At 45.7% G+C, this 67493-nt stretch overlaps 1 protein-coding gene and 1 pseudogene across 17 annotated transcripts; both read right to left on the bottom strand.

Annotated features, from left to right (window-relative positions):
- Positions 1–3827: 3827 nt before the first annotated feature.
- LOC136793449 (uncharacterized) lies at positions 3828–15987 on the bottom strand (annotated as a pseudogene).
- Positions 15988–32047: 16060 nt separating this feature from the next.
- On the bottom strand, positions 32048–63814 carry KDM5C (lysine demethylase 5C). Of its 17 annotated transcripts, none has more exons than XM_059051299.2 (26): positions 63335–63814; positions 58965–59042; positions 56587–56709; positions 56123–56293; positions 55659–55793; positions 54791–54914; positions 54500–54681; positions 53298–53456; positions 51414–51533; positions 51129–51287; positions 50323–50504; positions 50063–50225; positions 43379–43498; positions 43072–43266; positions 38846–39027; positions 38632–38756; positions 38356–38503; positions 37626–37731; positions 36550–36908; positions 35791–35929; positions 35113–35292; positions 34818–34955; positions 34035–34634; positions 33688–33757; positions 33350–33549; positions 32048–33241 (listed from the first exon to the last, which is right to left on the bottom strand). In XM_059051299.2, the coding sequence occupies exons 1-26, from the start codon at positions 63482–63484 to the stop codon at positions 32882–32884; spliced, it is 4668 nt and encodes a 1555-aa protein (XP_058907282.1). In that variant the 5' UTR covers positions 63485–63814; the 3' UTR covers positions 32048–32881. The 17 variants fall into 17 exon arrangements, with proteins under 17 accessions (XP_058907282.1, XP_058907279.1, XP_058907280.1 ...); XM_059051296.2 differs by having other exon boundaries at positions 33679–33757; positions 63335–63793; XM_059051297.2 differs by having other exon boundaries at positions 33679–33757; positions 55659–55790; positions 63335–63790.
- Positions 63815–67493: the final 3679 nt, after the last annotated feature.

Raw genomic sequence — 67493 nt, 5'->3', positions numbered from 1 at the left:
CAAAAATTTTAAACAAGATTTTATCAAATAAAATCCAACAATGTATTTAAAAAGATATCACAACCAAGTGGAGTTTATCTCAGGAATGCAGCATTGGCGTAACATTAGAAAATAAGTCAATGCAGTTCACCATGTTAACAACCCCCCTCCAAACTCCATATGATTATTGTAATAAATGCAGAAAAACATTTGACAAAATCCAATATCCGTTCCTGATTTTAAAAGAAAACCTCTTGGTAAACTAGGAATGTAAGGGAACCTCTCGACCTGATATAGGGCATTTACAAAAAACCCACAGCTAACACTATATTTAGTGGTGAAAGACTGAAAGTTTCACCCCCCCAACATCAGAGACAACACAGGGATGTCTGCTTTCACCACTTCTGTTCAGTATTGTACTGGAGGTTCTTGCCAGTGCAGTCAGACAAGAAAAGAAGAGGCAAGACATCAAGAAAAGAAAAGAAAAGGCAAGCCATCCAGATGGGAAAGGAGGAAGTAAAACTATATTTTTTATAGTTATAAAAAACTATATTTTATAGTTATATAAAACTATATTTTTATAGAAGATGCCATGACTGTGTAGAAAATCCAACTGAATCTACCAAACAACAACAAACTACCAGAACTAATAAGTAATTCCCCAAGTTGCAAGATACAAGATCAATATACACAAACCAATTGTATATACCAACTGTATATAGCAATTAACAATTGGACATAGAAATTTTTTAAATTCCAGCTATAATAACATCTAAAAATATGAATTAGGAATATATCTGACAGAAAGACCTGTACACCTGTATTGCCAAAAGAAGAACAAAATAAATGGAAAGATACACCTCGTTCATGGGTTAGAAAACTCAGTGTTGTTAAGACGTCCATTCTCCCCAAACCAATCTGTACATTCCTCATAATCCCTTTAAAAGTCTCAGCAGGCTTTTTTTGCAGAACTTGACAAGGTAATCTTAAAATCCATATAGAGGGACTTCCCTGGCGGTCCAGTGGTTAAGACTCTGCGCTTCCAGTGGAGGGGGCACGGGTTCAGTCCCTGGTTGGGGAACTAAGATCCCACATGCCACGTGGGGTGGCCCAAAATTTTTTTAATTAAAAAATAAATTTAAAAAATTCATATGGAAATACAAAGGCACTACAGAATGTGATACAGAGTACAGAAGACTTGGTTAGGGTCCAGCCTTCCCACAGGATCAGTGCTGTCAGTAGAGCCCACACTGGAAAAACAGTAGAGGGGCCTCCACAAACAGGCCTACAAAGGATATGAACAAGTGATTTCCTGCAGTAGAAAACTGAAAAAATTAACGGGCATAAGAAAAGATGCTCGGGCTTCCCTGGTGGCGCAGTGGTTAAGAATCCACCTGCCAACGCAGGGGACACGGATTTGAGCCCTGGTCCGGCAAGATCCCACATGCCGCGGAGCAACTAAGCCCGTGCACCACAACTATTGAGCTCACTGCGCTCTAGAGCCCTCGAGCCACAACTACTGAAGCCCGTGTGCCTAGAGCCGGTGCTCTGCAACAAGAGAAGCCACCGCAGTGAGAAGCCCATGTGCCACAACGAAGAGAGCCCCCGCTCGCCGCAACTAGAGAAAGCCTGCGTGCAGCAACGAAGACCCAACACAGCCAAACATAAATAAATAAAATAAATAAATTTATTTTAAAAAAGGAAAAGATGCTCAAATGCATTAGTTATCAGAAAAGTACAAAGTAAAGTTACAACGAGATTTCACTTTAGATCTCATAGATGGGCGAAATTTTAGAAAACTCAATCATGCCAAGCCCTATAATGGGAATGTGAGGCATAGGGACCCTCATGAACTTCAAGTGGTAGAAGGGACTTGGGCAGCCATCCCAGAGATGAATGTGGCAGTACATAGTCCAATTCAATATCCCCATGTGCCCTCTAAAGAAATTCTCACACAGATCCATAACAGGTCATGTAGGAGAATGTTTGTTATGGTGTGGTTTGCAACAGTGGGGAGTTGGGGGCATTCTGGGTGTCCATCACCAGGGGATGCACAGGGAAATAGTGAGGGATGCACTCCATAGTTGGCCTTTCAGCAGTTAGATCAGTGAGTTAGATGTACACAGAGCATCACTGGTGATCTATAACACATAGCACTGGGTGAAAAATAATAAGCCATAAAACAAAACACTATTCACATAAGTTACAAATACATGCACATATACACCAAATATACATCTTAAAAGAACTTGAACAAAAGGATATAAGTTAAACACATTCAAAGAGATGCCTATGAGGTAGGATTTGGGGTGGAACGGGAGTGTGGATAATAGGGAGTAAACAAAACAAGCAAGGGAGAAAGAAAAAAATAAACAGAAAGCATGTATTCCTTTGTCTTAGGTCACCTACTCTCTATGGCATTCATCCTTTAGCATCTTCTTTTCACTAAGGAGGAAATAGCCCCATCTGTCCTCTGTCAACCTGAGGACAGAATGCCCAGGTGAGCCTGGCTCAGAGTATCTGGACTTTGCTAATTTGACCACATGCTGCCGAAGCTCCTGCACCCCCCTCCCTCCAAGTACTGCACAGCCTGGATCGGGCATGGACATACATTCCACCCAACAGAAGTTATCTGCTGTCTTCTACTCTTGCGGGGGGAGCGGGACATGGGGAGATGAGAAGCAGAGAAGTCAGAGGGGCCCACTCCCCGTCAAAGCATATTGTTACCAGACAACTAATTTTTCTGGTCTGCACAACAGCCCTCTGGTGCCCTGACTGTGGTGAGCCATGTGTGTTTCCCTGGACTCACATGTGACCTCACCCCGATGACCTCCCTAGACTCGGCTGTCATAAACTCTTAGGGAAGCTGGAGCCAGAGTATGACCGAGAGACTGTTCAGCCTATCCCCTCCTGGGCATCTTCACCTAACAGTAACTTCAGTAACCAGCTAGGTGTGTGTTTGCCACTCCAGTTTTCAAAACAAAACAATATGTATTATTTAGGTAAACTATAATGAAAAGCAAAGGAATGAGTAACACAAAAGTCAGGATAATGGTTTCCTCTGGGGCAGGGGAAGGAGGTATGTGAAGGGATACACAGGCAGCTTCTAAAATACTGTAAAGTTCTAGTTCTGAAACCTGGTTGGTGGGTATATGGATGTTTTATTATTCTTCCTTAAACCATACAAGTAAGTTTTAGAAACTTTTCTATAGGTTGAATGCAGTTAAAATTTTCAAAGAAACACAGTTTTCAAACCCAGTAATATTTACACCTGACAGAACACATAGAATCAAAGAGAATCACAGTGAACACATTAGAATATCTACCTATGGAGGCAGAGGGTTGGAAATGGGAGTGGAGAATGAAGAGAAAATGGAATGCATGGATAAATAAATAAAAAGACATGCATTCTAGTGATCAAAGATAATGTGGAGTACAGTTTACCTTCTGCACCTGAATATTGAATGAATTGAACATTGAATAAAGCAGCTGGGCCTTATAAATCTGTCCAGAACCAATAGGTGCCAAGTCAAATCACATGAAGAGTATTATTATAATAAAGGGTTGCTACAGAAAATTTCCCAAGGCGGAGGATTTTGAAGGCCCCTCTGAGTGGTCATCTCTCCAAAGTTTTATCTGTAGACTCCTACCCAGCGTTCCTGGAGCATTCCAATACAGCCCTTGGCACACCAGCCCATTTCACAATCAAACTCAAAAACCAGCAGAGGAAACAGGAGACTAAAGTCATGTCCCTAGAAGAGCAGAAGAAGCAAAAGAAATTTCCTCTATAGTTTTAAAAACAAGAAACAAAAAGCTGGCAGTTGGGAAAATGAGTGCTTGAGTAAACCTCAGCCATCCTCAGCCTGGAAAAGAATCATGGGGGTTACACTGAGTCTACTCACATCACTCCTAGCTACACTGTCTTGTTTTGTCCCCCAATCCTACCATCCCCGTCTCCATTGACTGGCAAATGGGCATTTCCCCCTCAATACTAAGGCCACCTGCTCTACCTAGTCTCCGCATGCTCAGTTTGCCTCGTTAGGTCTGTTGTTTGCTGGGATTGAAATTGAGATAAAGCCAATTATCCCTAATCTTAGGAAATGGCTCCCTATTACTGTGTTATATACAATATACCTTCCTGCCTAACCTCTGTGTGTCTACTAACATATCAGGTAGAAATATTACTTACAAATGAAGCAGAGTAATGTGCTGTAGGCCAGTTGGAGTATAATGCCCTCTATAACAACCTGATCTGATCCACAGTAGCCAACTTTCTGGGTTGGGCTCTTACAGATGTCCCAGTCAACTTGTGGACCGCTGACCTTAACAAGGGGGAGCAGCTGATTAGGACATTCCCATTAAAATCAAAATTACACAGCATATGCTACCACCTTCCTGTCCCAAAGAGCCTGTCATCAACGTCCTCCTCAAACATGGCGTCTTTTTAAAAAAAATTCAGTTATGTGTGTGCGCGTGTGTGTGTGTGTGTGTGTGTGTGTATATACTTTTAATATTCTTTTCCATTATGGTTTATCACAGGATATTGAATATACTTCCCTGTGCTATACAGTAGAACCTTGTTGTTATCCACTCAAACATGACATCTTAATACCAACTCAGAGTCTATACAATAGTCCTGTCCTCCTGGTAAGAAAGGCAATTTATTCCTAAGAGCCAACAGGTCTGCCACCACGTTCAGGACCCACACCACATTGATGAATATGTCACCCCTTTCATCTCAGAGTTCTAAACCCACCATCATCTTCTGCATGAATCCAGCTCAGACTCCTTTGAGATTGATCTGAGCATCTCTTTGTTTCTCTGTTTCAGGACACTCCAATTCCCCAAAACTCTGTCTTCACCCACCATCGACAACAAATAACTTGAACTGTCCCTTCCCAGGCTGTACCATCCGTAGGGAAACTAGACTGTCCTGTTGGTCCTCAATATGCCTTAGTGTCACCTGAGAGCAGTAAGTCTCAACTCATCAGACCCAATGTACTTTTTACTCTCCTAAAATGGAATTCACTACTAATGGAACCCACCTACACAGTTCTCAAAAATCAAGATAATGCACTAATTTCAACGTAAAAGGAATATATCAAATGATTTTTCTGCATCAGTTGAACTAATCTTATGACTTTTATCCTTTAGACCATTTATATAGTGACTTTTGATATTGAACCATAACATCCTTATATTCCTGGGGTAAACTCTACCTGGTTATAATCTATACTTTTGAATATACTGTTAATGTCTGTTTGCTAATATTTTATTGGGAATTTTCATTTCATAAATGAGACAGCCCTAGAATTTTCTTTTCTTGGGTTCTCCTTATCTGGTTTTGCAATCTAGGTTGCACTAAGCTCAAAAAATTAAATGGATAGGTTTCACTCTTTTGTTATTATGCATAAGATTGGAAACTTGAAAGTTTGCTACATCCCACCTATAAAATCAACTAGGGTTTTGAAGGAGAAGAGTTCCTTGACTACCATTTCAGTTTCCTTAATACTCACTGGACTATTCAAGACCTTTTTTTGTGCCTATTTTAGCATGCTATATTTTTCTAAGAATGTATCCTTTTCATCCAGATTTTCAAATTCATTGGCATATCATTCATAATTCATCTTTTTTTTTTCGGTATGCAGGCCTCTCACTGTTGTGGCCTCTCCCTTTGTGGAGCACAGGCTCCGGACGCGCAGGCTCAGCGGCCATGACTCACGGGCCCAGCTGCTCCGCGGCATGTGGGATCTTCCCAGACCGGGGCACGAACCTGCGTCCTCTGCATCGTCAGGCGGACTCTCAACCACTGCGCCACCAGGGAAGCCCCATAATTCATCTTTTAAAAGAACTTAATTCTGTATTTTGCTTTTGTAATTTTCTCCCCCTTCCCCCTTTTTTTCTTGATCACTCTTGTCAGAGGTCTGTCTCCCTTATGAGTCTTTTCAAAGACCAGTTTTGGTTTGGTCAATTTTCACTATTGTCTGTTGTTCTCTATGTCATTTATTTCTGCCTTATCATTATCATTTCTTTCTTATTTCTCTGAAGTTAGTAATATAAACAGTGTGGCATTGGCACAAAAATAGAAAAGTAGACCAATAGAACAGCATAAATACAGACCTGTGGATATAAAGGAACCTAGTGTATAACAGATCAATGGAGAAAGGACAGTTGATTAGTTGATGGTGTTGAAAAAACTGACTCTTGACTTGGAGAAAAATAAAACCAGACCCCTCCCTCACACCATGCAAAAAAAATGGACTCTAGATAGAGGACCTAAATGTGAAAGATAAAACTCTAATGTTAATAAGAGAAATTGTAGGAGGATATCTTTGTGACCTAGGGACTTGGAATGACTTATTAGATAAAACTGCAAGACTATAATGCATATGGTAAAGAGTTGATTGATTCGATTACATCAAAATTAAGGATCTGTGCTTGATGAAAGACACTATGGACAAAGGTAAGAGATAACCTACAAATTGGGGGAAGATATTTGCAATGTCTAAATCAACAAGGGATTTAATATCTAGAATATCCAAAGGCTTCCTGTGGATCAACAAAAAAGAGAACACCACCACCAGTTGGGCAAAACATAGAACAGAGAGTTTGCAGAATAAGAAATTTGAAACACCAACAGCATATATGATGAGGTATTCAAGATCATTGGAAATCTGAGAAGTTAAAATAACCTTGAGATATGACTTTACATTTATGAGACTGACAAAATTAGAAAGCAGGATAATGCCAAGTGCTGGTGAGACTGTAAGGACCTATAAACCCACCTGTGTGGCTGGTGGGAGTGTGGACTTGGGCGGCCATTCTCAAGGCTGTCTGGCAGTACCTTGCCAAATGAAATATGCATATACTGTATGACCCAACAGTTCTGCCCCTGAGTATAATAAATCTTAGGGAAATACACACATATATAAGGGGACGTATGTGAGGGTGTTCATCACAGCATTAAGCCCAAAAAGAAAAGGCAAAAAACTAAACATATGTCTCTTCAAATGAGAAGCTTCCAAGGGCAAAAATACGAGCCTTCACTCTTTAAAGTGGATTTTCCCAGCACATGTGTCCAGGAACCCTACAGTGCTGCAAATCAGTTCCACAGGTGGGAGTTATTGATAGCTGTAACTTTAAAAATAATGACAAATGTTTAAAAAATATCTCTAACATTTACAACTGTTTTTTAAACCGGTTTTAAAATATTTTGAAACTATACTTGAACAGTACAGTACTCACATGGTTTTCTTTGTGAACTTCTAGATCCCATGATTATTATGCTGCCAGGAAAGACTCCATGCGTAGCTTCCGCCATCAGAGAGCAGCTCTGTGCAGGCTGCACTATGCAACACTCCTCTGACCTTCTCTGGGAATCATTCCACTTAATATGATTTTTATTTTGCTCCTGCTAATCAAGATAATTTGTTTTGTGTGCATAAGTGTAATATTTAAATTTTTATTAGATTCAACCTGGGGTTTTAATTTTTTTACATTTTTTCTAGTAATACAGAAGTTATGGAAGTTATATCTTTTCAGAATCATCAGCATCTATTAGTAGGTGCTGCTATAAGGAACATCATTAATTTTGTTTATTTTCTCTGTTGTTATCTCCCATTCTCTCTTTCCCCTCTCTCCCTACCTTCTTTCCTTCCTTTCTTCCTTCCTCCGTCCCTTCTCTTATTCTTTATTTCTCTCTCTCTACTTTCTCTGTGACACTCTCTCTCCCCAATTTCTCTTTTTCCCCATCTCTTTGTATTACTGGATTTTGATGTTAACAACCAAATGCTGATTTTTGATGGAATTTCATTCTGGGTTATCATTTACTTTTAGAAAAAAATATGAAAACATAATAATGGGATTATTTAATTAAGTCAGAATGGGCTGTTATAGGCCCTTATCACTTCAAAAATGCTGTTATTCAAAATATGTTCATATGTGAGTATAATATTTATTTTGAATACTTAGAATTTTTAGAATTTTCATTATGAAATTAACCAAAAATTAATATTTCATTTACCACATGTGGATTTTTTAAATGTCAATGAAGTTCATTTTAAGTACTCTTAATGCATCCTAATATTAAATATCATTTTTGAGAACCTAACATATAAATAGATTTAATTTATAAAAATATTTGTTTCCGGGCTTCCCTGGTGGCGCAGTGGTTGAGAATCCGCCTGCTGATGCAGGGGACACGGGTTCGTGCCCCGGTCTGGGAAGATCCCACATGCCGCGGAGCGGTTGGGCTCGTGAGCCATGGCCGCGGAGCCTGTGCTCCGCAACGGGAGAGGCCACAACAGTGAGAGGCCCGTGTACCACCAAAAATATATATATATATATTTGTTTCCAAATCTGTGTTACGGTTCTCCAGAGAAACAAAACCAATAGAAGGGGGGGGGCGGTGTGAGGAGAGAGAGACAGAGAGAGAGAGATTTATTATAAGGAATTGGGTCACACAGTTATGGAGGTTGACAAGCCCCAAGATCTGTAGGGTGAGTGGGCAAGCAGGAGCCCTAGGAGAATTGATGGTGTAGTTCCCATCCAAAGGCCCAGGAAGAGCCAATGTTTCATTTTGAATCCAAAGGCAAGAAAAATCATGATGTCCCAGTTCAAAGGCAGCCAGGCAGAAAGAATTCTCCCTTAATTTGGGGAAAGTCTGGCTTTTTGTTCTATTCAGACCTTCAACAGATTGGATGAGGCCCACACACATTGGGAGGGCAATCTGCTTTACTCAGTCTACCAATTCAAATGTTCATCTCATCCCAGAGCACCCTCACAGGAACACCCAGGATAATGTTTGGCCAAATAGCTGGCAGTGTGTGGCCCAGTCAAGTTGATACATAGAATTAACCATCACAAGTTCACCCCCTGTCAACTTGACACTCATAGGCATCTCCTTAAATCACACTTAATCTCCAAGTGAAGATAATAAAAAGGTTATCCTTCCACCTAACATGATACAACTATCTTGCATACAACCAAAAATGCACTAACCCCTTCCCCAGAAGAGGAGGTAAAGTCCTTGTGTGATGTTTACTCTTCTCTTTGACATACCGTAACTTAAATACTATGATGTAAAGTTAACAATACTTAAATATTATGATATAAAGTGAATACATCTTATTTTACATGATAAGGGGATAAGAAAGGGAAGAAGAAAACAAAGATATATATATATATATATATATATATATATATATATATATATATATATATATCAAAATAAAGAGACACTAGGCATGAAAGTTATGGTCCTCATTTCTGTAACTGACCATATTGTCATGGCTGGTATTTATAACCACCTTCTTCCACTACCCATTACGTATTTCCTTTGCCTTTAGCAAGCACCTCAGCTGGTTGTGGTTCTTTACCCAACGGAGTGACGCAGTCATTCATTCCTGAAGGATCTGGACCATTACTCATCCTGCCTGGATTGGGTTGTTGTAGTTTTTCATTTACTTTAATCACAGGATATATAATACTAAGCGATACCTAGGGCATTTCCTGTGTTGCAGACATGCTCTTTCTTACCTCTGTGATGGAGTAGCAGCCCAGTTTTCCCTTGGTAGTCAAGGTGAGTCTCCCGAACCAGCAGAGTAACTCCCTTCTTTGCCTATTGATTCAGAGGCATGAGGAGCCCAAAGTGGTGGGGCAGCTGGTCTTAACTCCCAGTTCAATGGAATCATCGTTGTGTGTCCTTGTGGAAGCATTCCTCCCTTTGGAACTAAGCCCTCTAGGCCAACAGAGCATAAGGTCATGGGAACAGGAAGCAAACATTTTGCTAGTGAGTCACCAGGGATAATTTGAGTGGTGCCACTCCTGTTTCTACCCCTGATTCCTGGACCCATGAATCCTGACTATGGGAGAAACAACACCACATATTGCTCCAGCCCTGCAAGGCATTGCCACCTAACTGACCCTGTAACTGACTCTTCTAAAGGCCATTCAACTATTCATCAAGCCAGCAGCTTTGGGATGGTAAGGAACATGCTAACACCAGTGAATTCCATAAGCATGTGCCCATTGCTGCACTTTTGGTGAGTTCCTTTATCAGAATCAGTGCTGTGTGGAACACCATCATGGTACATAAAGAAAGCATTCTGTAAGTCCATGGGTAGTGGTTTTAGGAGAAGCATTAGGTGTAAGGAAGGCAAACCCTTATCCAGAGTAAGTGTCTATTCCAGTAAGGACAAAATACTTCCCCTTCCGTGATGGGAGTGGTCCAATGTAACCAACCCGCCACCAGGCTGATCACCCCGGGGAATGGTGCTGTAGAGGGGGCTCAGTGTTGGTCTCTGCTGCTGGCAGATGGGTTATTCGGTGGTGGCCGTAGCCAGGTCAGCTTTAATGAATGGAAGTTCATGTTGCGGAGCCCCTGCACAACCCCCATTGCTGCCACCTTGGCCACTTTGTTCATGAGCCCATTGGGCGATGAGACAGGTGGCTGGGGAAAGAGGATGACTGGTGTCCACAGAATGGGTCATCCTATCCACTTGATTATTAAAATCCTCCTCTGTTAAGGTCATGCTTTAGTGAGCATTCACGTGGGATACAAATATCTTCATGGTTTTTGCCCATTCAGAGAGGTCTATCCACATGCCTCTTCCCAAAATGTCCTTGTCACCAATTTTCCAGTCATGTTCCTTCTAAGAGCCTGACCATGCAGCCAAACCATTGGCCACAGCCGATGAATCGATATGTAATCACATGTCTGGCCAAGCAAAGTGAACAACCAGGAGCACTGCCCAAAGTTCTGCCCACTGGGAGGAATCTCCTTCACCACTGTCCTTCAGGGACATCCCAGAGAGGGGCTGTAGTGCTGTAACTGCCCTCTTTAGGTGGTGTCTGCATGTTGTGCAGAACCATCTATAAACCAGGCCCGAGACTTTTCTTCCTCTGTCAACTGATCGTAGGGAACTTCCCATGAGGCCATAGGTGCAGTCTGGGGGAGAGAAGGCAGTGTAGGAGGAGTGGGGGCCGTGGACATTTGGGCCACTTCTTCATGTAACTTATTTGTGCCTTCAGGACCTGCCCGGGCCTGATCATGTATTGTATATACTAATTCCATTTGATGATGGAGTGTTGCTGTGCACTCCCAACTTAATGACTGGTGGGTCACATATGCCTAGTTCATGATGGGAAGCTCAGGTCACATGGTAACTTGGTGGCCCATGGTCAAGTGTTCATTCTCTACTAAGGCCCAGTACCAGGCCAAGAGCTGTTTCTCAAAAAGAGAGTAGTTATCTGTGGGTGATGGTAGGATCTTGCTCCAAAATCCTAGAGGCCTGGGCTGCGATTCACTTATAGGAGCCTGCCAAAGGCTCCAAACAGCATCCCTATCTGTCACTGACACTTCAAGCACAATTGGACCTGCTGGATGACATGGCCCAAGTGACAGAGCAGCTTGCACAGAAGCCTAGCTCTGTTGCAGAGCCTTCTCTTGTTCTGGGCCCCACTCAAAGCTAGAAGATTTTTGGGTCACTTGGTAAATGGGCCAGAGTAACACACCCAAGTGAATATGTTGTATCCCAAATCCAAAGCGGCCCACTAGGCATTGTGCCTCATTTTTAGTTGTAGGACGGCTGGCTACAACAATTTACTCTTCACCTTAGAAGGGATATCTCAACATGCCCCACACCACTGGACCTCTAGAAATTTCACTGACGTAGAAGCTGCTAAATTTTGACAGATTTATATCCTACCTTCTGACATGTAAATGCCTTACCAATAAGTCTAGAGTAGTTGCTACTTCTTGCTCACTAGATCCAGTCAGCATAATGTCATCAGTGTGATGGACCAGTGTGATATCACGTGGAAAGGAAAGGTGGTAAAGCTACATGCGAACTAAATTATGACATAGGGCTGGAGAGTTGTTATACAACTGTAGGACAATGAAGGTGTATTTCTGAGTTTGCTGGCTGAAAGCAAACTGCCTCTGGTGGGCCTCATGCACAGGGATGGAGAAGAAGCATTTGCTAGGTGAATAACTGCATACCAGGTACCAAGGGATGTGTTAATTTGCTCAGTGAAACCACATCTGGTACAGCAGCTGCAGTCGGAGTCACCAACTGGTTAAACTTGCAATAATCCACTGTCATTCTCCAAGATCCATCTGTCTTCCACACAGGCCAAATAGGAGAGTTGAATGGGGATATGATGGGAATCACCACCCCTGCATCTTTCAAGTCCTTGAAGGTGACACTAATCTCTGCAATCCCTCAGGAATGCAGTACTGCATTTAGTTTACTATTTTCCCAGATAGAGGCAGTTCTAGTGGCTTCCATTTGCAATTTCCCACCATAATAGCCCTCACTCCACAGATCAGGGAAACAATGTAGGGATTCTGCCAGCTGCTGAGTAGATCTACTCCAAGTATGCATTCTGTGACTGAGGAAATAACCATAAGATGGGTTTGGGAACCCACGAGGCCCACTGTGAGACAGAGCTGAGCTAAAACTCCATTGATCCCCTGACCTCCAAAAGCTCCTACCCTGATTGGTGGACCAGAGTGGTCTCGTGGAAACAGTGTCAGTTCAGAGCCAGTGTCCAGTAGTCCCCCAAAGATCTGATTATTTCCTTTTACTCAATGTACGGTTACCCTGGTAAAAGGCTGTAAGTCCCTTTGGGGAAGGCTGAGAGAAAGATTAACAGTATGAACTTTTGGCAGTGTTCCTCAAGGAGACCTGGGCTCACCATCCCAACTTTCAGGATCCTATTCGTTCCCCATCCATGCTCTCTCACTTTAACAGGGGACACCCTGTAAGGCCAGGAATCCACCTTGTGTTGAAGTTCAGCCAGTTGCAGGATGAGATTCTGGGTTTGATTTTCAGTAATCTCAGCCCTGCAACTACAGGAGATAAGGGTCTCCAGGGCACACCTAGAAGCTTTCAAGTCCCTTATGTGGCTCTTGTGCTGGGAATTCAAATCCTTGAGCTGGTCTTTACTTTCCCCACTTTGTAGAGCAACATTAGGAGCAACCAGCCAAGCTCGTTATAGTCATTAATTTAAGAAACATGTTCAAAAATAAATACACGGTCACCCAGATCCTTGCTTCTTATGAGTGGTTGATTAGGAGTATCCACCGGTAATATTTTGTGTATCTCTATGAGCAGTTCATGCCATGGAATATCCGTGCTCTCTTTACTACTGGGATAGTCATTAGTGTCTCTAAAATCTAATCAGATTAGAAAGCCAATTCCAGAAACCCCAGAACCAATTCAGAAACTCATCCTTAAAATTCTGTTCCTCTAGAACCACTTTCAGTATGAAAATCAGTATTAGGGCTCTCCAGAGAAACAGAAGCAATAGAATGTAGATAGATAGATAGATAGATAAAGAGAAATCTCTTTATAAGGAATTGGCTCATACAGTTATGGAGGCTAACGAGCCCCAAGATCTGCAGGGTGAGTTGGCAAGTGGGAGACCAAGAGAATCGACGGTGTAGTTACGGCCCAAAGGCCAACCCACCCATGAAGAGCCATTGTTTCATTTGAGTCTGAAGGCAGGAAAAAGCTGCTGTCCCAGTTCAAAGGCAGTCAGGCAGGAGGAATTGTTTTTTACCTGTTCGGAGGGTCAGCCTTTTTGTTCTATTCAGGCCTTCTACGGATTGGATGAGGCCCACTCACATCAGAGAGAGCAATCTGCTTTAGTCAGTGTACTGATTTAAATGTTAATCTCATCGAAAAACACCCTCACAGACACACCCAGAATAATGTTTGACCAAATATCTGGGCACCCTATGGCCCAGGAAGGTTGATACATAAAATTAACCATCACAAGGGAATTCCCTGGTGGTCCAGTGGTTAGGACTCGGCACTTTCACTGCTGAGGGCCTGGGTTCAATCCCCGGTCGAGGAACTAAGATCCTGCAAACCGTGCAGTGTGGCCAAAACAAATAAATAAACAAATAATTTTTAAAATCAACCATCACAGTATCATAATGGACAACTTTTGGGGTAAAGCTGCAACATCATCGTATTTCCAGGACCCACTCCATGTCCATAAATGGTGTTTATGTCATGAGGACCATCTCAAATTTGGATTTGGGTGCCCCACAAACCTCATTCCTCAGCCTAAATGTCTGTTTTGCATGCAAAATGATTGAGAGAAGCAACAATGCCAAACAGATGATTCTAGGTTAAAATATTCCAGCAAATATTTCATGAATTATTTTTTATTTTGGAGCAATCACAAAGAGAAATTGCAAGAACAGTACAGAGAATTTTTTTCCTGAACCATCTGAGAGCAAGTTGCAGACCTAGTGCCCCATCACTTCTGAATATTTTAGTGTGCTTTTCTGCAAACAAGGACATTTTCCTACATAAGCACAATTCACCCATCAATGTCATGAAGTTAATGTTGATCCATCACTACCACCTAATCCTCAGATCCCATTCAAATTTCACCAGTTATCCTAATAATATCCTGTAATTTATAGCAAAAGGGATCAATCCAGGATCATGCATTTCATTTTTATGAATATTTTGAAAAAAGTCTGTGTAGTAAGTGAGGCCACAATGATAGGAAGATGTAAAGGCTTTGCATCTAGAGTTTGTTCTGAAAAACCCGAGATTCAAGTAATACATTGTTTTATTTATTGTTTTATACAGAGGAGTCTTCATCTGTAAGAGTCGGCCTTTTGATCTGGTTTCCGTGGGAAATTGTACTATCAGTATGATGAATCTAATTAAATACAAGGTACTAACCTCCCACCTGTTTTCAGCTTTGTATAAGACAAGGGCTCAGAACATCCCTCTCTACTGTTTCATAAGTGTGTGAGCTGATCCAAGGGAAGAATTTTCAAAAGTTTGTGAGCAAAAATAAAAATTGAAAGTTTTTTTCCATGAACGATTCTTCCCTGACAGATTTGTAGAGAGATTAGCTGATTTTTTGGGTCCCTGAATATAGCTTATAGAAATTTGGAAGGACCATGTGAAAAGAGATTAATGTGAACTGACAGAGTTTTGGGGGTTCAAAGCAAAAATTCAACTTTGGAAAAGTGAGGTTAAAAATTATACCCTGGTAGTGTTGCTGTTATACTTTGAATCATAAAGACAAAAATGTTAATGGAGTAGAGTAACATTTGTGAATAACTTCAGGGAAAGAATCATCATTTAAAAACTATTAAAATGTTCAACTGGATTTAAATGATTTCAAGAATGAAATAGAAATTCTGGCTAATAGCAGGAAAAACCCATAAATTCTCCTTTTCCATTTACCACCACCTACTTGAGAAAAAAAAAAGCATTTCTCATTAATAACCACAATCAAGATTTTGAAGAAATCATGAGTAAAAAGTCCTGATCGGGAATTGTGTGTAGCCATTTCTGGCATAAAACCTTATGTAAAGTGCATATTCAAAAAATATGCTCGAGTATGTCATTAAAAATGTGAAAAGTTTATTTCGATATTATACAATGAAAGACTATCTCCTCTAATACTGTATATTTTATTTTTATCATAACTATATACAATAAATACAGGGACCTCTCTGGCAGTCCAGTGGTAAAGACTTCTAGCTTCCACTGCAGGAGGCACTGGTTCCATCCCTGGTTCGGGAACTAAGATCCCACATGCCACGCATTGTGGCCGAAAAAACAAAGTAGTACATGTTTTCACCAAACCCCCTTCCCATCCCTTTCTCCGCACCCCCATACCTCCTCCAAAATGGAGCCAGAGACACAGCCAGGCTGATGTTTCTTCTGAGCTGTAGGTAGTCTTGCTCCAGCTCTGGGAGCCCAAGGACCAGGACTGAGAACATCTAATAATAAGTGGCAGCTAACATTTATTGAGGACTTAATTTATGCCAGACACTAAGTACATAATCTTATTTAATTCTCACAGTAACCCTCTGTGGTTGGTATTATTATTCTACTATTCTCCTTCATTATAAAGATGTGGAAGTAAGACTATGAGAGATTAAGTCATTTGCCAAAACTCACACGGCCAGTAATTGATGGAGTCAGGATTTGCACCGAGGTAGTTCAGCAGCCCTGGGTACATGGCTCCTCCCCTCTGAGTACCCCTCAATGTACCTGCTCCTTCTGGGCCCCTTTCTTCTCCCCTTGGGCCTCAGCTTTTCATCTGCAGTGGTTGGCTGTGTAGAGTGGTCGATGTCAGGGCTGTCCCAGGTCAAGCTACAGGCTGAACAGGTGACCACACAGCAGGACAGGCCCAGCTGGGGCTGCTGAGGTCTACAATTAGGGGAAGCGGGGAGTAATGAATGTACCAGCCCCTGGTCTAGCCTGACGCTAAGCCCCAGCCTAGGGAAAAGGGCTGGACTTTCACCTACACTCCTGTCTGGAGCTGATCACAGGGCAATACAGCAGATGCCGTCATCCAGGGGACGGGGATGTGCTAGAAGGGAGATCTTTAGAAGAGAATGAGGCCTGAATACCAGGTAAAGGGCAGGAAAGGGCTCAATCCCTGCAGCACGTCCTGGCAGTAGTTGAGGGGATGAAATGGCCAGAGAGGAGGCTGACCCTTAAGGCATCTCCAGAGCTTGAGTCCCTCTATAGCCAGCTGCAACTCCCAACCCCTCTGGACTATGTCCTTTTGCTCAGACCAAGGCAGACTCTTGGTACCACCTCTAAGCCCCATCTAGCTCTGTCTCCCACATTTTGCCACTATCATGGCTTCAGATCACCCCTTAGCTCTCCCAAGTCTCTCTACCCATCCTGCAAGGTCCAAATCCAATCCCACCCCCTGCAGAAAAACTTCTAGGTCCAAGTTAAGTTTCCTTTCCTGATGAATTGATTGATTTATTGATTTTCTTTTCTTTTCCTATTTGCCATTCTCAGGGAATCAAGCTAATTTTTAAATGTTATATAGCCTTTTGTTTGTATGTGTCCTGGCAAAATATATTGGTGGGGTTTTTTTTTAGCTTTATTTATTTATTTATCTTAAAGCATTAATTTATTTATATATATTTTTTCATTTCTGATTTTATTAAGTCTTCTCTTTTTTTTCCTTACTCAATCTAGCTAAAGGTTTATCAATTTTATTAACCTTTCAAATAACCAACTTTGGGTTTCATTGATTTTCTCTATTGTTCTATTCTCTATATCATTTATCTCCACTCTAACTTGTATTTTTTCTTCCCTCTGCTAACTTTGGGTTTATTTTTTTATTTTTTTAAACATCTTTATTAAAGTATTATTGCTTTACAATGTTATGTTAGTTTCTGCTGTATAACAAAATGAATCAGTTATACATATATCCCCATATCTCCTCCCTCTTGCGTCTCTACTCACCAAGGATGGACACCCAGATTGCTTCTAATTCTTTGCCATCACAAATTTTGATGTGATCAACACCCTCCAATATGTTTCCTTTGCACCTTTGCAAGAATTTCTTTGAGATGTATGTCAAGGCGTGGAATTGCTGGGTCATAGGGTACATTCTTTTTTTTTTTTTTAGATCAAGGAAGGAATACATTTCTAAAATTCAACTCCTATTTTACATTTTAGAATTTTTGATCTAATTGTCACATAACATTATGTTAGCTTTTAGGTGTACCACATAACGGTTTTATATATGTATATCTACCGATGACTTTTTTTTAACTTTTTTATTGGAGTATAATTGCTTTACAATGGTATGTTAGTTTCTGCTTTATAACAAAGTGAATCAGTTATACATATACCTATATCCCCATATCTCCTCCCTCTTTTGTCTCCCTCCCACCCTCCCTATCCCACCCCTCTAGCTGGTCACAAAGCACCGAGCTGATCTCCCTGTACTATGCTTAGCCTTACACACACACACACACACACACACACACACACACACAAAAAAAAAAAAAAAAACACTTGGCCGTATTCAGCTTTAACATTTTTTTTCACCAGTCTAATAGGTATAACAATATATCTAATTTGTTGTTGTTACTGTTGTTGTTTTTTGGTTGTGCGTCATGCAGCATCTTATTACTTCCCTGACCAGGGATCGAACCGGTGCCCCCTGCAGTGGAGCACGGAGTCTTAACCACTGGACCACCAGGGAAATCTCTCTAATTTTCTTTTAATTTCTATTTGTCTGATGACTACTTAGTTTGAGCATTTGTTCATGTGCCTGTTAGCCTTATGGCTTGCTTTCCTTTTCATACCCTTTGTAGACCTTTTTGCATCTGAAGGCCTCTCCAAAGTTTTACCTTCCGTGGGGGCTACACTGGTGGTCCCAATCCTGTGGGAAGCCTGGATGTCAGCCAGGGATTCTACACACTATACTGTGGGGGACTCACAGATGCCTCTCTGTCTCTGATTTCTTGACCTGTTTGAACAAACTTCCCTAACTCTGGTCCTCAGCACCCCCTTCTTTTCCAAGCCTCCCTTTGGATCAAGGCCATGGTAGAGTCATATTCATGCCTCCCTACTAACCCTTAGAATGCAACTCCTGTGCCCTCCACACACCTCCACTCAGCCCTGTATGTGTCCACAAGCTGTCTTTCCCTCCCCAAAGCTAACCTTTTATCAGAAAACTCCAGAGACACCCCACTGTCCAAAATCCCCTGAAAGGTTGCTGTGTGGGGTCCTCTCAGGGGAAGGAGGCACTGTAGAAGCTACCAGCAGAACAAGGCATCCAGGAGGTTTCACTCTTGTCAAGGCCTTGGGCTACCTATCTGGAGCATAGCATGAGGATAAAACATGGGGCACCCTCTCCTCAAGGAGGCAAGGGTGTATGGGAAAGATGGAAGAACTTCAGAAGATCCTGGGGCCTGAGTGCCAGGAAACTACAGGAAGGAGGCAGTGGGGCAGTCAGGACAGGGAGAGAGATACTTACGACCTGCAGTGGTTTTTGATAAATGATGGCCATGGCCCTGGGGCACCTCCACGGCCAGGCCCCTCCTTCACCAGCCTTAGCACCTAAACCCTTCCAGATTACGCCCTTCTGTTCAAAAGTAGACTCTTGGCACCTCCCCGCCATCTTTTTCTCACACAGAGACTCCTGCCTTTATCGTGGCTGCCTTCCTCTACTCCTGTCCTTATTTGAACCACTTCCCTCCGTCTGCTGCCCACCCCAGCATCCCACAAAATCTAGATCTAATCACAGGTTTTCTAGGGTGCCTTTTCTGGGTCCAAGTCTCCTTCTTTGTCTCCACTTACCTTCCTCCTCAGGAAAAAAGGAAGGACCTTCTGGCAGGTGCCCAAGGGAAGGGGGCTGGAACCGGAGCATGAAGTGGAAGGGAGTCGCTTCACCTCAAAGGGCTGGGCGTCCTCCAACACTGCCTGGAAGCTGCCATCTTTCTGGAGGTCACCATGGTCTGCAGAGCTCACAAGTCAAGGCTCTCAGGGACCATGGCCCTATAAAGTATAAAGCCCTCCAGTTTCCCACTTCATCTCCCTCCCACCCTACTTCCAGTGCTTCAGCCATTCCCGGCAGGACAAGCTGGGCCCTGCTGTCTGGTCTCCAGTCCTTAGCTACTGCCGAACCCTCAGGTTGATTCTCCTCTCTCTCCTTATAATCAGGCGCCCTCTGGCTCATCACTCCAGACAGCTCATCACCACCTTCTCTGTGGGATCTTCCTTTACCCCTTCCTTCAGGCACAGAAAAGTGGAAATATTAAGCTATGAAGACTATATAGAGCTGAAATAGAGAACACAATAGAGGGGGAAAACAGTAGATTGAATACAGATGAAGAATGAATAAGAGAATTGGAAGATCAGATTGAAGAATTCTCCCAGAAAGTAGAAGAATAAAAAGATAGAAAATATTAAGAAAACAAAGAGAAACGGAAAATAGAAGACCAGCAACTTGATAGTAGTCTCAGAAAAAGAGTAAGAATAAACAAACGAGAGGAGAAAATATTTGAAGAATGGAGGTAAATATGCCAGGACTAAACTTTATGGATATAAAATCAAATTACAAACATCAACTGTATTTCTGCATATAAACAGATGCAGTTAGAAAATAAAATGTTTTAATTAACATTTAAATGGCATTTAGGGGCTTCCCTGGTGGCGCAGTGGTTGAGAGTCCGCCGCCTGCCGATGCAGGGGATGCGGGTTCGCGCCCCGGTCCGGGAAGATCCCACATGCCGTGGAGCGGCTGGGCCCGTGAGCCATGGCCGCTGAGCCTACGCATCCGGAGCCTGTGCTCCGCAGCGGGAGAGGCCGCAGCGGTGAGAGGCCCGCGTACTGCAAAAAAAAAATAAAAAATAAATAAGTGGCATTTAAAGATGAATTAGTTAGAAATCTTAGAAATATATCTAACAGAGGACGTGTAAGTCCATTATGGAGAAAACGATATAACTTTTTAAAGAGATTAAAGAAGACAAAAATAAATGGAGTGATATACCATATTCACAGGCTGGTGGACTCAATATTACAAAGATGTCAGTTCTCTTCAAATTGATCTACAGATTCAATATAAATCCAATTAAAGCCTAACTTCCTTGATGGTCCGGTGGTAAAGAATCCGCCTTCCAGTGCAGGCGACGCGGGTTCGATCCCTGGTCAGGAAACTAAGATCCCACATGCCGCAGGGCCACTAAGCCCATGCGCCACAACTATTGAGCTCACGCGCCTCAGCAAGAGAGCCCAGGTGCAGCAAACTGCAGAGCCCATGCGTTCTGGAGCCCTCGTGCCACAACTAGAGAGAGAAAACCTACACGCCACAACTAGAGAGAAGCACGCACGCCAAAACGAAAATACCGTGTGCCACAACTAAGACCCAACACAGCAAAAAAAAATAAGGAAAACAAATAAATTTTTTAAAAAATAGTAAGCCTAATGGGTACTCATTGTTTTGTGGAACTTGACTCCCAAATTTATATAGAAATGAAAAAGGCCAAAAATAGCCATGACTCCTGAAGAACAATATGAGAGGTTTTGCTCTATCAGATGATCAGATTTTTAAAATAAAGTTATAATAATTAGGACCATAGTATTGGCACAAGGATAGAAAACTAGCCCAGTGGAACAAACAGCTCAGAAAAAGACCCATGCATAGTTGCGTATTTGATTTAACAAAAATGTGGCACTGGAGAGCAGTGGTACCAGGGCAGTTTTTTCAATAAATGATGATGGGACAATTGGGTGTCCAAATAGGAAGACAAGCAAACAAACACACCTAAATCGGATGTTTACCTCACATCATATATCTAAAAAAATCAAATAATTCTCACAGACAGATAATAAACCTAAATGTGAAAAGCAAAGAAGATAACATAGAAGAATATATTTTTGACTTTGGGATAGTAAAAGATTTTTTAAACAAGACACCAAAATTACTAACGATAAAAGGAAGGGATTGATAAAATGGACTACATTAAAAATAATAACGTATTTTCACCTAGAAACACTATAAACGGTGCAAAGATAAACTACAGAATGGGAAAAGATATATTTGCATCACATAAAACGGTCAAAGATTTCATATCCAGATTATAAAATGAAATCCTACAATTCAACAAAAGATCGATAATCAATAGAAAAATATTTGACGGGGAATTCCCTGGTGGTCCAGTGGTTAGGACTCCACGCTTTCACTGCAGAGGGCCTGGATTCAATCCCTGGTCAGGGAACTAAGATCCCACAAGGTGCCAGAAAAAAATTTTAATTAAAAAAAAGAAAAATATTCGAAAGAGCTGAAGAAGCACATCACAAGAGAATATCCAAATGGCCAGTAGGTATATGAAAAGGTGCTCAATTTCATTAGTTATCAGGGAAATGCCAATTTAAACTACATGAGGTACTATGCTCCTCAGATTGGCAAAAGTTAAAAATTGACAGTACCAAGGACTGGTAAGGATGTGGAACAACAGGGCCTCTTATACTCTGCTGAACCTAAAGTTGCTCTAAACAATAAAGTCTATATTACAAAAACAAGAAATCTCTGTATTTCTTCTAGTCACCAGACTGATGTAGCCTGAAATCAGACATAAAGCCAAATCCTGCAGGTTGCTGAATTACAGTGCCGGTTGAATTCACAAGATCTCCAGGTCTCTTATGTGAAATAAAAGTCTGCTTGTTGCTGGAAGAATGGGACCTTGGGAATTGGAATTGGAGCATCAAGGTTGATTTGGATCGACCTGAGTTCCCTTAACACCAGCCCCCACCGAGTTTCCCTTGGTGGCAGAGGCAGCCCTTCCTCCCCAGCCTAATGGGGCTGGACCTGCATGACTTGGGGACCCTCTAAGGATTTTGCTAATCTTTCTCAGGATCCATTCATATCACCCCTTGGTGCCTCCATACCCATTACTGGATTCAGATTCCTGCATGTCCCAGGGAAAATAGAGTCAGACCTGTGAGGAGAAAGCCTAATTTATGTTGGCAGAAACCTCAGTGATACATGTGGGAATTGATTCTATGCATGATAGATCAGAGAGAAATAAATGTAATTTTAGATTGGGCCTAACGTTTTTTATTGTGTGAAAATATATACAACATAAAATTTGCCATTTTAACCCTTTTCAGGTGTACAGTTAGGTGGCATTAATTATATTCACAATGTTGTGCGACCATCACCATTATCCGATTCCAAAACTTTTTTTTATTACCCCAAGCAGACACCCATTAAGCAGTAACTCCTGCCCCTAGCTCCTGGTAACGTTTAACCTACTTTCTGTCTGTATAAATTTGCCTATTCTAGGTATTTCATATAAGTGGAACCTTAAAATATTTGTCCTTTTTTGTTTGGATTATTTCCCCTAGAATAATATTTTCAGGGTTCATCCATGTGGTAGCAAGTCTGAACTTCATTCCTTTTTATGGCTGAACAATATTTCAGTATTTGTATATACTACCTTTTGTTTATCTGTTCGTCTGTTGATGAACACTTGGGTCATTTCCACCTTTTGGCTATTGTGAATTACAGTGAATGAATATTGGTGTACAAATATCTTTTTGAGTCCCTGTTTTCGATTCTATTGAGTATATACCTAGGAGTGGAATTGCTGGGTCATATGGTAATTCTCTTTAGCTTTTTGAGGAACTGCCAGGCTGCTTTTACACAATGGCTGCATCATTTTACATTCCCACCAGCAATGTACAAAGTTTCCAATTTCTCCACATCCTCTCCAATGTTATTTTCTGATGATGATGATGATTATGACCATCCTAGTGGGTGTGAAATGTTATCTCATTGTGTTTTGATTTGCATATCCATAATAACTAATGACGTGGGGCAACTTTTCATGTGCTTGTTGGTTATTTATATATCTCCTTTGGAGAAATGTCTGTTCAAGTCCTTTGCCCATTTTTAAATTGGGTTGTTAGTCTTTTTGTTGTTGAGTTGTAGGAATTCTTTATATATTATGGATATTAAACCCTTATCAGATACAATTTGCAAATATTTTCTTCCATTCTATAGATTGCCTTTTCATTTTCTTGATATTATCCTCTTGATACTGTCCTTTGATGCACAAAAGTTTTTTATTTTTATGAAGTCCAATTTAGCTATTTGTCCTCTTGTTGCTTGTGCTTTTGGTATCACATTTAAGAACCTGTTGCCAAATCCAAGGTCATGAAGATTTACCCCTATGTTTTCTTCTAAGAGTTTTATGGTTTTAGCTCTTGTATTTAGGTTGTCGATCCATTTAGAATTAATAGTATATGGTATGAAGTAGGCGTCCAACTTCATTCTTTTGCATGTAAAAATCCCGTTGCACCAGCACCATCTGTTGAAGAGACTGTCCTTACTCCATTGAATGGACCTGGCACTCTCATCAAAAACCACTTGGCCAGACTTTTTTTTTTCAAGATTGTTTTGACTCACGAGGGCCCCTTGAAATTCCATATGAATTTGAGGATTGGCATTTCCACATTTCTGCAAAAACGCTGTTGGAATTTTGATAGAGATTTTGTTGACTCTGTAGGTTGCTTTGGGTAGTATTGACATCTTAATAAAAAGTCTTCCAATCCATGAACACAGGATGTCTTTCCATTTATTTAGGTCTCCTTTAATTTCTTTCAGCCATAGTTTATAGTTTTCAATACACAAGTCTTTTGCCTCCTTGGTTAAATTTATTTCTAGATATTTCTTTTAGATGCTATTGTAAATGGAATTGCTCTCAATTTCATTTTAAAACACAGCTGATTTTTATGTGTTGATCTTGTTCCTTGCAGCTTTGCTGAATTTATTAGCTCTAAGCCTTTTCTGCATCTGAAATGCCTTTTCTGCATCAATTGAGATGCTCACATAGGTTTTTTTCCTTTGTTCTATTAATGTGATGTATAACCTTGATCGATTTTCTGATGTTGAACCACTCTTGCATTCCTGGAATAAATCCCACTGGATCATGGTGTATAATCCTTTTAATATGCTGTTGGATTCTATTTGCTAGTTTGCATCTGTATTCATACGGGATATTGGTCTGTAATTTTCTTGTGATGTCTTAATCTGGTTTGGGTAGGGCCAAACTTTTCAGTATGGGTTCACTTATCAGCATTCCTGGATGTACTGTGTTAGCTGAAGCAGCTAGGAGTATTTCTAAGATTTGTCCTATTGATTGATTGAAACCTGGGCTCAACAGTAGCCTATGTTAATTGAAGTTAAGATGCCAGATGTACAATGTAGAGGGAGGAATCCAAATGCTAGTGGCACTGGTGGTATAGTGGTGAGCATAGCTGCCTTCCAAACATTTAGAGCGGTAAGAGTGTTGGAATCAATTCATCATGTGTAACCCATTTAACTCACCCTCTAACTATGTGGACACTCCTTTCACAAAGGCTTTGAGAAATGCATTATGAGGTGTGGCAGAGACTAGCTAGGTGGTCACTAAGCCTGTTTCCTCTTCCTGTTTGGGACAAATTCAGATTACATTTTCCAGTACCCCTTGTGGTTGAATACGACCACTGTCTGAGTTCTAGCTAATGGAATGTGAGCAGAAGTGATGTACACTACAACTAGGCCTACCTCATTAAAACCTCCCACGTGGTCTTTTCTTCTTCTAGTTTGCTGGGATGGAGATGACAATAGTACAATGGCGACCACTTTTTGAAGATGGCAGACCATCTACACAGAAGGTGCCTAGGACCCTGAATCACCACTTTGAAGAGGGCAGCCCAGCTATTAACAACTGTTTTGGAAGATTGCAGGAGTAAGAAGTAAATTTTATTGTCTTAAATGTCACAGATTTTTTTTTTTTCTGTCCCAGAAGCTAACTTTACCTTAACTAATACATAAACATTGCCTCCTTAAAAAACATTGCAGTGGGTTTATTTTTTTCCTGTAATTTGGGGTCATGGTGAGAGATGGGCCTTCTGATTTCAATGGGGATGATAGGATCACCTTCAGAGACAAGTTGCGTCTGATTCCTATAATGCATAGCAGATCCATAGCAGTAATCAGAATGGTGATTTGACCTGTGGGGATCTATAGTGGTGGCTAATTAAACGTTACCCTAGGGCCAAATAGATGGACAACCTAATAAGGTCCTACTTGATTTATGTAATCAAAAAAATCTAGTCTAGCAAATGAAGGCTTGATCTAGTCCCCAAAATGTAGAGTCCCAGCCTCTCCCCAGTTCACGGACTGGAGCCCCTTGAATGAAGGGGAGGGTCTACTTACTACACCTTTCACAAGGGTATATGGTGAACTCTCCCTCCTTGCTTTTCCCACAGGAACCTGCAGCCAATGTAATTGTGCCTTGGGGACAGGGAAATACCCAGACCTTTTGAAATAGACTGGATACTGGTTCTGAGTTAATCCCCTGTGACCTAGACGTCACCATGGTCCACCAGTCAGAGAGGGATAAAGTCATGCGTGAAGAGTCAGCTTGAGTCCTTCTCATACTGGGCCCAGGGGATCGCAAATCCCATCCTGTGGTTTGCTGGTTCCTGGACACATTATGGGAATACACATGGTATAGATGGCATAAAGGGTAGGAGAGCTACATATGAAGAACAAAGTAGTGAGTGGAAAGATCAGACTGAGGATCTCTTCCGGAAATCAACAGGTAAGAATAAAGAGATATAAAATATGTTTTTAAAAACTAAAGAAATGGGGGGGGGGGTAATATTAGAAATGGCCACATTGTGATAATAGGAATCCCAGACACAGAGAAAGATAAAAATGGAAAAACGGATCTATTTTGTGAATGAATGCCTGGACACAGGACACCATGTGACCTGTGCAAGCTGAGCTGCCATGGCAACATGTGTTAACAGTCCCATCAAGCCATGAGGTTGTCTATGTGCAGCAGCACTCTGCCACCAAATAGAGTAAGCTGCCTGAGCAGGTGGCTCATACCCGCACTGGCTGCACTGCCGTCCCTTTCTCACACCTGAGTCTCATGGGGCGTTCCCTGTGACCAGGTGACTCAGAGGCACAATATTCAAGCTTGGTTCACAGATGGTTTTGCATAATATGCTGGCACCAGCTGGACATGTCTAGCTGCAGTGTGATAGCCCCACTTAGGGTTGATCCTGGGGACAATGGGAAGGAAAATTCTCACTGCCTGGTTGCATAGATGGTTAGAGGGGTAGCTACCACTGATTCGTGAGTAGTTAGTAATGATTGGCTAGGTGGTCAAGGACTTGGAAAGAATAGGATTGAAATATTGTTCAAGGAGGGGGTCTGGGGAAGAGTCATATGGATGTCCCTTTTGGAATGGGCACAGAGTGTGAAGATAGTCACATCCCACATAAATGAGCACCAGAGAGCATCCACTATGGAGAAAGATCTCAATGAGTTGGACAAGATGTCCTGTCCTGTGGATGTCAGCCAACCTGAGTTCCTTACCCAATGGACTCCTGAACAAAATGGCCATGGCAGCATGCGTGGAGTTTAGGCACGGGCTCTATAATATAGACTTTCACCAAGGCCAGTCTGGCTATAACAACTGCTGAGTGCCCAACCTACCGACAGCAGAGGCGCACCAAGCCCCGCTATTGGAACCATTTGTCACTGGCAACTGATTACAGAGACAGTATAAAATGAAAAGAAACCATTGGACCCCCAACATTTTACTGGCAGGAGGCAGACTGGAGAAACTACTCAGCCGCGAATATGTGATACCTTTCATGAAAAAGGAAGAAAGGCACAGAGGATGGGACCAAGAGCCCAGAAAGCAGAGCCAAGAGCCATGGAGAATTATTCCCAGGCCTTGAAACCTAATAGAGGAACTTCCATGTGCCCAGTGGGATTTCACAATTGCTGTAGACCAGTGACTCCTTTGTGTCTCCCATTTCCCCCGGTTTTTTTTTTTGTTTGTTTGTTGTTTGTTTGTTTGTTTGTTTGCGGTACGCGGGCCTCTCACCGCTGTGGCCTCTCCCGTTGCGGAGCGCAGGCTCCGGACGCGCAGGCTCTGGATGCGCAGGCTCAGCGGCCATGGCTCACGGGCCCAGCCGCTCCGCAGCATGTGGGATCCTGCCGGACCGGGGCACGAACCCGCGTGCCCTGCATTGGCAGGCGGACTCCCAACCACTGCGCCACCAGGGAAGCCCTCCCTCCTTTTTTAAATGGAATGGGACTTCCCTGGTGGCGCAGTGGTTAAGAATCTGCCTGACAATGCAGGGGACACGGGTTTGATCCCTGGTCTGGGAAGATCCCATGTGCCACAGAGCAACTAAGCCTGTGCACCACAGCTACTGAGCCTGTGCTCTAGACCCCGTGAGCCACAACTACTGAGCGTGTGCATTGCAACTACTAAGCCCATGTGCCGCAGCTACTGAAGCCTGCACGCTCTAGGGACCGTGCGCCGCAACTACTGAGACTGCGCTGCAACTACTGAAGCCCGCACGCCTAGAGCCCGTGCTCTGCAACAAGAGAAGCCACCGCAATGAGAAGACCACACACCGCGACAAAGAGTAGACCCCGCTCTCCACAACTAGAGAAAGCCTGCGCACAGCAAAAAAGACCCAACACAGCCAAAAATAAATAAAATTAAGGGAAAAAAAAGAAATGGAATGTCCGTAGCAGTATCCTGTGTCTGTTGCACCATCGTATGTTGGGTGTGTTGGGGACAGATAACTTGTCTCTTAAGTTTGTTTCACAGATCTACTGGTGGAAAACAAATGGAACTTAAGGAGCCATACTTAAGGAATACAATGAAGGAGTCTCATTCACACCTGGACCTGATTTAGATGAGCTTCTGGACTTTGAGGCAATGCTGTAATGGAATGAGACTTTTTCAGACCTTGGAAAGGGGTGAACGTATTTTGCATGTGGAAGGGATGTGAATCATTGGGGGCCAGAGGACAAACTATAGTAGTCTCCAATATGGCCCCCAATGATCCCCACCTCCTGGTATTCACATCCTTGTGTAATCCCCTCCCGAGTATGGTCTGGACCTGGTGACTTACTTACTTCTAGTGACTGGAATATTGCAAAAGTGGTGGGATATCACTTCTGAGACTAGGTTATAAAGACTGTGACTTCCATCTTGCATGTGCACGATTTTCTCCCCATGTCCCCCCCACACCCCCGTTTCATCTCACTTGATCAACTCTGTTGAAACAAGTAGCCATGTTGTGAGTTGGCCTGTAGAAAAGTCCACATGGCAAGGAAACTGAGGATGGCCTCCAACCAACAGTTGGCAAGAAACTGAGGCCCTCAGTCCAACAACCCACAAGGAACTAAGTCCTGTCAACAGCCACGCACTGAGCTTGGAAGCAGATCCTTTCCCAGTTGAGCCTTGGGATGACTGCAGCCCCAGCTGACACCTTGATTGCAGCCTGTGAGAGAGCCTGAAACAGAAACCCAGCTAAGATGTACCCAGAGTCCTGACCTACAGGAACTGTGAGATAAATGTCATTGTTTTAAGTCATTGTTTTGAAGTAATTTGTCATGCAGTAATACGGGCAGGCATGGAGGTTATGTACAAGTTCAGCATATGGACTTCTACCTACCAAAGCTAATCTGGCTATAGCACTGCTGAGGTCCCATCTGCCAATAGCAGAGAGCACTGAACCCTTGCTATGAATTATTTCCCGGGGGCAGACTGATTACTTTGGAACCCTTCTCTCATGCAGCACAGGCTGTAGGTTCACAGAGATTTAACGGGAATCCCAGCTCTGCCAGGCTGATATTGCCTGAGCTAGACGTGTTCTTCGTGGAGTCTGTTTCCTGTGTTACATGACAAGGACTTTGTGAAATATCTCACGTGGAGCTTGGCACCCAGAAAGGAGTTCACAAGAGGCTTTTCCCTTCCTTTTCCTGGAAAGTGTGTGCCCCAGGGGCAGGGAATCCATCTGTCTGTCTCCAAATCCCTTTTCCCCCATCATTACAATTTCAGGGCTTCTGGGAAGCATGGTCAGTGTCTACCCCTTCAGGGCCCCAGTGACCATGGACCTCAGACCCCAGGCCCCACTCCCATGGGGTAGCTAGTGCCCTTACCAATAAGCTTTATGCACTGCAAAGAGAACAGAGTGAGACTCCAACTGCTGTTTCTGTCTCCCTCCTTCTGAGCCCAGACTGCAGGCCCCTGACTTGAAGTGGGGCCAGAGGACTCAGGCCTGGGCCTTGCCTTCCCTCTAGGAACTCCCAGTATGGGAACTTGGGGGTGGGAGAGTGTTTCAGGCACCACCCAAGGCACAGTGAGGGCACTAGAGAGGGGGAAGGGGTTGGGGGCAAATCCTTAGAGGAAGTGATGTGTCTTCCCATCCCCGTGTCACCTGCAGACTCAGGAGCCATTCTGAGGGATATGGCAGCCTCTGGGAGAATGCAGCAGCAAGGCAGTGTCTCTACAGTAGGAAATGACTTGAGGTGAAGATACTGTGCTCCCCCAATCCTTTTTCTCCCCATCTCCCACTTATCTGGGCTCTCCCAAGGCAGTCACTCCTCCCTTTCTAGGTGAGTGTCTGGGGAAGGGGGACAGATCTGCACACAGAGCAGGCTCTCTGGAAGATGCCACATTTGATCTGGGTCTTACAGGATGGCGGCCAGCACCACTCCTGCAGAGCTCCTGGGATGCACATCACTGAGAGATGGGGCAGGACAGTGAGAAGATGGGAAAGGCTGTCTGGAAACCAGTGAGCCCCTTACTCTGGAGGACCTTAGCCTGGGCCTAGTTCTTGAGCCTGCTGGAGCTGCTGTAGGTCGTAGGCACCCTCTTCCTCTCCTGTCAGGCCACGTCTCCTGGGGACTGCCTCGAGGTGGGAGTGGTAATGCAGCGTTCAGACTGAACCCCTTCCTGTCCCTGTCCCAGCTCTCATATCCCAGTCTCCTCTGAGGTGGTCTCCAACCTTCTTTTCATGCTCAATTCCATACAGGTGGGCAAACAAAAGACCAGCCTTTCCCCGTGGACAGGGGTATCCACTGGCCCCTGCCTCCCCTTACTTGCACAGCCCAGTGGCTCCTGGCTGGACTACTGAAGGAGGCAGGGCTGAGCCAGAAATCAAATCAAAGCCCATCAAAGGCCCCAGCAATGAAAGCTGCTAGAAGTGGGTGAGCTTTCTTACTCACCACTAGGCTCCCATTAACTGGAAACCTCGAGAAGGGGAAGAGGCGCAAAATGAAACCACTGAGCATTCAGATGAGAAGGGGCAGAGTGGCAGTGTACTGGGGCTCCTGGGCTAGGCATCAGGGCCTGGCTATTAGCCTTTAAGCCCTCTGTGCAGCACCTTAAGAGAAAGGAAAGCCCTTGCAGAGCCCAGCATGACGGGAAGCTGGTGGGCTGGCTTAGCAGGGCATCAGTGCTTTTGCTTCCTCCTCTGTATCCTATCACGAGCAGACTCTGAACACACATTAAGGACTACAGAGTGGTTCTTAGCCTTTGGAGGGACACGGATCCCTTTATGAATCTGATGCAATGTCTTCTTGCCAGTAAAACAGATGCATGCAAACCCCCATAAAAACACATAAATTCTGGTGATGGTCTCTGACTTTAGAGACCCTAGTCACCCTCATTTTAAAGACTTTGGGTCCCAGGAAGGGGAAAAAAAATCTGTATTTAAAAGTGAACTCACCTTGAAACCATTATGCTAAGTGAAAGAGCACAGTCCAAAAGTATCACATATTGTATGACTCCCATTTATATAAAATGTCCCAAACAGGCAAATCCATATAGATTAGGTGGTAGCCTAGGAGTGGGGGACCAGGGGAGAGGGGTGATGCTTAAGGAGTGTGGAGTTTCCTTTTGGAATGGTGAAAAATGTTCTAAAACGTTTTGCAGTGATGATTACACAACTAGAATATACTCAAAGCCACTGAATTGTATACTTTTTTTTTTTTTTTTTGTGTGTGTGTGTGTGTGGTATGCGGGCCTCTCACTGTTGTGGCCTCTCCCGTTGCGGGGCACAGGCTCCGGATGCGCAGGCCCAGCGGCCATGGCTCACGGGCCCAGCCGCTCCGCGGCATGTGGGATCTTCCCGGACCGGGGCACGAACCCGTATCCCCTGCATCGGCAGGCGGACTCCCAACCACCGCGCCACCAGGGAAGCCCTGAATTGTATACTTTTAAGGAGTGAACTGTGTAGTATGTAAATTGTATTACAATAAAGCTGCTTTTAAAAAGTGAACTCGGGGGTTGTAAATTACCATACACCTAGCTTTAGTCCTCATTCACAGAGGCAGGAAGAAACCTCTGCGGTAGAGAAAAACCAGGGAAGGGTCCCTGGAAGACCCAGCATACGGGTACAACAGGAAAGCATTCCAGAACGAGATTACATGGGGGGTGGGGGAGTGGTGGTAGTGGTGTTAGGGGCACCAACCCCCTGTGCAGTCGAAGATCTGCATATAACTTTAAAGCCAGTCCCCCATATCATCCTCGGATTTGACCCACCAGGATAGTACAGTAGTATATATTTATTGGAAGGAATCTGCGTTTAAGTGGACGTGTGTGTGTGTGTGTGTGTGTGTGTGTGTGCACGTGCGTGCGCGCCGAGAAACAAAACAACCCCTCTGGATAGACTGGAAGGCATAAAGTTGGAGGAGGCTGCGGCAGGAGTTTAGTGAGAGGTGCCAGGGCCTATCTGTTCGGAGATGGGGAAAACTGGATCGGGGTAGAGTGGGAGACTTAGGATGTCTTGCCCATGGTTAAGGAGAACCTGGTAGAAGTCAGTTTCAGAACCCAGAGCTCCCTGGCTTCAGCCCTCATGCTCCCACCAGCACTGCAGCTCCTCCACTGACAGGTAATGGAGACACTGTTCTCCCCCACCAAAGAGAAATGCACTACAGAAACATGTTTCCAAAAAATGTTGCTAAGGGTTTTATTTCTAACAAGAGGAAAATAATAAAATAAAATTAAAATAGGCTTCAGTTGGAACCAAGTTTCTTGTTTTGCTTTTTTTTTTCTTTTGAACAAATTAATTACACACCAACAATCTTCTTTTATTACAACATGAACCCAGGAGGAGGAAAGGAGACAGGGCAGGAGGACATGGAGGGAAGATCAAGGTGGTAGTGAGGACAAGCACCAAAAGCTTTCTTCAGATCACAGGGAGCCCTGCTCAGCTCCCCAACCAAACTTATTTAAAATAAAAAACTGTGAGCACAGCTATGTGAAGTTTCCTCCTCCTGGGTGGAACAGTCAGGGAAAGGGAGGAGAAGGAGGCAAAGGGAGGAGGGAGGCAGGAGAAGGGGGGAAGGAGGAAAAAGAGTGAGAGAGGGAGGTGAGGTTAGTGTAGCATGGCCTGGCGAGGGCCACAACTGGGGAGAGAAGGGAGAGGAGATTCCCCCAGTTTGCATATGCACTGGCCGTGTCTCTGGAATGGTGCCGGCCCAGCCCCAGTCACCCCCCTGCCCACCTGCCCATCTGTCTATCTGCCTCAGGTGTCTGGGAATGCTGGTTAGAGGCTATCAGGGAGGGGGACTCCAGGGGCCGGCCCCCAGGAGCTGAGGTCTGAACAATACCTTGGAGTCAGAATATAAAAGTCAAGGGACTCGGGGACGGGCTGGGGTGGGGGGGTGGCCATCCCCCCCTACTCGCCCACCTCCCAAGAAGCAGGCCTGATGGTCAGAAAGAGGATCCTTGAGGCCAAGGGGTCTCTGTTGGGGTCTGTGCTAGGCTCAGCCACTGTCACAACTGTTGCTGAGGTGGCTGCTGCGGGCAGGGCACGTGCAGCCGGGGAGTCAAAGTGGAGAAAGGGGCCGAGGAGCCTGAACTGGCCCCTAGTGCCGGCTCCAAGCCATTCTGGTTCTCCTGGGTGTCGGGGCTGTCAGTGGTGGGCAGGGGTGGGCCCTCACCCCCAGTCTCCTCCTCCAGCTCCTCCTCCTCCTGGGCCTCCTCGGCCTCTGGCCCTGAGCTCCGTACCCTCTTTGGCTCTAGCTCCTCTCGGGCTGGGTCATCGCCCTCCCCACCCCGATCCACCTTCCGCCGCCGCCGCCTCTCCAGTGCCCGGCCCCGTGCTCGGCTCCCATGGCGCTCTGCCTTCTCCAGCTGTGATCACCAACGGGCAAAGAGAGGTGCGGGACAGTGGTCAGGCCTGGGCTCCCTGCCTGCTTGGCCTGACCTCACATCCCTGCCAGTGATCCCTCCTCTCCTCACCTCCAGAAGTGTGCGGATCCGCTCCAGGTTTGGAGGCTGCCCAGCCTGCAGCAGCTGCCAGATGCTGTGGTTCTCATCCAGGGTCACCTCAAGCAGATCCCCCTCCAACATGAGTTCCTCCAGGGGGGCCCGAGTTGCCTCAGGCAGCTCCAACACAGGGCCAGTCAACTGTGGCAACAGCGAGGACAGCAGCTCCAGGTCTGAGGGGTTGTGGGGACAAGCTGGGTTAGAGGCTGCTCCCGGTTGTACCCCCCACAACGACAGAGCCGAGGACCACATGGGTCACTCTGGTGAGATCCAATAAACAGCCTACCCACACCTAAACCTACCTCTCTTACCTGAGCCCTCCCCTGGGGCTACCTTCTCAGGACTGGTCATGCTGTCTCCATTCTCCAGCAACCCCTGCACCTGCCAAAGAGCAAGGACAGGTAGCGGTAACTAAAGAACCAGGCCCGACTGCTCCCCCACAACCTCAGACTTGGGACCCTCCACCTCCAGGAGGAGGGCAGACACAGGCTGCCAGCATGGAGCATTGCAGGGATCTGGAGAGGAGGCAGAACGGGGCAGGGAGTCCAGGCCAAAGGAGACCAAATGTCAGAGAGCAGGGACAGGGCTGGAGCCTAAGTAAGGGCGAGGGCTAGGAGACAGGAATTTGAGGGCAAAAGAGCTGGGCTGTGCAGCTCACCTTAGGCATATCCTTGCCACTGCCTTCTCTGAGAGGGTCAGAGGCAGGGGCTGAAGGGTAGGTAGGGGGCTCCTCGGGCCTGGGTTCAGCCTGCAGCCGCTGGCGAAGCTCGGCCAGCCGTCCCAACAGAGCAGTCACATCCTCAGAGGCCAGAGCCTGCCTGGCACGGCCTTGCCAGCTGATGGCCCTCTCTGTGAGGCACTGCAGGGCCTCACCCTCAGGCAGCCGCACAGGCAGTCTCTGCAGCGCTACCAGCAGTGCCAGGATGGTCTCCAGGCGTGGGCGCCGTGAGCGCATGCACAGCGGACACAAGAATTTGGTGTCCCACTCCCACCAGGCCAGCAGTGGGGATGAGGTGGGACTGGGCCTTGGGGAACTGAGGAGGCGGGGTACCGACACACATCGCCCATGGAACCAGTCCTGACACAGGTCACACTGCAGAGCTCCCACCCCGGCTGGCACCTGCCCACACACACAGATGGAGGTTGCAGAGGAAGCTGTGGTCGATGATGCCAGTGGACTGGGCTTGGCGGAGTTGGTGCGACGCAGCTGCAGAATTCCCTCCTTCTCCTTCTGTTCCCCCTCCTTGAAGGCCACGATCTGCCGTGCCCAGGACAGGGGAGGAGAGGTCAGCACCCCAACCCTCCTTCTCTGGCATCATGAATACCCCACTCCCAAACCAGAAGAACTGAGGCCCAGGGAGCAAGCGGTCTGCTCATGGCCACCTGGCTCAGACACTATTGTCACCAGGCTCTTCTCCCCATCTGGGCCCAAGCTCCTTACCACAGAGCCTGGGTCCCTGAGGTCCTGCGCAGACAGCCCCAGCAACTCTGTGTCAGATTTGTACAACCCCAGCTCCTTCTCCATCCACCGGCTGCGCTTGGTGCTGTCTGAGCCGGCGTCTGCACATGGGCAGAGCACCTGAGGCAAGCAGACAGAGGAGGAATGTCCAGGCTTCCCCTCACTCCCACCCCCTCCCTCCCCTGCCCAGCACCCCCAAAGCCCCACTCATATGAGCTGTCTCACAACAGATGGACCAGAGGCAGGAGAGGCTGTGGGTCAGGGTCCTAGGCCTCACCTCCAGCAGAGTGTAGCAAGAATTCTTCTTGAGAAAAGTCTTGGAGGCCTTCTCCCTCCAGGAGTGCGCCGTCAGTACCTGCAGCTCTAGCTGTCTCAGCTCCTCCAACCCCACAGGTAGGTCCCGGCCAACAGCCACCAGGCCCTCCAAGTCATCCAGGCAGGGGTAGTGATCACCATTCTGGGACAGGGGCAAGAGAAAGCTCAGTTCAGCTTGCCAACATCTATGATGCTACTCTGTGCCTGGCCCTGAGCTGGGAAGACAGACTGAAATCACAGTCTTGAGGCAGAAAAAACAGGGATCATCCTAAGGAAGGCACACCCACCTGGCTCTCTCTTACAACTCCTACATCCATTGGCTCAGCCTCTGGATATCCAGTCAGTCCCAAGGACCACCAGACTAGTTATTTTGTTGTGGTTTGCCTCTTCTATCTTCCCTGCCCCCCACCATTCTCATCCTAACCAGCATCCTATCTTCCCTCAGGCCAGCCTTGCAACCCTTCTTCACACTGCTCACCAAGCATGTTTTGCCTCCTCACGATGTGCTGTGACCCCGTCCTCTCTCTAGCCAACCCAACTCAACCCAGCAAAACGCAATGTATGCCATCTCTCCCAGCTGGACTGAAGGTGTTGGGTGAAGCGGTGGTGGGGGGGTGGTGGGGGGTAACAGGGTCCTCACTTGGATCTCGTCCACATCAGCAATCCAGGCCCGGGCCTTAGCAAGAGCCTCCTTGAGAGCCTGGATGTTGGGCAGGTGAACAGGGATGTTTTCTGCCTCATGAATTATGGCCTCAAGCGTGGCTGGTGGATGCTTCTGCCTAAAGGTAGGGAAAAGAGAGGCCTCAGTGTGGGGTGGTCTGCCTGACCAGAAGCCCAGCCTGACTTCCAGATACAGCAGTATGAGCCCCTGGGGCTGCTTCTTGGGCCTATTTGCTTGTATTTTGCCTACGCGTGGCTGTCAGCCCCTGCTTGCTCCAGATTGCATGCACCCAACTTCTGCCATACCTCCATGCCTCTGCTTGTCCACCAGTCTGTCAGCCTGTTGGCGGTGCCTACACACAGAACCTGCAGTATTAACCTGGTGCTGCAGTTTGTCAGATTGTCCCATGCATGGTGTCTTTCTACTGACACCTGTCCATCTGCCTTTTGGTACTTGTGCTTGTGAGTGTGTGCACACATCAGCCTGTGGAGCTAGTCCTCTATATAGCTCTGTATCTGTCCATCTCTGCTTCTCTGTAAGACTATCTCTGCCTCTACGTGTACTACAGAGTTAAAAAAAAAAAAAAAAAAAAAAAGATAGGAAACAAAAAAGGCGAGGATAGTCAATACACCAACACAGGAGTCTGGTGCCCAAGGCCACCCATGGGAATCATCTTCAGCTTCTCTGCTAAACTTTGAAGGTTGCGGTAGAGCAGGGAGGGGAAGAAGCTAGACCCACCTGGCCTCCAGGCAGAGATGGGCCTTCTCCTCCCAGCGTTCAGCAATGGTCAGTAGCTCCTGCAGTTCAGCTCGGGCCTTGTCCACAGCAGGGCTAGGGGCTACACTGGCACCCGCGACCAACAGTCCCCGCATGACAGCCAGGGTGCCCCTTCGGGCTGAGGGGGCCAGTGTGCGTTTCATCTCATCCAGCCATCGCGCCTGTTCCACCTGCCGCTGGAGCTGCTGGGCCTCAGGTACCTCCACCCCCAGCTGCCGCCCTCTCTCCAGCAGGGACTGCAGGAGCCCCGGACTGGAGGGTAATGAGGCCAGGGCCTCACGGGCTTCAACCTGGTAGGCTTCCACCTGTTCCAGAATACCCTACCAGAACAAAGATAAAGAACAAACTCCTCAGCAGGGCTCACACAGAAGTCCCACCACCACATACCCCTGCCCTACCTATCTTCTCACCCTCCAGTATTTGCGAGGAGAGCCTAGCACGGGCTGGGCTCTCTTCCTTTGCCAGGCCCTAGCAGTGGTTCCCAACACTCACTGCCCGATAGAATACCCTGTGGCATCTGTTAAAATGCAGATCTCTGGGTCCACTCCTTGAGATTCTTAATAGGGGTTGGTCAGGAGCCTGTGCTTTATTTAAGTCCCCAGAAGAGTTTGATGTATAGTATCAGGAGACCCTCTGTCCTAAAAATGCTCTGCTATGCTTGGCCTTCTCACAATCTCTACACTCATACTGGTGTCCACTGCCCTCTCCATCCCACTTCTCTACCTTCCTGAACTCGACTCAGCTTTCCAAGCCCACAAACATCCTTGTTACTTCCTTTCTCCTCTTCCACCTCCACCAGGAAACCTTCCCTTGACTATGCATCCTGTACCTGTACCCAGTCACCTGCCCCTCAAATCCCATTTCTAAGAGGCAATTTGCTAAAAACCCGTTGCCTCCTACCTCCCATTATTCTCACACGTGCATCCTGTCTTGCCCAAATACTTGCAACTTTTGAAAGAAGCCAAGAATGGCCTGCTGCTCAGGTCCCCCAATCCCCGCCGATCCCTCAGCAGCACTTCAAGTCCACCCTTCCTCACCTTGACATCCCCAATCTGGTGCATGGCACAAGGCAGGTTGTTCATCTGGTCCAGAAAGGCCCGGAGCTCAGCCAGGGTCATCTGTAGACCAGCCACCCTGTAGGGGCTATGGAGTTTCACATGTAGGGTTTCAAGTCCAAACCCAGTCCCCTCCCTCCATCTCTGTGCTAAGGCCCAACACCTTTCCTCATCCCTGCCCACCTTGACCTGTCATACTTCACAGTTCCCCACAAATGCCGAGGTTAGAGGGGGGGTTTTAAGATACATGCAAGTTCATATGATGGGGGGAAAGAATTAGAAGAGAAGAATATAGTATATATTTGGTGGGGGACGCTTAGAAATTGATAGTAACAGAAGCTGGACAATTTTAGTCCATCTTCTACTGTGAACTCTATGATCAGTTTATGCTTCTGTGTCCTCTTCTTGTCCCTAAACCTCCCACACCACCTCCCTGCCCACAAAATCCCTCGGCCTGTCTGAAATCAGTACCTTCAGGTACTGATAAAAAGAAACATTCCTAGCTTTCTTAGCACTGAGGCACTCTCCTCCATTCTAGTTGCCTGGCCTCCTTGCCCTCCCCAATGCCTCCAACTGCAGTGCTTGTCAGCTTCCTGCTGATGTCATCTGCCTAATGGTACTCCGAGTCCATCCCTCCCCCCCACCATAGTCCTTCTCCTAGGTGCTGGCTCCACAGCAGGCTACCTGTGCCCAACGCCTCATGCTGCCATACCCAGCTTCCTGGCCGCTGACCAGCCCCAGAGCCCGGGACACGCAAGCCTCTGCCTCGCTCAGGCAGTTCTTTAGTCGCTGCAGCAGCTCACTGTTAGGAAATCTCCGCTCACGGGCCTCAGACTCTAGTGCCCTCAGCTCTTCAAGGCCTGGAGAGAGAATGAGAGCAGCAAGGAGTAGGCAGTATTGAGTAAAGGCAGAGGAAGGGGGTGGGGGAGTACAGAAGAAAAGGGAATAGAACTTGCCTGTGGAGTCCCTCCGTCCCCCCATCACTCACTGCGCTTCCGCCCATCCTCCACCTCCAGGGCCACTCGCACTTTGTTGGCCCAGGTGTCAAAGGACTCAGCCCGGACCTTCAGCTTATGGAGCATGGCAGGGAGCTCATCCAAGGTGTACCGATATCTGGAGGAAGAGGGCAGGGAAGAGCACATCTGGCCCAGTTCTGCAAACCCCTCCTCAGCCCACTTCCTCCAGGTAGGCCCCCTGCTCACCGCAGGTACTGCCGGCTACTGGAGCACTTGCAGAGGTCATTGATGTGGGAAAGGCAGACAAGGCCGTCTGGGCAGTCATAGCAGGCTAGGGCTGATAGAAAGCACGTGGTCTTGCACTTGATGCACTGGCGCTCATCATCCGGGAGCAGCTCAAAAGCCTCTCGCTCAGCTTCTGTGATGCCCTGGGGGTGTTCATTATATAGAACAAGAAGAGGGCTGCAGAAACCCCTAACTCATCCACCACTGAGCCCCACAGTAGACTCACTGAGCCCCACATTAGACTCAAATCTGTGCTAAGAGCCGTGGGGTAGACAAAACTCCACAGAGCACACTGCCTTTGTGAAGTCCAAACTTTCAAAGCTGGGGGAATCACATGAAGCAGAGGAAGATCAGCGTGGGCTGAGAGGGAAAAAAAATCAGGTAAGATTCAGATCAGCAGAAAGGACCTTCGGGGTGAGAGAAGGTGAGGAAAGTGGTGGACCAAGGCACCAGAGATGGCAATATGTGGAAGTGGCCAAGAGAAGTGCCATGTACTAGGGAATAATGCTAGCTTCCAGGCACTCAGAGCCCACTGTGATCCAGGCACTGTGCTGGCTGCTTTATCAGCACATGTGCTGCACACACATCTATAACTTAGAGAAATAAACTCTACGTGCTTGTGTTCAGTGTTTAAAGATACAATTCCCACCCCCCCCAAAAAAAAACATGGCCTCCAAACCTAAGCCAATGACTTTATCTGTTGATTAGATGAAGAAAAAGCAATCCCTTCCAAAAATGGAGGAAAAACCAGCTATCTTGGAGTAAGTGAAAGACAATATAATGCTATACATTATGGGCAATTTTAGGGATTTTAGAGGGAAATTCTGATTCTAATGTTTTTGTCTTCTATACCAACCTAACTTCTGCATAAGTCCACTGTACATTACAAATCCCACTCTGCCACAAATGCACTCTGCACATTACAAATCCTGCTCATAAGATGAATCCACTGCACATTACAAACCTAGCTGCACTGATATTGAGTAAATTATTTAAATCTCTCTGGGTTTCAGTTTCCCTACTTTGTAAAATGGAGACAACAGTACTATCCTCATTGGGTTGTTATGAGGATTAACAAAGGTAAAGAGACTAAGAACTTAGAAAAGTATCTTAGCACTTAGAATAGTGGAACTACAAAAGGCCCTGAATAGCCAGAGTAATCTTGAGAAAGAAAAACAAAGCTGGAGGTATGAAGTTTCCTGATTTCAAACTATATTACAAAGCTATAGTAATCAAAACAGTATGGTAATGGCATAAAAACAGACCAATGGAACAGAATTAAGCCCAAAAATAAACTCTTGTATATATAGTTAACTAATACTTGACAAGGAAGCCAAGAATACTCAATGGGGAAAGGATAGTCTCTTTGATAATTGGTCCTGGGAAAACTGGATAATCATATGCAGAAGAATGAAACTGGGCCTTTATCTTATATCACTCACAAAAATTAACTTGAAATGGATTAAAGACTTAAACATAAGACCTGAAACCATAAAACTCCTAGAAGAAAATATAAGGAAAATGCTCCTGGACATTGGTCTTAGCAATGATTTCTTACACTACACATGATACCTAAAAAGCACAAGCAACGAAAGCAAAAATAAGTAAGTGGGACTACATCAAACTAAAAAGCATCTGCACAGCAAAAGAGACTATCAACAAAATGAAAAGGCAACCCACGGAATGGGAGAAAATATCCGCAAACCATCTATCTGCTAAAGGGTTAATATCCAAAATATATAAAGGAATCATACAACTCAACAGCAAAAAACCAAACAAACCGAATAAAAATTGGGCAAAGGACCTGAATAGACGTTTTTCCAAAGACATACAAATGGCCAATAGGTACATGAAAAGATGTGCAACATCACTAATCATCAGGGAATGCAAATCAAAACCATAATTATCACCTCACACCTGTCAGAATGGCTTATTATCAAAAAGACAAGAGATAACAAGTGTTGGAGAGAATGTGGAGACAAAGAAACCTTTGTGCACTGTGGTGGGAATGCGAATTGGTGCAGTCACTTTGGAAAACAGTATGAAGGTTCCTCAAAAAATTAAAAATAGAACTACCATATGATCCAGAAATCCCTCTTCTGGGTATATATCCAAAGGAAATGAAACTAGGATCTCAAGGAGATATCTGCACTCCCATGTTGACTGCAGCATTATTCACAATAGCCAAAATATGGAAATAACCTAAGAGTCCATTAGTGGATGAATGGATAAAGATGGTGTGTGTGTGTGTGTGTACGTACATACATACACATATAAAATGGAATATTATTCAGCTATAAGACATAAATCCTGCCATTTGTGACAACATGGATGGACCTTGAGGACACTATACTAAGTCAAACAAATCAGACAAAAAAGACAAGTATTATAGGATATCACTTATATATGAAATCTAAAAAAGCCAAACTCATAGAAACAGAGTAGTGGGAGTTCCCTGGTGGCCTAGTGGTTAGGATTCCGGGCTTTCACGGCCGAGGCCTGGGTTCAATCCCTGGTCAGGGAACTGAGATCCTGCAAGCCGGCTTGCAATGTAGCCAGAAAGAAAAAAAAAGAAACAGTAGCATGGTGGTGGCCAAGGGCTAGGGAGGTAGGGAAAATATGGAGACGCTGCTCAAAGGATACAAACTTCCAGTTAGAAGATAAATAAGTTTGGGGGATCCAATGTACAACATGGTGACTATAGGAGGGGAAAAAAGAATAGGCGCTCAACAAATATTTAACTGATACTGGTTCTAATCTTCAGATAAGGATACCTACTTCACAGGTCTGTCTCATTTTGCTAAGGAGGAAACTAAGTCTCAGAGAGAGTAACTTGCCCAAAGTGAGAATCTGACTGCAGCCTATTTTGATTCTGAAGCCAGAGAATGCTGCTCAAAGCAGCATGAAGCCCCTAGGTATTCTTGGTTCATGGACTCCTTTGAGAACTGGATGCAAGCTATGAGCCCTCTCCCCAGAAAAGGACTCAAACACACACACACAATCTTTTACAGAATTTACGGGGTCCAAGACCCTTCTTAGGTAAGGGCCAAGTGTAGAGAATTCTGAGTGTTAGGATGGAAACATCTTTTCCCACCTTGCTTTGACTCCTGTAGTGTAGCACAGCCCCAGAGTGATCATTCAATAACAGCACTGAACAGAGAAAGCAAATGATGCCTAGAAAAGGCCAGGGGCTCACCAACTAATACCACAGACTGACAGGCCCCAGACTTCCAACACTTACCATAGCTGCAATTCTCCTTACAACCCATGCTCATAGGAAAGTTATAAATGAGCTTTAAAATAAGAAAGTATTACCCTAAATTTTCTTATTCTAAGAAAAGAGATCCAGCAAGGGATTCCTCAGGACCAGGCATTCCTTTGTAATCCTATGGAGGACTCTCACTAAGTCAACTCCCTAACTGGGCAAGTGTGGAGCTTTAAGAAGGCAGCTGAACTCCATGAATAGAGGTCCCACTCATCTACAAACAAAACTGACATGTTATGAGAAATCTATTAAAGGAAGACCACCTTCTACTCAGTAATATTAACCGAATTTGAGCTACTGAACTACATGTGTAATAAAATCGCATTTCTTAAGAAATGTTCCATATTTCTATCATTTTCTTCATGTACTAATATTACCAATAATAGCATCTACTACACTGCAAGTGCAGCAATAGATGCTTTGTCATAAATCACCTTACTCAAGCTTTACAACCATCCTGCAAGTTAGGTATTTATTCCCATTTTACAGAGTGGGAAAGTGAGACTATGAGAGGTTAAGTAACTTGAAAAGGTTATCCAGCTTACCAGCAAGTGGGGGTTTCATATGTCAGTTGGTCTTGGGTTATTTAAATATTGATGCAATAACATCATTAGCAATAACAGCACCTGCTATGGGTCACTTACTTAACAAACATCTTAAATTCACTCAACTATCCCAAAAGGTAAGCACTATTATCATCCCCATTTTTTTTCAGATGGGGATACTGATGCTTGGTGAAGTAAATTAAGTTTCTAACAGTTATTAGTAACTGGTAGAGAATGGAATTGTAGTTTCCAATCCAGATATGTCTAGTTCTTTTCACTACTCCCTAAGAGGAGAGGCTACATCTTCTACTTCTTCCTCCCTCGCCACCTCTGCCAGACTAGGGTACCCAATCCAGGGCACTCTCCCCACCACCCACCTTCTCTAGCAGGGCCTTTCGTAGACGCCGCTCCTCCTGCACCATGATGAACATCTCCTTATGCACAGCTGCTGCCAGGTTCAGGTCCAGCTTCTCTGGACAGGCAGCCATCTTGCAGATGAGTTCCTCATGGGAGAAGACACAGTATCTTCGGAGCCGGCGGTAGTGCTCAATGCACTGGCGCCCAGCCGGCAGCTGTGGACAGGTTCAAGGTTGACTATGGCCAAGTCTGGAGGTGATGGTGCCTCAGCTTCCCCACAACCCTCCTGCTTCTTCTCCCTGCCATCCCATCACACTCCAGACTCACCCAGTCAGCAGTGCAAAAGTTGACAGCCTCAGCAAAGTTGTAGCCTTGGTTAAAGCCACTGTGGTAAGCACGAGGGAAGGTAATGACAAATTCTCCTGCACACTGGTTTGTGCGGACAACCTGAGGAAGAAAAGCCAAGGTCATTGAGACAGAGATCTAAGTGCAGGATCCTTAAGGAGAGGAAGGAAAGTCTCAGGGAACACAGTCTGACAACAGATTCCCAGACCCTCCAACTCCGAAAGAAAGGACCATTGGTCTCTGCTCTCAAGGTTTTGATTTGTGATGACAGGCAAATTTGAGTCACAAGCAGGAAATGTATATACCAAAATATTTCAACTTCCCTAATAATTTTTTAAAAATTCAAAATATCACTTTTCATTAAGCTGGACATGTTTTTTAATTAATTTTTGTTACCAGTCATGTAAGCAGTTTCAAGAGCCAAGTGGTTCTATAAGATGTTATAAAATCAGCAGACCCTGCCATTCTCCATTCCCCAGAGCCATTCATTTTCACCTCTTCTGATTATTGGCATTCACCTAACAGTCCTATATAACATGCCTCTAGACTATATTAAAAATAGCCTCCTATGTCTCAATTTGCTTAGTTTTCTGTGCATGTATTAGTAATTTAATCCCAACCTTTTGGACAAGTGTCCAACTCTCCTCTCTCCTATCACTTTTCACCTTTCTGTAGCAGTCTCTCATGGAGCCTTATGATCTGTTTCAATTGGGACCAGCTGCCCTCCCTGGATTGTCACTCTCCCAAGACAGATCTCCTGTTTCCTAGATCCCATGTCTTCCTCTTTCTTGGTCTGTTCCTTTGCTGTGCTTAAGCACCATTGTCCAACAGCTTCCTGAGAAACGATGGGAAGAACTTTTTTAAAAAATGCCTCTATTCTACTCTCAACCTTGATAATCTGACTGCACATAAAATTCTAAGTTGAAAATCAATTTGAAAAAAAAAAAGAAAGAAAATAATTTTGAAGGCACAGCTCTAGTCTTCTAGATTCCAGTGTTGCTTTTGAAAAGTCTAAAGCTGTTCTGACTCCTAATGTTTTGAATGAAACCTGTTTTCTCTCTCAGAAAGCTTGTAGGAGTTTTCTGGTCCCATTGTTTGATATGAAAATTCACCAGATATACCTTGGTGTGGATCTATTTGCATTCATGTACTGGGTAGGCCCTCTGATTCTGGAAACTGTCGTTCAGTTCAGGGAAATTTTCTTGAACAATTTCTTAACAATTTGATCCTTTCAGTTTTCATTTATTCTCTTTTCAGAGAGAATTATTTGAATATTGAAACCCCAGAACAAATTCTCGAACTTTCTCTACCTTTTTCCATCTTTTTTTTTTTTTTTTTTTTGCGGTACGCAGGCCTCTCACTGTTGTGGCCTCTCCGTTGCGGAGCACAGGCTCCAGATGCGCAGGCTCAGCAGCCATGGCTCACGGGCCCATCCCCTCTGCAGCATGTGGGATCTTCCCGGACCGGGGCACGAACCCGTGTCCCCTGCATCGGCAGGCGGACTCTCAACCACTGCGCCACCAGGGAAGCCCCCTTTTTCCATCTTTATCTTTCTATTTTCTGGGAGATTTCTTTAACTGTTTATCTTCTAAGCTTTTTATTTTTTTTTCATCTTCCACTTTTGCTATCTTAATTTTTTTTTTTTTTTTTTTTTTTTGTGGTACGCGGGCCTCTCACTGTTGTGGCCTCTCCCGTTGCAGAGCACAGGCTCCGGACGCGCAGGCTCAGCGGCCACAGCTCACGGGCCCAGCTGCTCCGCGGCATGTGGGATCTTCCCGGACTGGGGCACGAACCCGTGTTCCCTGCATTGGCAGGCGGATTCTCAACCACTGCGCCACCAGGGAAGCCCTGCTATCTTAATTTTAATTTCCGTTCTCAGCATGTTCTTTTAAAATAGCATCCTGTTCTTATTTTATGTTTGCAATATATGCTCATCTCTGAAGGTATTAATAAGGTTTCTTTCCCTTTTCTTTTTGAAGTTTACTTCTCCCTGCCTAGCCTCTGTTTGTCCAAGCTGCTTTTTTACCATTTGGTTCTACTTTGTTTATTCTAGAGTTTTCTCAGTTGTCTGTTAATCTGTGGCTATCTAGTTAATATTCAAGAGTAAGAAATGAAAAGGCTGAATGAAAGTTCTGAGTACAGAGGTGAAGTTTGTCAACTGTGAGCCACTGTAGAGTGAAGCCACTTAGTTTGGGAAACTCTAGGTCTTTCCTTTTGGGCCAGTCAGTTTCCCCAGAGAAAACTCTCCTATTTTTTTTGCCTGAAGGAAAAAGGTCTGGCTGCTATTGTTCTAAGAGCCAAATGGAGGAAGATGGCTGGGAACCTCAGCATTCAGTAGGTATACAATGAATCCTACTAGTTTCACTATACTTCTACTCTCAACTGTACCTAGAAGACCTCAATCCGGAGATCTATTTCAACCTCTTTGAAAGTAAATCTCACAGTCTTTTGCTAGAGTGAGGGAGGGTCACATTTCCAGTTGCCCAGTGTGGGTGGGGATCCCATGGCTGCTGCCGCTTTTTTTTTTTTTTTTTTTTTTTGGCTGCTTTGGGTCTTTGTTGCTGCGCGTGGGCTTTCTCTAGTCTCAGCAAGCGGGGGCTACTCTTTGTTGCAGTGCTTGGGCTTCTTATTGTGGTGGCTTCTCTTGTTGCGGAGCACAGGCTCTAGGTGCATGGGCTTCAGTAGTTGTGGCACGCAGGCTCAGTAGTTGTGGCACGTGGGCTCAGTAGCTGTGGCACACGGGCTTAGTTGCTCTGCAGCATGTGGGATCTTCCCAGACCAGGGCTCGAACCCATGTCCCCTGCACTGGCAGGTGGATTCTTAACCACTGTGCCACCAGGGAAGTCCCTCTCATAGCTTCTTATATAAATATGAACCAATCTTTATTTTTACCCCATTCATCTTTACTCCCGGAATGTCTGCTGCAACCAACTACTGAACCTTTGGTGGGTACTGAGGTATAAATCAGATTGGTTCTCAGATGTTCCAGAACTGGCTTAAGATTCAGTTTTCTTATTTGTTTCCTAGTTTCAAGAATTCTGTTTATCATTGTCTCTTTTCTTGTTTTCCCCATCTCTGTGATTTTTTTTTACCTTAAAAATAAAATCACTTTGTGCCATTTTGTGAAGTTTCAGTAAGGAATGGAAGTAGCCATGTGTATGTTTAATTAGCTGTCTTTACCAAGAAGTCTCACAAAGTTTTTTAAAATGAACATTCCATGCTGATGAAGACACAGTGAAATAAGTACAGTGCTGGTATGGGGACCAATAACTTCTCTCTGGAAAGCAAAATCGCTGATACAAACCTGATTATGTAATGTCCCTGCTGAGAACCCCTCACTTGAATCCCCATATCTACATTATAAAGCCACGGCCCCCAAAGGCAAACTCTTACTCTTCCTTCAACTTCCTACAAATGCTTTCCTGACCTCCCCCACACCCCCACTTCCTAATGACCCAGTCTGTTGTTCTTTTGTAGCACCTCTAATATTTTATTCTAGTTGTTTACTCAACTTTGTCCTCTACTCAACTGCAAATGACTAAAGGCAGGGATTAGTTTATTTGCTTTCACGGTGCTGACCAGAGGCCTTGCACACAGAGGGAGTTCTAGCAGTATTTGCTGAATGATCTAGTCCCAGCCTTAATTTTATAGATGTGAAAACTGAGTCCCACAGAAGCCTCAAGTAGCAGAGCTAGAAATAGAACCTAATGCACCCTCATTTTGGCAATGTCACTTTACTGTTTCCTAAGCAGTTTTTTTTTAGAAAGCTAACCTCACATTCTGCAGCTATTAAAAAATGACCCAAAAGTCCATCAACTGGCGAATGGACAAACAAAATGTAGTACATCCATACAACATAACATTATTCCACCACAAAAAGGAATGAAGTTCTGAAGCAAGCTGTAACATAGATGAACCTCAAAAATAGTATGCTAAGTGAAAAGCCAGACACAAAAGACCACATATTATTCCATATATATGAACTGTCTAGAAAAAGCAAATTTTTAGAGTTAGCAGATCAGTGGTTGCCTGGGACTAGCGGTTGGAATGGAGAGTGACTGCAAAAGGGCACAAGGGGTCCTTTTGGGGTGATGGAAATGTTCTAAAACTGGATTGTGGTGATGGTAGCACAACTCTGTAAATTCACTGAATGGTGCATTTAAAATGCATGATTTTTATGGTATGTAAATTATACTGCAATAAAGCCGTTTTTCAAAAAAGATGGTTATAAATAGTTCATGGTGAGGAAGTAAAAAATCATTCTAGACCAGCACTGTCCAATAGTAATATAATGCCAGCCACATATGTACTTTTTAAATTCTCTAGTAGCCACATTAAATAAGTAAAAAGAAACAGATGAAATTAACTTCAATGTATTTTATTTAATACATCCACAATATTGTCATTTTAATGTGTAATTGGTATACAAAAGTATTAGTGAGATATTTCACATTCTCTGTTTCATACAATGTCTTGAAACCCAACATATGTTTTATACTTTCAGTACACTTCAGTTGGGACTAGCCATGTTTCAAGTGCTCAAGAGCCACATGTGGCTAGTGGCTACCAAATTGGACAATGCCATTCTAGATGATCAAACTTAACAAAAGAGATTATAAAATCCATACACTGATTACTGTCATGTCAAAACTTACATAAAAAACAGATGGAAAGGTAACAAAATGTGGAGGAAATAGAGATGACCTCTCTACTGCCATTTTTTGGAAAGGGGGGGGTGTTTCTTTTATAATGAAAATACTTATACTATATACCTCTATCTATAAAAAGAAATGGCCTTCTCTCACCAAAGGGGAAGATGGGTGAGGTGGGGGGGGGGTGCGGCCAAAGATAGCTCTGAGGGACCTCCAGCTGGCTAAACTGCAGCCTGCCAACATGTGAATATGAAAATCAGATGTCCTGGATTGAGGGGATACTGCCAAGTCCAAAGAGCCTGGAGATGCTGGGAACTACCTCCAGGAAGGGCATGGCAGACAGAGGGTGGGGTGGTGAAGCAGCAGCTGGCCAGAGAAGCTGGGGAGCCATGAGCAGGAGAAATGTTGTGGAGGTGGAAGCAAAAAAGTCTGTGATAAAAGTTTTTTTAAAAAGAGATTAGAATTGAATGAATATATATATACATATATATATGTATGTATGTATGTATATATGAATCTTAGCTGTCTGAATCCTTAAGGAGAATCCTCTTCTACTCTTGTAATTCTCCTTGACGCTGTGGGAAAGAACTGATGTTGTGGGTCAGGAAGAAAGGAGTCTGAGGAAAGGTCAGACCCAATGTCTACTTGTGAAGAGCATAACTTGAAGGGCCCTTGGTCATTTCTACATCTTGAGCCCAGTAATTCTTCCTTTTTTTTTTTTTTTCCAGTAATTCTTAAATGGGGTGATGCAGAGAGGGAAAAGGAATGCATTTCCTCTAATTCCCTATATATCTCAAACCTTGGTTAAGTCACTAAATGCATAATAAGAAGTATTACTCATAGGTTATATAGTATAGCAAAACAAGCTGAAGGCAAGAAGAAATTCAGGTGAGAACCATTGACCTACTGTACAGATGACCAGGGATTTCAAGGAGATATTAATTCAATATGTACCGACTGCCTACCATGTCCCACACACTAGACTAAGCAGCAGGGTAGCCAAGGATGGTTTTGGGGGGACGGGGTTGAAGGGAGTGGGGAGTAGTAGCAGCACAGAATGAATAAGACTCAAAGCAGAGGTGAAAGATGTACTCATTCCTGTTTCTACAGGACTGCTGATCAGGTTATTTTAACATCCACACCAGAAAACTGGCCGATACTAATCAACGTCAGAAATTCCCAGGAATATAAAGCCCCTTATAGGTAAGCCAGGATGTATACCCAGGGTGGGAGAGAAGTCCACAGAGAAGGAGAATAGGACAAGTCAGGACTCTGGGTTCAGCTTTTTTTTTTTTAAATGCTGAAAGATATTGACACTTTTTTTTTTTAGGTTACTTCCCTCCGACCCCGTCCCAGCTTTATTGATATAGTTGACATATAACATGTTGGTGTACTACATGTGGATTTGCTACACTTATATATTGCAAACTAATTACCACCACAGAATTCTGACCTGTTAAATAAGTAAACAGACCTACCCACTGCTCCAAGAAGGGTCACAATATGGAAAGTATAGCAGAGACTGCTAGTTGTACCCCTATATTCATTCTCACCCTCTTTCTTAATAACATGACCTCCAATTTGTAGCTGGTACAATGACCATCCTTAATAAAAATCAGATTTTTCGAGTTTTCCTCACAGCTAGATGTGGCCATGTGACTAAGCTGTGACTAACCGGAGGTGAATGGAAATGATGTGTGCCCTTAAGAGCAAGGAGACTTGTCTTGCCCAGTCCTTCCTCTATTTCCCTTTTCCACTGGTGGAAGCCATCCCTAAGGTGTTGCCCTCAAACATCAGGCCCAGAGGGCTCACCATCACATTGTATCTCTAACCACTATTATTTCTGTCAAACCTATAGCCTAATTAAGATAGAATAGGAATGAGAAAGGGGCAGGGGTAGATTCCAGACAATGACGACCACGACCACCACCACCACCACCACCACCACCACCACCACCACAAAGGACACCACTAACTCATTCCTACACCTTGCCCCTATTTCCTGGACACTCACCGGCACACCATGGGACATGAGGGTGTTGGGATTCATGAGGGTGACAAGTTGGTGCAGAAGGTCAGGCTGGCTATCAAAGAGCTCAGGTGTCAGCTTCTTCATAACCTCTTCCAAATGTTCTGCTGCAAGTGAGGGTACCCCATACCAGGTCTTCGGCTCACCCCTGGCCAAGCAGAAAGGAGACATGTAGAGTGGACACACCTATGGTACTGAAGAAGCCCACCCTGAGTGCTTCCCTGGCTCTCCAGGACCCCACTCACCAGTGGAGGTAGTTAATGGAGTAACTCCAGTGATCCTCAATATGCCAGCAAAAGGCTGAGAAGACCATGCCCACGTAGAGCCAGGGCACCTTCATGCCAGAGATATCTGCATTGATGTGGCACAGTACGGACTGCTCCAACACCGGCATCACATTCAGGTTCCAACCACTAGTAGCATACTCCTGTCAGGTCAGGTATTTGTGGGAAAGGGATGAGAGTTTTGCTAAGGAGCGGAGATCTTTAGCCCAGGGAACCTTAATTTTGAGGTCATAGACCTTTCTGAAACATCTAAGAAATAATATAGGTGTTCTTCCCCCTGTCTCCATCAAATGCATACACACAAAATTTCAATTCACTTCACTTTACTTCAATTTTAGGGAGGTTTATAGATGTGCCCACCCACCAAAATATCTGCAAGTTAAAAGCCCCTGCTCTGGACCAAAATGTACCCTTCCCTCGATACAGGCCTAGGGCCTCATTATTTCCTGCGCTTACAATCCCAGTCCCTGAACACTTCTTATGAATGAGCCGGGCACCCTGTCAGGTACTTCATATACCTTCTCATTTAATTCTTATAAAATTTGTAAAATGGATACTACAGACAAAAAAACACGCCCATTTCATGACTGGAGATGCCATGCCAGATATTAGGCTGTGTTCTTTACACATATCATCCCATCTACATCTCACAGCAACCATATAAGGTAGGCATAATAGTCCCCATCCTATGGAGATACTAAGTCTTTCAGATACTAAACGACTTGCTTAAGTCACACAGCTGACATAACCATGAATCACCTACTCACCTCCTCCTCAGGGGTTAGGTGCCGCTTACTGTCACTGACGGGGAAACCGCTACCAAATTCTTTGGAATGGATGTCAGCCCCATACTCAACAGTCACATCTTCCTCAATGCTATTCACCAGCCGCCAGAATTCCTTCTCCACGAGTTCTGTGGGCACCATCTAAGGAACAGGGGTAGCAGATGACTGTGGCCCATCATATCCTGGCCCCACTGACCCAGGAGAGCTATCGACCATCAGGCACCTATGACCCTAGCCCTGACACTACCCCAGCCCTCCATCACCTACGTGTACGGGCATGTTGAAGTAATCGGCTTTAAAGGAGTCAGCCATCTCGCCAAAGCTCTGCAGAGTGTATTCCCGGGTAGCCTGCTCAAAGCCAAAGGCTTCGGGGGGGCGCTTACACTCCTGAAACCCAAAGGAGAACATGTCACCAAGGCAGAGGCAAAGAGGTGGAGAATCCTCAAAAGCGGAGCTGGAATATGGGGTAGGAGTCAGGAGGGAGAACAGCCCTAGGTCTGTACTGAAGGCCCCTGAGGCAGGTCTCACATCATAGCTCTACCTTTTCCTCCTAGCACTTGAGCACAGTTAGTCTCTTCATTCCCCACATGCACTTCTACCATGCTCTTGCTCTTCTCTTCCTTTACGACTTCACTATCTCAACCATGGGCTCGGACTTAAATATGCTACCCCATGCTCTTCTGCCACTATTTTTTCTCTCAAGATAAAATGTGACTTTATACAGGATGCTTAAAGAAGTTTTATGCCCAGACTGGAACTACAGACCTGGGAAAATGACACTGAATATTCTAGTAGCTTGGAGGATGGGAAACGAAGGAAGCAACTCCTAGTGTCAAACCCCACACTATCCCTGTTCTTTACACTGTCTCATAAGACAGGAAGGACGTGTGTCTAACTCACTTTGTATCTATGTTCGTGGTTTTAGATGAGATGTATGTACCCCAGTCAGACATACCTTCTGCTCATGTCTGAAAACTAAATGTCAATCTGGTCCACTGGCCCACAACCACTTAGAGAAGAGAGCCAAGTAGACCTGACAGTCTGTTGTCTATGATACTTTTGGTATCCAAACTCCTCCCTAAAGGAATCCCCACCACTACCAAGGTCATTATGCACTGCCCTGGTCTCTTTCCTCATTTGTGTGTGTCTAGTGTGTGTGCATGTGCACACCTGGTCTCTGACCACAGTTGACAGGGCAAGAAACTGTCAGCGTCTACTCTCCAGAAACCCAGGGAGAGATGTAGACAAGCACCCAGAATTTGGATCAAGGTAGGAGGCTCATGACATGGAACTAGAAGACTTCCCAGGCCTCTCAGCCCTCACTGCTGCTTCAGCTGCTCTCCTCACTGCCTCTCTTGCACTAGGTACATTATCCCCATGTATCCTTACTCTTGCACTCCTCCATCCCCCAGTCTAGAAAGCCTGCCCGCCTCTTGTATTTAAAATCTACAACACTGCAAACCAATCTAATTATCACAACAGAAGGAAAATACCTAAATATTATACCCACATGATGGACCCCCTACAAGGAAAAAAAAATCATACCCATGAATAAATTTAATATAGAAAAATGATTATAAAGTAACAAATGAAAATATACAGTAAGATCCCAAACTTGTTAAAGATAGTTATATATACGCAACAACGAAAAGATGAGAAGAAAATATACCAGACTATTAACAATGGTTGTCTCTAGGTGGTGAGATGATAGGTAATTTGTCTATTTTCCAAGCTTTCTAAAAGAAACAAAGAATAAAAAACTTGGAAATCAAAAGAACATTTTTTTTCATATTCCTGTCCTCCAAATCTCATTGCTGACACCTTCCCTGATTACTACCCTTAGTCACTTTCCTGTCCTCTGAACTCCTACATCTGAATTTCTAACACACAATTTAACATTTGATTATATGTCACCACATATGATCTGTCTAATCATGACTCTCACCTCCCGGGGTGGTCTGAGAGCTCCCAGAGAACACAGGCTGAGTGTCCTCCTTTTCTTTCTCCCAAAGTTCTGCCCAATCTAGCCACCCCAGGGACCCAAAACATAAGACTGTGGCTGAGCTAGGAGGCTGCTTTCAATAAGACCGGATGAAGGAAGGCAAGGATAGCCTGTGAGGCAGACACAGACTGGGGCTGGGAAGTCCTTACCGCCATGACACACTTTGGGCACCGCCAGACACCCTTGGGAATCTCAGGCAAAGGAGGCAGCAAGCAGAAGATGTGGTAGTTGTCATCACAGCCATCACACAGCAGGAGCTTGTCGTCCTCATCCCCTCGGGAACACATTCGGCATACATATGACTCAATCTGCCAGGGGAGGGAGGCAACAGTTCATCAACCTAAGCCCTGTCCAGCCTTTCAAACATCAGACTCCTCCAGACAGCACCCTAGTCCACAAAGATCTCCATTAGAAACCCACGTTGCCTGCTGGCTGGATCATTCACGGCCCTGTATAGGTTAGTCATGCAAGGCCTGGAATTTAACTGCATGCACGTACCACCTCCCCAAATAAACTAACTGTAGAGCTGTGACAGCAGAGTCTTTACATTCAGTCCTGAATCCCCCATTTTTATTCATTCAATAAATACTTACTGAACACTTATGTGTTCAACATTATGCTAGACTCTTCAGTACAGCGATAAATAAGACATGGCATCTGCCTTCTAAAGGCATACAGTACTCCAGAGGCACAAGTTCATAAAAATTAAAGGGCAGTGTGGAAACTGCCAATAGCAGCCCATAAAAGGGTACTATGGAAACCTAAAGGAGGAAGCACTCCAATCAGCTGGAGATAAGGAGGAACAGCCTTGAGAAGAACTTCACTAAAACGGTGACACCTGAAACTGACTGAGACCTGAAGGCAAACTGGAATTTGGCAATGGGGCAGAGCACAGGGGAAAACTTTTCCAGGCAGAAGAAACAGCATGTACAAAGGATGCGGAAAGAAAGCATGGCACATCTCGGGAAAAAAACAAACATACCTACAAGTAGTTCAGTGTGATTATAGCAGAACGAGTAAGGTGGGCAGTGCTGGGGAATGAGGCTAGAGGTCTGCAGGGACTGGATCATGCATGGTAATGAGGAGCTTAGCCTTTATCCTGAAGCAATGGAAAGGGAGTCTCCTCCTCTGCACCCTTCCAGCACTTCATGTTGACAGCACTTGAGCACCCTTTCTTGTTCTTTGTTCCATGTGAGTTGGCCTTGTTTCCCCAATTAAGTGAGCTACCTGAGGGCAGGGCCCACCAGGCCCACTTTTCTGCTTAATGCCACCTGGTCCAGTGCCATGCTGGGGAAATGCTTGTTGAAGGGATGAGAAGCAGAGCATTAGGAAGTCAGGGCTAGGTCCTTACAAACTGGGCATTGCTGTGGTTCCTCCGCAGCCTCATGGTCATCTTGGTGCAGGGCTCTGGGCTGTGACTCAGCTCCTCCTTGCTCTCCAGGAAGGTCTTGGGTGAGGGTGACTCCACCTTCACGTCCCCACCTGACTCCTCCTTCACCACTATGGTGGGGGGGCACTCAGGCCCTTCCTTATCTGGGAGAAAGAAGAATGGCTCTGAAGTACAAGTCTGAACAGTCACGGCCCAGGCTCCTCGCCCCTGGTGAGGCCATTCTTCATACTGCCCCAGCCTGTCAGGCCTCACCTTTTTTCCGCAGAGTCTTATCCTTGGCCATGAGGCCCAGGCCCATCATCTTGGGCCCTGCCCCATAGATCTGAAGCTTCTTCAGCTCAGGATTCTTTTCAATGTCTTCCTCTGTGGGTTCCGGCTGGGAGGAAAGAAGGAAATGAATCAAGACTGCTATCTTGGGCAGACTGCCCCATCCTAAAAGAACAACAGCTTGGACTCTATCACGTGAGTTCATGCCAGGGTGGAGGCATAGGTGGGCCCAGGCAAGAATTCAGATTGCTTTTTGGAGACTGAGGGTAAGTGAACTCCCTCCTCATTCTTCTTTTGGAATTAAATTAAGACAGGATCTCAGTTTTTCCAACTGTAAAATGAGAATATTAACTCCTATCTCACAGTTACAAGGGGGTTTGAGGAAAACATAAATAAAGAAATCTAAGTATTTGAATCTACCAATAAATGGCAGTGACTAATATGATCTGGTAAATTACATGCTTCGGTGAGCCCAGGGACAGTATCTTGTTCTCTGTTGTATCCCCAATGCCAAGAAGAATGCCGGCACATAAGCTTCTTCTTGAGGCTAAGATATAGTTATAAGGAGAAAAAGAGTTCTTCCCCTATGAGCAGAGTGAGTCAGGAAAGGAACAAAGCAGGCAAGAACACCAGACATAGAAAAGCTATTATACAAACAGATCAAAACCCAGCTCAGAAGCTCAGCTGAGTAGAGGAAGAGCAAGAGTGAAGCCAGAGAGAGGCACACTACTGCTCAGAACTCAGAGAACCAAGAGAAGGGAGAGTGGAATAGGGAAGAGAACCTTGGTCAGAGGGAAGGGAGAGGACTCTCTTCACCACCAAAGCTCCAAGTTAGAAGAAGGGAAGTACTCACATCAGGCTGCAGTCTCTTGGCTCGCCGGCCATAGCTGTTGAACTTGGAGGGCTGCACAGACTGTCGAAGGGGGATACTGTGGGGTTTGTATTCCTTGTCCTTCTCCTCATTATCAAATGGACGTGTGTTGCACTGCTGGGGACAGGTGAGGGGTAAGGGTCAGGGCATGGGGCCCCAGCTCCCAACAGCAAGGACTTCCCTGTACCCTCACCCAATGGCAACCAAAGCCGTGGTTTCATGCACCACGCCCCCCGCCACCCACCCAATAGGCCCTACTCAACTGGCCACTGACACCAGCACACACTTTTGGAATTCTTCTCATGCCTCTACTTATGCCATCCCTCCTTCCACCGCCCCAGACCTCTCCAGGTCTCCAGTCCACTCCACTGAACCAGTTCCATTAAGAGTGGAAATCTGCACCTGGCAGGGAAAAGCCTACTCCCACCCCGGCTCGGCATCCTTACCACCAGGTTGGCTCCAGACTGGTACATCTCATAGGGGTAAACGATGCGTTCATAGTGGGAGCGTAGCAGGGAGCCAATGTTTTTGCCTGGTGGGTAGTTGAGGCGTTGGGCCACCCGAGCCCATCGACGGTCCTTGCAGATGGCTTCATAGCCACCTTCCTCCACCACGATCTGTAAGGACAAGCAGGAAGGGACGTGGATGTGCTGTGTGTATGTACAGAAAGAACAACGAGGACAACTCCAGCCCCTCACTTCACTGGAGGCTACCCCCTCCTACCTCCACCACTCAGACTCAAATTGCAGCCAAGAGATGCCGAGAAGTTCTGATGACAGTTTGTGTGCTACCAGGCTGTGCCCCTTCCACTGTAGCCTAGAGATCCAATATCCAAACCAAGGTGGCCCCCAGAGTACCAAGGATATTAAGGTGTGGGGTGGGGAGGGGTTTGAGAAAAACCTGTTCTTACTTTGCTGAGGCTGTAGAGGTCCAAGATCCGCCGTTCTACATTGGGAATCTTTAAGGAGGAGCCCTGGATTTCCCAGAATTTGGCAATCTGATCCAAGTAGTTCAGTTTCACTCTCGTCTGGGCCTGGAGAAAAAATGGCTCAGAGAGGCTGGCCTCCCCCTCTACCTGACCCCTATCTTCTGGCCTAATCTTAGGGGAGGAGAAGGGATGCAGAGCCGCTCACTACCCAGGGCCTCTCCCAGTGAACTGGATCCCCAACTCTAGGTAGCACCTCGCCCACCTCTCTTATCTTTGCCACCTTCCAGGCAACAGGAGAAGCCCAAGGTCCCAAAACAGAGCAGGTCGAGTCATAACAGCCAAAGCTTTACATATACTCTTTTTCAATCTCCCTGACAGGGCTGTAGAAGTATTGTTATCTCTTTTACAGTGAGTCCCTGCTTCCTCAAGTCACACAGCAGGTACCAAAAGATTTTTTGAGTGTCAAATAACATAAGTTTTTGCTTTTCCTCTGCTAATAATCTGCTGTATAGTCTTGGGTAAATCAGTTCTATTCTCTGGACCCGTTTTCTGATTATGAGGGAAATAAAAAACTGCCCAGTCTACTCACCCCAGAAGGGTACACTTATGAGAGGAACAGTGAATGCCCTCTGGAACTTTGGAATTAAATCTAAACTCTAGGCATGTTTCAGAGAATGAAAGCTCCAAAAGAAAACATTCACCTCTTCACATGCACCATGAAATTTGTTCCATGGTGGCTGAAAAGTGAGAGTGCATGCTAAAGATAGAATGGCCTAAAGAACTGAGATGGTGTACCAAAGCAGCACTGGCATCTGGCCTACCCAGGAACCAATGTGAGCCAAAGATTCTAGGAACAAGGCATGTACCATGCTTTCCTGAAATCTCAGTGACCCAAGAAGGGCTCCCCAAGGCCCCAAGTCTATAACCACCTCACCCAAATCAGAAGGCCTAGTTCTAGGGAGAACTGGGTAAGTCATTATCATTCACTACCTTGCTCTGATCCCATTAGGGGAAAACAGGGACAGTTCTTTCACAGATGAGGAAAAGTAAGGTCTATTTGTGGAAAGGAACATCCTATGGCTCCTTTGCTATGAGAATCCCTAAGGGGCCAGGAACCCTACTCCCTCCCCCTCAACCCCTTAGCTTTCCAACCGTGGCCCATCCCTGCCCCTCCCCCTCATTAGCCAGCACTCTCTCTCTAGAAAACCTGCCCCTGTCCCATGGTAGGCTACACCTTGTCCTAGCTATACCCCAGCAGACCTGGTCAGATCCATTTCTCTAAGTACCTTGTACCCCATACAAGAGATGTTTTTTGCCCTGACCAGAACAGCACCTAGACGGACTCTAGAACAGTGATTCTCAATGAGGGGCAATTTTGCCCTCCAGGGGACATTTAAGTAATGCCTAGAAACATTTTTGGTTGCCATAACCAGGAGAGGGTACTATGTGGGTAGAGACCAGGGATGCTGACAGACATCCTACAATGCACAGGACAGCCCTCCACGACATAAAATTACCTGGCCCAAAATGTCAACAGTGCCAAGGTTGAGGAACTGTGGTCTAGAAGACCAGTACGCTTTTAGGTAATGGGTATCCGGTTGGGCCTAATAGTCACCCCCACACCCCCAGACATCTAGTAAGGCTTGAGGATACATAATAATGAGGGAGAGGAGTGGTAGCATACCTCTACCCTACACCTTCCGTGGGAAACTCCAGAACTTTACCTGGAACTGGCTTGAGGGCATCTACTCTCATTGCCCTGGGGCATTCTCAGGTCCTTAGTGGAGAACCTCACCTTACCCATGCAAATGGCCTAGATTTCCTGTATGGAACATAAAGGAGAGGGAAAAGCCTACCTGCCTGACCCTCTGTCCAAGTTTGTAACCATTCCACCTTCCTCACAGACCAGTTCTTGAGTTGTTCCTGCCTATCCACCTCACCTCCCACCTTACCAAGCACCATGGAAGAAAGGTAGGAAGCACAGGGCTGTAGATGAATTGGATAGATGAGGACACATTCAGCTGGCCCAGCAAGAAAGGGTCTCAACCAGCCCCATATTTCTCTTTTGTTGACCCAAGCAGGGTAGGTTAGTTGACAGGGGAGCTTCAGAAGTAGTAAACCTTTGTGGAAAAGGGCCATCCCCAGCCTTGGGGCTATCAGATTTAGGATGCTAAATGCTCCTGCTCTTGGTTATATTCAGAGCTCTAAAGCTTCCTCCATGCCCTCCAGGCAATTTCACAGAAGAGAGAATAAAGGCCTAGTTAGGTAAAGTACCTTAGACAGACAAGGTAGGAGGGAAGTGGGATCAGAGCTCAGGTATCCATTCTCCCAACCCCACCACCAGTTGCTAGTCATCTTACCTCTAGTTCATTCAGCCTCTGGATTCGGGGAGTAAACCTGAAGTTGTCCACTTCTACAGCAAAGGGTGGCTGCCAGTCCTGAGGGGGTACAGAGGAGAAAAGGGAGTTGGGTTATTCCAGCATAGTGCAAGACCAGAGGTGCACCAAAACCAGCTCAGCACCCCATTCATGCCTTCCCAGACCTCTAGCCATGTCAGACCTTTCAACCTGGCAAATACCCAACCCATACACACACAACTCACTACAGGGATTTAGAAGCCCCTCAAGTCCACACCCAACAGCCCATGCACATACTCTGGGAAATGTCTTCAGAGTCCCTGCAACAGTACAGTGCTAGGATTTTAAGAAATAGAGAGATGGGGCCCAAAACAGCTGACTTGAAGCTCTCCCTATGCCCATATTAACTCCTCATCCCCTAGGCATAGGACCTACACACAGTCTGGAAGTACTGGAAAGCACACAGGATCTGGAGTCAGAAAACCTGGGTTCATTTTTTAGCTCCACTACTTACTAGTTAAGGGATATTACCTTTCTGAACCTGTTTTCTCAACTGTAAGGTGAGAATATGAACTCCTGCCCTGGCTTCCTCGTAAGACTGTTATGAAAATTAAACTGGTTTTCAAATGAAAATGTTATTCAAAGGAATCATCATTAAGACTTGACATCTAAGGCTGACCTCACTACCCAATACACATGCAGGGTAGCTCATCTCCAATTTGGGCAGGATTTAAAGCTTTGGGCCTTTAGTGTCTGTTCTCTCAGTTTAAAAGGCCTGAGACAGACACTGCAGGGAAGAACAAGGAGCAAGAATTTGCAATACTCACCTGGTCAGAAAGGCTTCTTGTGGGTCCTCTCTCAAACACCTGCCCAGTACAGGACGAGGCAGGGGAGGAAGGGGGGAGGGGTGTCCTAAGTGCTGGGATGCACCACTGACTGTGGTAGCAAAGATTAGGAGGATTTGGGGAGAAGGAGGGAAGTCAGGGAAAGATCATGAAAGTGGGGGAAACTCTGTCCTTCCAAGGCAGAGCTTGTTGTGTCCTGCCCAAAGGGCAGCTGTGAAGAGCCTCCTCCCCAATGCCCGCCTGCCCCCCACCAGTGCCCCCCATGCAGTCCTTTCCTCCTCAGAACCCTGGCTCCTGCTTGGGTGGTGAAAAGAACCTCGAGTAACCTAGACCAGTGCCCTCATTTAATGAATGGAGAGTGAGGCCCAGAGAAGAAATATGATTTCTCCAGAATCACATGCTGAGTTAGTGGTAGAGCCAAGACTAGAACCCCTGTCTTCTGACCTCCGGTCCAAGGCTCTTTGCACTACACCAGGCTACAACTGTTCATGCACAAGTGCATACATATGGAAGCGGGGGAGGAGGACAGTAAAAGAGAAGAAAAAGCTGTTGGCCTCTTCTGTACACATACTTCGAGAAAAGGGGCCAGGGACTTCCCTGATGGCACAGTGGTTAATAATCCACCTGTCAATGCAGGGGAATGGGTTCGAGCCCTGGTCCGGGAAAATCCCACATGCCGCGGCGCAACTAAGCCCGTGCACCACAACTACTGAGCCTACGCTCTACAGCCCACGAGCCACAACTACTGAGCCCGTGTGCCACAACTACTGAAGCCTGCGTGCCCTAGAGCCCATGCTCCGCAACAAGAGAAGCCACCGCAGTAAGCAGTGGAATTCACTGGAATGAAGAGTAGCCCCTGCTGCCACAACTAGAGAAAGCCCATGAGTAGCAATGAAGACCCAATGCAGCCAAATATAAAATAATTATTTTTTTTAAAAAAAGAAAAAACCAGAAAGGGGCCAGAGGACTCATACTTGCACGCACACATATCCCCCCCCAAAGCAGGTAGCAAACTCATGGGACTCAGTGAAGCAGGGGCAAAAACAAACAAACAAACCCAACAACGACAAAAAAACCTCAAACTAAAATGATATGGCTCAAGCCCAGACAAACTCCCCATGCCCTGTTGCCTCCCATCAGTAGGGCACTCCCCTCAGCGCAGGTAACCCAGGCAGAAACGTGCTCAAACCCCAAACTCCAGGCACCTTTCTTTCCTGCTGAATCAAGTTCTAGATAAGAATAAGTGTAACATCAAGCAACCTGACAGGAAATGGCAGTATGAAATCCTAGAGCAGGAGCTGTGCATGCAACAGATAGCTGGGAAAGGTTCAGCAAATCTCCCTGCCTGGCTCTCCCTGGGACCTACAAGCTCCCTCATCCTGCCTTCAGTCCCATACTCCCATGTGCCAAATACTCACTACGTCATGATGGTGATAAAATGGTTGGCTACCTGATGCAGGAAGCAAGGCCCTTCCAAGCTCCCCTGCATCTACTCCAGTATACCAACACTCTTCTCTCACCCACCTTCCCCAAGAGTAGCAGTCACCTGCCTAGCAATTCAGAATCCAAATGGCCCTTCAGGCAAACCTTCAATTTCCAAGCACCCACCCATACAAAGGTTCCCACTCTGGGCCCAAGCACCACTTGGGTGAGTGCTTTAAATTCCAGCCAGAAGTCCCGGCTGCCTAAAGGAGGCCTAGGAGCAGCCCTACAGGAGGGGAAAACAGAACAAAAACCAGAGAGAGCCACGTCTCCTGGATTAGAGGGAAGTACAGTGTTGGGGTAGAGAAAAGAAGCATAACAAAGGACGGCCCCCTGCAGGACACACACACACACACACACACACACACCAGGGACATGTCACCTATCCCACCCCTGGTCCCCCAAAGAAGTGTAACAATACCTGCACATGGCTAGGCTGCCCCAAGAAGTCCAAGATAGAAAAATGGGATAGAAAATTCAAGCCTCAACTACCCCTTATATCAGATATGCCTCTTTCCCATAGGCCTGCCGGCCACTTCAGGGAGTGCCTCCTTGATGCTGTCCAGGACTCCAGCCTCTTCTTTCTGCTGGCCTTCCCGACCTCTCACTACCCACTGCCACTTCCTCACCATGGACAAGGATACCTCAGAGATCTGTGGCCAAGCTCCAACAAGGAAGAAGTTAGCTTACCCAACACCTCCCAGAGGATCCATCTGAAACCAGCCTAGATGTATGGCTGAACACCAGAAAGCACCAAGTTGAATAAGGAGGCCTATGGTGCCCTCCTCAGGTGGCAGCAGGGTTTCCCATTTGGTTTCAGCCAGGAGACACCTACTCAAAAATACCCTGTTCCAGACAAACTCAATTCCTGCCCTTGGAATCCCAAGTGGTGACTGAACAACGCATATCATCATTTTCCCTCCATGCTAGCAAGGTGGCAGCCTATCCTAGCCCTTGGGGGACTTCTCTTGGCCTGAAGCCAGGCCTAGGAGCAAAGATATACCCTTTGTCACTGACATCTGGGAATCAAGGGTTCCAAAGGAGGCAGACTTCCATTCGTCCATTCTGTTTCTGGGAGTCCAAGAATATCCTATCCTCTGGGATCTCCTACATCCTGGGACAGGTCAGAGTAGAAATCTTCTGGTAAGGACTCATATACCTCACCCCAAACTGACTGGTCCAAGACTCTCCACAGAAGTCAAGCCTGGGCGGTGATGTGCAGGAAAGGCCCAGATATTGCCTTCGACTAGGAGAAGAAGGGAACAATTCCCTAAACCCATCTCAGGGGAGCCAGACAGAGCCTGTGAGACTGATTTCCTGACTGGTTTACCAGCCCAGAATACTATCATAAATGGACTGGCCTGGGAGGGTGTGCGTAAATATGAGTCAACCCACATAGGAGCAAACCAATGACCACATCAAACACCTTTGCAGTCACAATAATTACCACTTATCTAGTGCCTACTACACACAGACGCTACCTAGTTTAATCCAATTCTCGAAATAACCATTCATGGGACCCATTTCACAGGCTCAGAGAGATTACGTTACTTGTCCAAGGTCACACAGCTGGTAAGCTGCAGAGTGGAGTTTTGAACTAAGGTCTATCTCCCTTCAGAGCTGTGATCTTTCCATTAAACCACACTGCCTGCCTGAAAAGAAGTGATGCCAGTAAATGGGAGAAAAGCCTTATTTAGAGCAGCCTTGACCTAGGTGGTTTGGGGTAACCAAGAGACGTGCGGGGTGCCTCTCTGGGAACTCTCCCCGGGGCCACTAGGCATCCCTGTCTTGAACCTTACTAGGAGTAGTTCTAAAGGGCGGGGTGGGAGTTGGGGGGTGGGGGTGGGTCTCCCACCTAGGGCCCTCACACCACGAAAGTACCCCTGGCCCCAGCACCCTTTCTCCGACCCGCGTCGCATCCACAACGGTCCCAGCCACCCCATCTCCCCACACCTCGAGCTGCCCTCCGCTCCAGACTTCTCCGCCCCCTACTCTAGTTTATCATCCCCGGCCTGGTCGCCGGCGACCACCAGCCCAGGGCCTTACCGCGGGTGGGCGGATCTTGCAAATGCCCGACTTCTCGGCGATGGGCCTGATTTTCGCAATGTAGCCGAGAGGGTCTCGGAACTCTGCCCAGCTAGGCTCGAACACCGGGCACTCCGGCGGCGGTAGGAAGTCGTCAGACCCCGGCTCCATGGTGGGCCCCAGGACTGGAGGGCTCGGACGGCCCTTAAGGACTCATGGCGGACGCCGCTGTATGAAGCCGAGGCACTGCTCGGGGACTAGGCCCTAAGCGGGGCGGTCGCCGCCCGCCGAGGGCCCAGGGGGCGTGTAGCTGCCGCGCTCTGGGAGGCTCAGGCTGACGTTACTCCTACCACCTCTTCGTCCTGCTCCGTTCCTTCCAAACTCTGCCGCTGCCTCCCAACTACCGCAGCCTTCAACACCACAGTTACCTCCCAACCACCGCGGCCTTCATCGCCGCCGCCGCCATCTTGGTTTGTCAGCGTCTCCCCCCTCCCTTCACCACAACAAACCAGATCCCTCCGCAGGGTGTCCCTCCGAGCCCGTATAACGTGCGTGAGGCCAAGCCCTAGGGAGCCTTCATCCCGTGGAGACTGAGCTGAATCGGCAGGCGTGGATTCCCTATCAGGAAGCAGGAACTGAAAAGTGCTTCCCAGACTGAGAGAAAATAGTCCGCCTCAGCGGCGGAGGGACAAAGTTGTAATTAACTACCGGATCCTCTTTCCGGATGGGCCGGCGGTGCACGTTTAAAGGCCAGTGCTGCGCATGCGCATTATGGAGACAGACCGGAAGAGGAGTTGGCGTTGGTGGGTGGTGGGTCCGAACTGGCACCCCCTCTATGACCTCAGCCCTGGCGCGAGCCCCGCCCAACACGCTCTTTTTCTCCCGGGTCTTTCCGGTGTGGGCCACAGAAGGCGGCCTCGGGTGCCTGATTGCAAGGGACCCTTCTGCAGGCACGCAGATTAGGAGAGGCGTACACCGCTCCCAGCTCTAGGCGCTGATACCTCTGGGGCTTTGAACGAAGGAAGTCGGGATACTGCTCCCTCCCCGGGGATTGCGGATTTTTTGAATCCTGGGTCCCGAGGAGAGGAAGAAAATATTTATTTTGTCCAAGTTTGCGTGTAGAGGCCTCTCAGAGATGGGGCTTCCATTCTTAACCCCAGAGAGTCATTGTCAGTCAGCATTTTAATGAACACTTTCAACTGTTATGTGTGCACTTTTATCATGTCCACATTTGTGGCATGTACACCTACAAAATAAGCCTGAGTGTATCCTACCAGTGCCCACTGTGTGAAGCACCTACTGTTTGCCCATTTGTGAGCCTACAGTGTACTTATCAAATATTTGTGTACATGGATTGTATTTATTGTGTATAGCCTCAGTCTTGCATTTGAGTACCTACTATGTGTACATCTGCCCCTATTGTGTGCATGTTTGTGAGCAGTTTCTGAATAGGTTTATTGCATCTACTTTGAGTATCAAACCAGTACTTTGCCCATATGTCAGACATCTACTGCATTTGAGGAGCTCTAAGTTATTCATCAGTTGTGGGCCTACCACATGTAGTTCGAACACCTACTGTGCACATATTAGTTACATACATGCTGATAAAGTGCTTATTTTATGTTCCCCCATCAGACTGTGAACTCCTTAAGGGCAGGGACCTTGTGACCTTATACATCCTTAGCACTTGGCATGGTAAGCAGTACATTAATGTTGAGTAAACAAAAGAAAAATGAATATTTTTGAGCAGCCTTAGTATATATTGACTAAAAAATAATACATACTCTTTGCAAACATTTTCTGGATATATAAAGCATCTGCTGTAAGCTTGAATATGTTTGAAGGTGATAGAGAGTGTCATCCCTTCATTCAGTTAACTGTTTCTAATCACATACCATGTCCCAGTTAGGTATATCATTCTGCCTACTTCAGGACCGAGCTAAGGGCATCTGCTCTGAGGGAGTGGGGAACACTGGTAGGAGCTCACACCCTGCAGTCAGAGAGGCCTGATTTCTAGTCCCACCAGCTCTGCTGTTTTCTAGTTATGTGCCCTTGGGTAAGTCCCAACTTATGAAACTGAATGATGTTGTACGGAGATGATAATCCCTACCTTGCAGGATTGTTGTACAGTACCTGGCATATAGAAGGCCCTCAGTATCTGTTAACTGTTATTTTTACTTCTGAGAGTCAACAAATGTGTCAAAACTCATTAAGAATCTCCTTTGTGGGCTTCCCTGGTGGCGCAGTGGTTGGAAGTCCGCCTGCCGATGCAGGAGACATGGGTTCGTGCCCCGGTCCGGGAGGATCCAACATGCCGCGGAGTGGCTGGGCCCGTGAGCCATGGCCACTGAGCCTGCGCCTCCAGAGCCTGTGCTCCGCAATGGGGAGAGGCCACAACAGTGAGAGCCCTGTGTACCGAAAAAAAAAAAAAAAAAAAAAAAAAAAACAAACAAAAAAAAAACCAACCAAACAAAAATCTCCTTTGTGTCAGGCATTGTGCCTAGTGATTTCAGATTTTTTAAAATCACCTGAACCCTTAGCTTGCCTTGAATGTTTGGAACCTTTATCCCTACTTATCTTGTGAGGAAACTTGTCCCAAGTAATACATATAGTAAGTGACAACTCCTTTCTAGTTTTCTAGGTGTCAGGGGAAACCTCAACCCTTCTCCACCTGAAACACAGGTGAATGACCCAACTGAACAACTGTCTGGACAGGAAACAGGACGCTAGGTGAGGTGATGCTAATAACAGTAAAAAAAAAAAAAAATCACTAGCCTCTCACATGTGTAAGCATTTAACAGCCCACATAGCTCTTTCATACCAATTATTTCCCTTAATCTTTGCAACAGTCTTGGGAAAGATGTAGGTCAATTTACCCATTCTGTAGATGAGGAACCAAGTTCCAGTCAGATTAAACAACTTGCCCACTGTTACACAGAAGTTGCTGCCCCGGGGTCAAATGCTCTTCCTGTCATTTGCTCCTACCAGTGATAGAACTAAGCAGGAGAAGTGTGAGGAGAACAAAGAAGATAAAAGAATATGCCAGATCCTAGGTTGAAGAAAGTTTAGCCTTTCCATCTTGAGGCAGCTCAGTGAAGGGCAAAGAGCATGAATTAGGAGTCAGGAGACCAGGTTTGGGGTCTCAGCTCAGCCTAGCCTTCCCAAAGCCTTCTCTGAGGTCCTTAGCTGGGACACCACCCGCACCATCCTGGAAGGGCAAATGGAAATTGCATAGAGTCTTTGAAGCCAGTCAGATCCAATTCATTCATTCATAAACATTTATCAAATTCCTACTATGCACCAGGCACTCTTCTGGGCCCTGGGAATATAATGGTGACCAAGACAGACATGGTCCCTGCTTTCTTGAAGCTGACATTCACCCACTGAGATCTACCAAGTACCTCACCTCCATGAACCTTGATTTTCTCATTTATCCAATGAGACTATGTAAACCCTTCCTCACAGATTAGAGATCATGATAACTACCATTCATCAAAGACCAGGTGCTATGAAATAGGTATTGTTATCCCTGTTTTACAGATGAGGAGACTGAAGTTCAGAGAAGTATAAACTTAACCAAGTCACATGGCTAGTAAGTGGCATAGTTCAAACCCAAGTCTGTCTGACTGCTGTACAATTCTGCCTGTAAATATCTCAGATGGTGCCCCCTCCCCGCTCCAAACCACAGGTGCTCAGGAAATGGAATCCTTTCTCAATCCTTGGATCTTGCTGGAGACCTGCCTGAGTCTGGGCACTGCAGGGTTAAAAACTGGGAAGCAGCAGGGAGCTCACCCTGGACTGGGGGTTCGGTTGGCCTCACCCACCCACCTGGAAGAGAGGGTCTGGCATGGAACTGGTACAGAGCAGTGATTGGAATGGTCAGCTGTGCTCTCGACCACACTCACTCCATCCATGTTTTCTGGATGAACTGTACAGTGACTTTGTGCCTCACTTTCTTGATTTGTAAAATAGGGTCCCTTCCAATTCTGAAGTAGGTATGAGCTGTGACTTCTAACTCCTAAATAGCTCTGAAATTTACCCCCTCCTCCCCACACCTTTTTCTAATCTTCTGCCCCCCATGAGAGCCATTTACTATCTCTAGCCTAGATTATTAAAAGAGCCTCTTCAAGATATCAAGGTCTCTATGTGAATTTATGGATATATATATATATATATAGAG

Source organism: Kogia breviceps, chromosome X, assembly GCF_026419965.1.
Source record: "Kogia breviceps isolate mKogBre1 chromosome X, mKogBre1 haplotype 1, whole genome shotgun sequence".
Classification (NCBI taxonomy): domain Eukaryota; kingdom Metazoa; phylum Chordata; class Mammalia; order Artiodactyla; family Physeteridae; genus Kogia; species Kogia breviceps.
The sequence above is the reverse complement of the archived record's forward strand: the minus strand, read 5'-3'. Positions and strand labels throughout refer to the sequence as shown.

Excerpts from the sequence above, each read along its gene's own strand:
- KDM5C (XM_059051296.2), bottom strand. The coding sequence starts at position 63,484 with ATGGAGCCGGGGTCTGACGACTTCCTACCGCCGCCGGAGTGCCCGGTG. Across the intron at positions 35,930-36,549 it reads CATCTCTGCCTGGAGGCCAG|GCAGAAGCATCCACCAGCCA; the intron begins GTGGGTCTAGCT and ends CCCTACCTTTAG. Across the intron at positions 33,242-33,349 it reads GGATCCGCACACTTCTGGAG|CTGGAGAAGGCAGAGCGCCA; the intron begins GTGAGGAGAGGA and ends TGGTGATCACAG.